The 72089-nt window shown below is 42.9% G+C and overlaps 1 protein-coding gene and 1 pseudogene across 1 annotated transcript; one reads left to right on the plus strand and one right to left on the minus strand.

The window, feature by feature from the left end:
• Positions 1-5367: 5367 nt before the first annotated feature.
• Positions 5368-33869, minus strand: LOC123484156 (arfaptin-1-like). Its single transcript, XM_045214165.1, is given in 9 exon segments — positions 5368-5717; positions 8411-8440; positions 8442-8586; positions 9814-9971; positions 16632-16853; positions 17673-17785; positions 18613-18720; positions 25235-25334; positions 33584-33869. Coding segments are annotated over 9 exon segments (1062 nt in total). The 5' UTR covers positions 33614-33869; the 3' UTR covers positions 5368-5561.
• An 18191-nt stretch (positions 33870-52060) lies between these two features.
• LOC123484151 overlaps positions 52061-72089 on the plus strand; it is a 29570-nt pseudogene continuing 9541 nt past the window's right edge.

Below are 72089 nucleotides of genomic sequence, written 5' to 3' on the forward strand. Positions count from 1 at the left end.
CAACACTTACAAAAATGTCCATGAATTATAATCCACATAATAATTCACATTTCCTGTTGTTGCAGGATTATTTTCCTGCCTTAGCAAACTGGCTCAAATCTTCATATCCGCCATATTTGAAATCATATGGCTATTCAATTTTTTCGCAGTGACAGACAATTATCCAAGTCTCATAGCCTAGACAGAGGTTGATAAATAAATGAAAACCTACAGTCAAGGGGATTAATTAATAAACACATGAATTAGTCCTCAGTCCTTCCATGCAAGGCCCCATTTCTAAATGAAATACATCCACTTTCTCCTCCCTCTTCCCTCGAGCCATATGTCTCTTGCTGAGGTGGCGGCTCAACTAGTCTGAGGATGAGCATATAATAATTTTACTCAACTAGAGATTTGGAACAATTATGCAAAGCGGAGCAGATGCATAAACTTGAATTGTCCTGAGACAGAACTGGATGACATTGATATAGGCATTAGTTGATGAAAAGTGTACCTGTGGCAGATTTCTTAATTCAATTACCATTAGAAATTGGGCACCTGTTGATGATGTGATTTGCAACAAGTATACTTGGTACATAAATCATCAAAAACCTCACTGATTTATGTTTTTTGTGGTTAAACTCTATTTGACAGTGTCACTATGACAGGGACATGGTGTTAAGACTTTTCATTGGTGGGCAGTGTGCTATGTCAGTACAGCTATCATAATGCAAACTGTTACTACAGTACAGTCATCATAATGAAAACTGCTACTACATCTGTCATGACAATTGTCTTGACAGATGTAGTAGCAGTTTGCATTATGATGACTGTACTGACATAGAGAGGTTGCTATCCAGCTGTGCTTTGTCAGGGGTGTCATAGCATGGCACTAAGGGCCGGTTTCCCATACACTGATTAAGCTCAGACTTGGACTAGAAACCTTACTCAATGGAGAATCCCCATTGAAAGTGCTTTTAGTCCTTGACTAGGCTTGATCTGTATCTGGGAAACCGGCCAGAAATGTCATATAATAACAATGAAACTAAACTGTTATACAGTAGGCTTATACATTTTCTCAATTTCACCTTTACTCAGGGCTCAGTTTTTAAATCTAGATTTAGCAAACATAACAAATAAAAAATGACCAAAAACACTAGATACACATCAGCTGCTGGTGGTGTTAGTTTTAGTACAAATATCAATCAATTTCCATGACATCCTCTGGGAGGCAGACATATTGTAAGTGTGCTGTGTAATTGCTAAGTGAGACCCTCTGCTAAATGGGCCTTGGACCCATGTTTTATAGCGGCACAAAATGTGAACACATACACACACATGTAATGTCGATATAACAAGTTTAAGATCCTTTCCCTGAAGTGTGTGTGTGTGTGTGCTAAACCATATGCTCAGAGTCAACCGCCTGGACATAAGTGACAGTGACAGCCACACCCTCTCAAGCAGAAGCAGGTATCTCTCTCAGGGCCTATACCTTCAGGTTCCTCTCCATACTGCCCACCTCAGACTCATGATTATATTAATGCAAAATCCTAATTTGAGCCTACCGATCACATAAATCCCCCATAAAGACTTGGGGATACTTAGCCTAGCCATCATGCCAATGCGGTACTGGGCTCTATGCTAATTCACTAATGCGCCTGGCTAGGCTAGCTGATGATGCGGTGGCTGTTGTGTAATTGGCTAATCCAATCAGTTTCCACAAGCTTCTTTTACTTCCCATTCAAGTGTGGTGGGAGGAGTGGGGCACATACACAACATAGAGCCCTTCCAGAATTCACCAGTCTCTCAAGGGAGGGCTGTGAGTGTGATCTGGGGTGACAGAGAGGGAAGGGGTGGGGGCGCCACTTTGTCACCATGGCACCCTCACTGTGGTGACAGATGTGTTGTTGGTGTCAAGGGTTGTTTTATGCTGCCTGGATTTTATGGTTACTGTTGTTGTTAGTGTGTTTAGGCCTGGGATGAGCTAGGATATACTTAAGTTTTATGTGTCACACCTCGAGGCACACATTACTTTATGCAGGTGTTTTACATGCCAAACGTGTATACAGAACAGATCATTATATATTACAGTACAGATCATTCTATATTACAGTAACATATCATCCAGGCAAACATAAGAACATATGATACCATACAGACACAAAGAGTCTATGCTTATGAATAATAGATGCTGTGAGTGAGCACTTACACTGTTAATGTCTGATGACCACAAATTGACTGTTTAAAACTGTTAGGCTTTGAATTGTACAATCATAAATATGACAAACAATAGAATCTGAGGAATGAAATATTTGAAAACTGACCAGGAGCCAGCAAAGTTGAATTTCTGACAAATTGCAGAGCGACAGCAATTTATTAAGCACTGACAAATCAGTTCCACTGTCACGGAATCAGCCGAGGCTGCCCCTCCTCCTTGCTCGGGCAGGCTTCGGCTTTCGTCATCCCCGGAGTACTAGCTGCCACCGATCTATGTTTCGGTGTTTGTCTAGTTTGTCCTGATTGTTTTCAACTGTTTCACATTATGTTATATTGTATTCCCTTTATAACCCCCTGTCTCTCATTGGTTATTGTACTCCTGAGTGGCGCAGTGGTCTAAGGCACTGCATCGCAGTGCAAACTGTGCCACTAGAGATCCTGGTTCGAATCCAGTCGCAGCCGGCTGCGACCGGTAGACCCATGGGGCGGCGCACAATTGGCCCAGGGTAGGGGAGGGAATGGCCGGCAGGGATGTAGCTCAATTGATAGAGCATGGCGTTTGCAACGCCAGGGTTGTGGGTTCGATTCCCATGGGGGGCCAGTATATAAAAAATGTGTTCACTAACTGTAAGTCGCTCTGGATAAGAGTGTCTGCTAAATGACAAAAAATGTTATTGTGTGTGATTGTTTTCCGTTAGGTCGGCAGTGCTGGTTGTATGCGTTTATTGTTCCTCCCTGTTTGGAGTTTTGTTTTGTACTTTCTTTACTGTGTTGAGTAAAGTACGTTCTGCCAGTAGTTCGGTGTCCTGCGCTTGACTTCGTTTCCCGCATACACGTCACCTTGACATCCACAAGCACATGCTTTTACATTTGTAATGGCTTTGAGAAGACAGACGTTAAACTTCACATCCATTCTGGTTTTTAACAAATCAGCTAGATCCTGTGACGCTTAAGACTTTTGGGTGTTGCAGGTAGGTAATTATAAAATAAACGCTTTCCACTTGGAAAAGCTTCAACTCAAAGGAGATGATGCACTGGAACTGCTCCAAAAAAAGCAAAAATATCCCACTCAGTGAGGCTAAATCAGCTAAATGTATACACACACAAATCATACAACAAAGGCACCAAATGCAATGACATTGTGAAAATGTAAAATGCTCACACTCAATTATTGGAAAACAAAACACCAAAGGAGCCATTTATGAAGAAAACATTTTATTTTTCCCCAAAAGATGTTACACAACATTCAGAAACCTGTTTTTGGTCTCAACATCTGTTAATCAGCATGAGAAAAATGCCCCATCGCTTCATTCATATACCCTATATCTAAGGTAAAAGAGGAAATTACAAATATATATATTTATCTATGCTTACATCATGTCATTGAACAACAGATTGATGTACAACACATACAAGCTGATGTACAGCAGGAACGGTACTGTAGGTACATATAGAAGACAGAGGAACCCCATTGGGCAAAAGTGGTTGCAATAACATCATTAAGACGTCTTTTGTGAACATTATGGTCTAGTTCTAAAGGAAAGGTGATTAGATGTCATTTTACCAGATAACCAAAATATGGCGTCATGAAAAAGATGTCTTCACCTGGTTGTCATCTGGTTATCTGACATTTCAACAACCAGAAAAACAGTTTACAACCAGAATGACGTTATTATGACATCCCATGCCATATTTTGTCCGTTAGGAAAAGACAGCTGGATAGAATACCAGTTGGCCTTCTCGAAGGAAATAACTATAATATTCAGAAAATAACTATTCAAAAGGTTAGCAGCTCAGGCAGAGGATGCTGGTCTTTCCTATGTACAAAGTTTTTCAAGTCCACTTAATTTAGGTTTAATCTCAAATACACAGTTCTTACAAGGGTTTTTGTCATTAGTCTCATAGTACATACATTTGTGGTATAATATATTTGAGAGGAGGAAGAAAACTTTTTAAAAAGTGACTGCAATTGGAAAGTCAAGGGAATCACCCTATTTCACTATAATGTAATGTAAAATAATGTCACATTGTAAACAATGTGCTGTTTGTGCCGTTATCTAGCATAGAGATTGTCGTTGTACAATTCCAAGACTGAACTTTTGTTGCTCTGATTCTAAAATGCAAACATTTACATTCTCGCATAGCTTATAGGATAGTTTTAAAGCAGATACGTCTCACTCGCTAATTAGCAGCTAAATCGCTAGCTGTTGACTCGTATTTACCCCCCTTCTCAAATGCAGCAAAAACGATTCTATTCACATGGTGAGGTAATAGTGAAATAGGATAATTGAGGGGGTTTATGTTGGTATGGAGTGTATGTGATGTAGGTATGTTTGGTCCATTCTTTATCTATCCATCTACCACTATGTGATCCTGAAGCTGGCAGTGTGAGGGGTTTGTGTTTAGTTGAAACACCAGACTGAGCGAGAGAGTTGTACAGACATAAAACAAGGCACATCAAATTCATGTGGTAAGGCTGGTCCTTCAATTTCTCTAGAATTACACATTTTCAATTAAATAATTAATCATATACCCATGATTGAAGACAAACACAAATGGTTAACACTACTTGCACACCATTATTGCAACATAATAGCACCATAAACATGACATTGATGCTTGTTATAAATGGTCAGCGGTGCTATTCATTAAAGTATAATGCAATGACTGAAAACCAACCATCTAATCTACCGTATAGAATTCCAAGAAGGCGGTAATCCATTTCCTACAGTCTTACACTGGGTATAACAGGTGTAACGTCAAGCTTATGATGCATCTTGTAAATGTAATGATGCCTATCATTAGTGTTACTTCATCAATGGGTGGCCAGACTTTTACAAAAAGTGGAGATAAGTTAACCAACTGGATGTAGCCAAGAACACAACGGCCATTTTGTCCCAAAACGTCTCTGAGGTGTCGAGATGCAACATTCATAAGCTGGAGTAAAAGGCCTTTTACACTTTCCAAAATGTATTTAACATCTCCGTGCTTCTCACTAGATTTGTCAAATCAACCCTAAAAAGTGAATTTCCCATGATTCGAAAAGAATTGCAGCAGTTCCAAGTAAAAAAGCAGAGAACGAGAGAAACAGAGGTCAATGGATTTCCTTGTACAGGAAGAACAAGAGCATAGTAGAAAACAGAACTGACAGTTTATCGACCAAGAGATTGATAAATATTTCTTTGTTTTTTTATTATTTATTCGTCTTAGTTTCGCTTTGCCTAAAAAGTTTTACAATCCTGAAGAAGAGTGCAGGGAACAGAGGCAGAGAGGGAGAGGAGAGCGTTTCCTGTTGTTTCATGATCATTCTGGAGTCTCTCCAGACCAAACCACTGTGGATTTTTTGGGAGGGGTGGGTCGGTTGATTAGTGCTCCTCCAGCCAAGATGGCGTGTCGCCACCGGGCATTTTCAACTTGATGTGGAACTCCTTGAGCGTCTGATCCAGCTGCTGCTGGTTTCCTGCATAGTACGCCGCGATTGCATTGTGGAAGAGGATCAACTGGTTGTGCAACACTTTCACCTGGGAGAGGGGGAGGAGAAAGAGGAGGAAGAACAGGAGGAGGACATGAGCACTCACACCAGAGTAAACAAACACATACTCGCATTTAATGCCTGTTGAAGAACTGTGTAATGGACCAGTTTGTTTTGCTTTAGCAAATATCCCAGCAGACTTTTCAAACAGCAACACTGGTCAGTTTTATATTTGGCCAACCTGGTCTCAGAGCATTTCATATTATTCTGTAGGTAATTCCGGGACACTCCATTTAATATGATATGTTATGTTTAGTATGGTATGTACTAATTTGTGGATGTCTACCACCCATTTCCTATATGTTAAGAATTTTCTAAACGTACTATATGTTAAACATTTAGAAAAGTTGCTCATTAGCCAATATGCTAAAGTCGTCCGTGATGATATTTGAACTCGTAACCTTTGGGTTGCTAGACATTCGCTTTATACGCCCACCCGTCCAACCACTCTATGTTCGTTTTTGCTTAAGTAACCATCAGTCTTTTTTAACCATACCAAATGTAACATAATAGTAATTTGAGTGTCCAGGATTTACATTTACTATGTTACATGATGTAATGATGATTATTTTCCTGAAAATCTACCAAGTTTCAATAGTGGGAATAATTCATATTTATCCCAAGAATCACAGGAAATACCGCAAATATCTTAAGTGCCCACTTAAAGCATTTAAAACCAAGATATGGTCACTATGCCAGTGTTCTCCCCAAATAGAGGGGCGCTGCGTCACTTTGTCGGCTTGGCTGCGCCACTATCTCGACACAGAACGCGCTCAGGACGCACCCCGAGTACAGCGTTATCGAATCATACAAACTTTGTAACGGCAGTCAAACAAAAATAAAATGACCAAAGCCGCTAAGCTTGCTAGATAACTACCTTCAACGAATGACAGAATATCTCATTTGGCAAAATCGAGTTGATTATACAGATAGCAGATCAGCTCATGAATAACGGGGAGATGAAGAGTGGAAATTGTTTCAATATCAAGGCATCTTAACAGGGACCAACTCTGTTTAAAAAATGTCCATATCTACTCACATACTGTTTGCTGATCACACATTCTCTACCGAAGCTCTCATATAGGCAGCAAGTACGAGACAGCGCAGAGAAGCGGGGGAAATGTTATAGCGGTATTTTGACATGCATAAGCGAGAGACGTGCTTTAATAATGCAACCCATGAATTACAGAATAAAGTTAAGAATTTTCATGTGAGACAGGAGTCAGGATTTTGGGTTTCAGTGGGGTTGGGACTGGATAGGAAAATAGCCTAGGCTCTAGAATAGGAGAAGATAGAATTTTCCCTCATGCCTCTCTGAATTGTTAACAGACTTCATTGTCTGTGACAGAGATGCCTATGTAGTGAACTGTGCATATACCTATACAATTTGTGACTGTCTGTAGTCCGGCAGTGTCAATTATGCGTGCTTTGAATTCATGGCGACTTTGTGTGAAGTAAATACGCTAGGCTAAAGAAGGCTTCCATGCGACAACCTGTTTGGATAATGTGCTATTTAATTTTTTGCTAATCTGCTGCTGCGCATGTTGTGTATTTTGTGGAATTGCATTCGTTTGACATTGGGGAAAGATGTTGTAATTTCCCGGGTCTTGCCATTACATTTTTTTGTGAAGTGTTCCCGGGACAGTCCCGGGATCCCGGTTACCCTAGTTGGCAGCAAAGGTTCCAAGACAATAGGGCTGGGCGATATATCTAATTAATTTGAAATTATGTTTTTGCGCGATATTCCAAATGCCTGTATTGGAAGAATCAAGGTTTTGTTCTTTTTTGTTTTTATGAGCGTTTATGTCTACTTGTTCTCGTGTTGTATTTTTGGCCTCGTCTCTTTCGCTCCTCTGTGCACCAGAGCCCATAGAAACACATTGGCCTTATTTTTGACCGATTTTAGCAAGAGTGAAACCTCTTGCTTCGCCTCTTCCTCTATGGTTTACACACACACACACACCAAGCCCCGCCCCTGCCTCTCACACCAACAAAGTTGAGAGATTACTTCTTCCTCTCTGACACGCAGTTTCAACTTGCTATTTGCATTTGAGGTTTGGTCCAACAGAATTGGTCATATGGACACCAAAACACATTGAGACATTGTTTTACTATAACAGAGGAGAAGTTAACTTTTCTAACGATATCCTTTTCATGTCTCAACTACTCAAATTGTGTGCAGAGCAGACACTACTAAAACGAGAGTATCAATGCCCATTGATTCTGGAATGCCCATTGATTCAGTTTGTCGCGCGGGGCATTGGCGTACCATTGGCAGCATTTTAGTCAGTCTGCTCTACCAGCTGTTTAGTCAGTGATTATAGCAACAAAGAAAAGCAGGTTAAACTATTTTGATAAAATCCTTACATTATTAGTGGGTCTTATGGTTGTGGAAGTCTTATATTTATCCTAGGTATAACTTCACAAGCCCTGAATTCATTAGATTATTGCTGACTGTTTGAAATCCAGTGTATTTGACCTTTAATCGTACAACAATGCTTATTTAAAAAATCGCGCATAAGTAAAAAAGGCCATATCGCCCAGCCCTACAAGCCCTACAAGTCAATTACATCCTAGTAAAGACGCAAAATCTGGTCACATGTATTCTGTACTAGCCCTTGACGCAAAAAAAAAGACTAAGCCTACTCCTGACATGGCAGCTAAAACTAGCTTCTGAAGTACCTTGTTCTCTTCCAGGAATTTGAGCTTGAGCGGAGACATCGTTGCGCATCTTCTCGTACTTCTCGCGGTGGATCTGGAACTGCTGCTGGGAGTGTTCTATCTTGGGAAGCGTGGTGGCATCCCGCGGGCCCAGGTTCAATTCCTCCAGGTCTGTGCGGTACGCGTCATATTCAACCCTACAGTGGGCGTCAAAGAGCAGACGGAGGTCAACTACATACAATTATTTTAACTTACATACTTCAGGTACTACAGCAGTCTGCCCAACTCCTATGGTCATCGTCTTGCCAGACAATGACCAGAGGAGTTGGTTATACAGCACAAACAGATCTGGGACCAAGTTAGGGATAGTAACACGACAAACAGTCAAACAAAATCCTACAAAACGTTGATGATACCTCCCCAAAACGTCAACTAAATCTTGTAATAAATAATGTGGAAATTGAGAAAGTTGGATTGTAAACTGTCATGGTCAAAACATATTGATACAAGAGTAGCTAAGATTGGGAGAAGTCTGTCCATAATAAAGAGCTGCTCTACCTTCTAAACAGCACTATCAACAAGGCAGGTCCTACAGGCCCTAGTTTTGTCGCACCTGGACTACTGTTCAGTCGTGTGTTCAGGTGCCACAAAAAGGGACATAGGAAAATTGCAATTGGCTCAGAACCGGGTAGCACGGCTGGCCCTTGGATGTACACAGAGGGCTAACATTAATAATATGCATGTCAATCTCTCCTGGCTCAAAGTGGAGGCGAGACTGACTTCATCACTACTTGTGAGAGGTATTGACATGTTGAATGCACCAAGCTGTCTGTTTGAACTACTGGCACACAGCTCGGACACCCATGCATACCCCACAAGACATGCCACCAGAGGTTTCTTCACAGTCCCCAAGTCCAGAACAGACTATGGGAGGCGCACAGTACTACATAGAGCCATGACTACATGGAACTCTATTCCACATCAAGTAACTGATGCAAGCAGTAAAATTAGATTTTAAAAAGACAAAAATACACCTTATGAAAAAGCGGGGACTGTGAAGCAACACAAACATAGGCACAGACATATGCATACACACACGATTACATATGCACTATACACATTTTGTACTGTGGATATGTGGTAGTGGTGGAGTAGGGGCCTGAGGGCACACAAATCTGTGAAAGTATTGTAATGTTTTTAAAATTGTATAAACTGCCTTAATTTTGCTGGACCCCAGGAAGTGTAGGTGCTGCTAATGGGGATCCATAATAAATACAAACAAAAAACTGGACATGGCAATTTCCTAAACTGAGTCAATTTCAGAAAATGACTAGGAAAAACATATGCCCTCAAAATGTTCAATAAGAGGATGTAAGTCAGTCAACAAGTAACAGTAAACTAATTTAAACTGATATTCTCATTACCTGGCAGTTTCATACTGTTTGATGTTAATCATAGTGTCCTCAATTGTTTTGTCCACCAGTGTGTTCACGCTGGCGATGAAAAAGTTGATCGACCCCATTAGGGTCTCCCCATTTTTGGACAAGAGTTTTTGAGTGTCAGCATTGTAGCCAAACTCCTCCTGAAAGACAAGATTACATCACACACTTTTTAGACAATTCAATAAGATATGAAATACCATAGAATAGTATTATCTGTGCAAGCACATTATCGTTGAATATGATCAAAATTCTACTTTCCTAAAATACGAGATTAATGGATATTGAGTGACCCCTCAATGTCATGGGCAAATTATTTTTAGAGTGAGGACTTAATTACATACACTACCAGTCAAAAGTTTGGACACACCTACTCATTCAAGGATCATTCTTTTTTAAACTATTTTTTACATTGTAGAATAATAGTGAAGACATCAAAACTATGAAAGAACACATATGGAATCATGTAGTAACCAAAAAAAGGGTTAAACAAAACAAAATATATTTTATATTTGAGATTCTTCAAATAGCCACCCTTTGCCTTGATGACAGCTTTGCACACTATTGGCATTCTCTCAACCAGCTTCATGAGGTAGTCACCTGGAATGCATTTCAATTAACAGGTGTGCCTTGTTAAAAGTTAATTTGTGGAATGTCTTTCCTTCTTAATGCGTTTGAGCCAATCAGCTGTGTTGTGACAAGGTAGGGTGGTATACAGAAGATAGCCCTATTTGGTAAAAGACCAAGTCCATATTATGGCAAGAACAGCTCAAATAAGCAAAGAGAAACTACAGTCCATCATTACTTTAAGGCATGAAGGTCAGTCAATACAGAACATTTCAAGAACTTTGAAAGTTTCTTCAAGTGCAGTCACAAAAACCATCAAGCACTATGATGAAACTGGTTCTCATGAGGACCGCCACAGGAATGGAAGACCCAGAGTTACCTCTGCTGCAGAGGATAAGTTCATTAGTTACCAGCCTCAAAAAATGTAGCCCAAATAAATGCTTCACAGAGTTCAAGTCACAGACACATCTTAACATCAACTGTTCAGAGGGGACTGTGAATCAGGCCTTCATGGTCAAATTGCTGCAAAGAAACCACTACTAAAGGACACCAATAAGAAGAAGAGACCTGCTTGGGCCAAGAAACACGAGCAATGGGCATTAGAGCAGTGGAAATTTGTCCTTTGGTCTGGAGTCCAAATTGGAGATTTTAGGTTCCAACCGCTGTGTCTTTGTGAGACGCGGTGTGGGTGAACGGATGATCTCCGCATGTGTAGTTCCCACCGTAAAACATGGAGGTGGTGGTGTTATGGTGTCGGGGTGCTTTGCTGGTGACACTGTCTGTGATTTATTTAGAATTCAAGGCACACTTAACCAGCATGGCTACCACAGCATTCTGCAGCAATACGCCATCCCATCTGGTTTGCGCTTAGCGGGACTATCATTTGTTTTTCAACAGGACAATGACCCAACACACCTCCAGGCTGTGTAAGGGCTATTTTACCAACAAGGACAGTGATGGAGTTCTGCATCAGATGACCTGGCCTCCACAATCCCCGACCTCAACCCAATTGAGACAGTTTGGGATGAGTCGGACCGCAGAGTGAAGGAAAAGCAGCCAACAAGTGCTAAGCATGTGGGAACTCCTTCAAGACGGTTGGAAAAGCATTCCAGGTGAAGCTGGTTGAGAGAATGCCAAGAGTGTGCAAATCTGTCATCAAGGCAAAGGGTGGCTATTTGAAGAATCTCAAATATATTTTGGTTTGTTTAACACTTTTTGGGTTACTACATGATTCCATATGTGTTATTTTCCCACATATGCTGAGTACTTGAGATGATTGTGGACTACAGGAAAAAGAAGAGGACCGAGCACGCCCCCATTCTCATCGACTGGGCTGTAGTGGAGAAGGTTGAGAGCTTCAAGTTCCTTGGTGTCCACATCACCAACAAACTAACATGGTCCAAGCACACCAGGACAGTCGTGAAGAGGGCACGACAAAAGCTATTCCCCCTAAGGAGACTGAAAAGATTTGGCATGGGTCCTCAGATCCTCAAAAGGTTCTACAACTGCACCATTGAGAGCATCCTGACTGGTTGCATCACTGCCTGGTATGGCAACTGCTCGGCCTCCGACCGCAAGGCACCACAAAGGTAGTGCGTACGGCCCAGTACATCACTGGGGCCAAGCTTCCTGCTATCCAGGACCTCTATACCAGGCGTTGTCAGAGGAAGGCCCTAAATATTGTCAAAGACTCCAGCCACCCTAGTCATAGACTGTTCTCTCTGCTATCGCATGGCAAGCGGTACCGGAGCGCCAAGTCTAGGTTCAAGAGGCTTCTAAACAGCTTCTACCCCCAAGCCATAAGACTCCTGAACATCTAATCAAATGGCTACCCAGACTATTTGCATTTGCCCCCTCCCCCCTCCCCTCTCCCCCCTGCTACTCTGTTTATTATCTATGCATAGTCACTTGAATAACTCTACCTACATGTACAGTGGGGAAAAAAAGTATTTAGTCAGCCACCAATTGTGCAAGTTCTCCCACTTAAAAAGATGAGGCCTGTAATTTTCATCATAGGTACACGTCAACTATGACAGACAAATTGAGAGAAAAAAATCCAGAAAATCACATTGTAGGATTTTTTATGAATTTATTTGCAAATTATGGTGGAAAATAAGTATTTGGTCACCTACAAACAAGCAAGATTTCTGGCTCTCACAGACCTGTAACAACTTCTTTAAGAGGCTCCTCTGTCCTCCACTCGTTACCTGTATTAATGGCACCTGTTTGAACTTGTTATCAGTATAAAAGACACCTGTCCACAAGCTCAAACAGTCACACTACAAACTCCACTATGGCCAAGACCAAATAGCTGTCAAAGGACACCAGAAACAAAATTGTAGACCTGCACCAGGCTGGGAAGACTGAATCTGCAATAGGTAAGCAGCTTGGTTTGAAGAAATCAACAGTGGGAGCAATTATTAGGAAATGGAAGAAATACAAGACCACTGATAATCTCCCTCGATCTGGGGCTCCACGCAAGATCTCACCCCGTGGGGTCAAAATGATCACAAGAACGGTGAGCAAAAATCCCAGAACCACACGGGGGGACCTAGTGAATGACCTGCAGAGAGCTGGGACCAAAGTAACAAAGCCTACCATCAGTAACACACTACGCCGCCAGGGACTCAAATCCTGCAGTGCCAGACATGTCCCCCTGCTTAAGCCAGTACATGTCCAGGCCCGTCTGAAGTTTGCTAGAGTGCATTTGGATGATCTAAAAGAGGATTGGGAGAATGTCATATGGTCAGATGAAACCAAAATATAACTTTTTGGTAAAAACTCAACTCGTCGTGTTTGGAGGACAAAGAATGCTGAGTTGCATCCAAAGAACACCATACCTACTGTGAAGCATGGGGGTGGAAACATCATGCTTTGGGGCTGTTTTTCTGCAAAGGGACCAGGACGACTGATCCGTGTAAAGGAAAGAATGAATGGGGCCATGTATCGTGAGATTTTGAGTGAAAACCTCCTTCCATCAGCAAGGGCATTGAAGATGAAACGTGGCTGGGTCTTTCAGCATGACAATGATCCCAAACAAACCTCCCGAGCAACGAAGGAGTGGCTTCGTAAGAAGCATTTCAAGGTCCTGGAGTGGCCTAGCCAGTCTCCAGATCTCAACCCCATAGAAAATCTCTGGAGGAAGTTGAAAGTCCGTGTTGCCCAGCAACAGCCCCAAAACATCACTGCTCTAGAGGAGATCTGCATGGAGGAATGGGCCAAAATACCAGCAACAGTGTGTGAAAACCTTGTGAAGACTTACAGAAAACATTTGACCTGTGTCATTGCCAACAAAGGGTATATAACAAAGTATTGAGAAACTTTTGTTATTGACCAAATACTTATTTTCCACCATAATTTGCAAATAAATTCATTAAAAATCCTACAATGTGATTTGTCTGTCATAGTTGACATGTACCTATGATGAAAATTACAGGTCTCTCTCATCTTTTTAAGTGGGAGAACTTGCACAATTGGTGGCTGACTAAATACTTTTTTTCCCCACTGTAAGTACATGCATTGGACAGACAAGTGTAGTGTAGGCTGCGACATACATTTTGCGGGTGAGGAGAGCGCTGGGTATGAAGCGCTGAGCATGTTATGACATGCATGATCTGAATTAGGCTCACAGTATTATACCTACGAAGGAGTGGCTTCTTTGAAGAAACTTTGAATGTCTTTGAACTTCAGAGTTGGCTTAACAAACATAGGACCAGAGCTAGCCCTTGATCATGACACTCAGTTCCATTACGTTACACATAATGCCGCCTAGAGTTTGAGTGCAGACCAGAGCTAGCTAACAAGTTTGTGTGTGTAGAGCGGCACCAGAATTAAAAATAATGTAAATGTAAAATGTGATATCTATAGTATCCTTAACCAGAATTGAAAAAGTTAATCCATTGTTCTCTAATTAAAAAATCCATCTCCCTAATTTTTGAATCACTCCTGTAAAGTCGGTAGCTACAGTAGACTGCATGCTTCGGAGGGAGGGTAAGGTAGCCTACAAACACACTGGCAAAGATTTTCAGCTGGCGGGCAGGCAGACACTGGAATAAGTTTGAGTGATAGTGAGGGCGTAAAATAACATTATTAACCGGTTCCCGTGCTTAAAAAAAACTGATCACGTTTGTTCTCGGTTCTGGTTCTGGTTCTGGTTCTATTCCTCAAAATGTCTGATGATAATTTTCAGTTCTGTTCCCTGAACTGGTTCCAACCCCTGATCCTGATTGCCTAGTCACTTTTATCCCTACCTACATGTACTGTTGAAGTCGGAAGTTTACATACACTTAGGTTGGAGTCATTAAAACTTGTTTTTCAACCACTCCACAAATTTCTTGTTAACAAACTATAGTTTTGACAAGTCGGTTAGGACATCTACTTTGTTCATGACGCAAGTAATTTTTCCAACAATTGTTTACAGACAGATTATTTCACTTATAATTCACTGTATCACAATTCCAGTGGGTCAGAAGTTTACATACACTAAGTTGACTGTGCCTTTAAACAGCTTGGAAAATTCCAGAAAATGATGTCATGGCTTTAGAAGCTTCTGACGGGCAAATTTACATCATCTGAGTATATTGAAGGTGTACCTGTGGAAGTATTTCAAGGCCTACCTTCAAACTCAGTGCCATTTTGCTTGACATCATGGGAAAATCAAATGAAATCAGCCAAGACCTCAGAAAAATAAATGTAGACCTCCACAAGTCTGGTTCATCCTTGGGAGCAATTTCCAAATGCCTGAAGGTACCACGTTCATCTCTACAAACAATAGTACGCTAGTATAAACACCATGGGACCATGCAGCCGTCATACCGCTCAGGAAGGAGACGCATTCTGTCTCCTAGAGATGAATGTAACTCTTTGGTCTTGGCCATAGTGGAGTTTGGAGTGTGACTGTTTGAGGTTGTGGACAGGTGTCTTTTATACTGATAACAAGTTCAAACAGGTGCCATTAATACAGGTAACGAGTGGAGGACGGAGGAGCCTCTTAAAGAAGAAGTTACAGGTCTGTGAGAGCCAGAAATCTTGCTTGTTTGTAGGTGACGAAATACTTATTTTCCACCATCATTTGCAAATAAATTCATTAAAAATCTTACAATGTGATTTTCTGGATTTTTTCTCTCTCAATTTGTCTGTCATAGTTGATGTGTACCTATGATGAAAATTACAGGCCTCTCTCATCTTTTTAAGTGGGAGAACTTGCACAATTGGTGGCTGACTAAATACTTTTTTTCCCCACTGTAGCTTGCCCGCACCATAGCAAGATGCTCTATCCATTGGTGAAGTAATTTAATGTAGAGCAAAATGTAAAACAATAATGATTTCAGAGGTTTAAAAAGTTACAAAAATAAACGATATAAACCATTACTTCTTTGGGGTTCGTCCGGTTCAGAACTTAATTTTGCTGGTCAGAACAGTGGAACAAAAAAAATAATGGTTCTCTACAGAACGAAACGATTGGGAAATAATTTAGGTTCCAACCCCTTATCAGGATAGATAATAAACAGAGTAGCAGCAGTGTATGTGAGGAGAGTGAAAGTGTGTTTATGTGTGAGTGTGTGTAGCGACAATATGCATGTGTGTGTGTGTGAGCGTACAGTATATAGTGTGTGTGTGTGTGTGTTACATTTTACATTTACATTTTAGTCATTTAGCAGACGCTCTTATCCAGAGCGACTTACAGTTAGTGAATACATATTATTTTTTATTTTTTATACTTGCCCCCCGTGGGAATCGAACCCACAACCCTGGCGTTGCAAACGCCATGCTCTATTAACTGAGCTACATCCCTGCCGGCCATTCCCTCCCCTACCCTGGACGACGCTGGGCCAATTGTGCACCGCCCATGAGTCTCCCGGTCGCGGCCGGCTGCAACAGAGCCTGGATTCGAACCAGGATCTCTAGTGGCACAGTTAGCACTGCGATGCAGTGCCTTAGACCACTGCACCACTCAGGAGTACACTGCGCCACTTAGGAGTACTTCATCTGGATGAAGAAAGGAAGTCATTTCAGAGTATTGAGAAAGAACCAGAACCAGAAATGGCCATTCTTACAAGGTAGAAGTTGCCCAAAACCACAGATCTAGGATGAAGTTACTTTACCCCCAATCCTAAACTTACATTAACATTACGGGCATGAAGAAAAAAATTATCCTGTATCACTAATTAGTTTAAACTAAACGAGCTTCAGGTTGCTCGTTTAGGTCAAAGGTCAAAACCGAGTGGCTGACTCACATGAAGCTCCGGCGACTTAAGGCCGAGGTCAGCGAAGGCGTCGCCCAGTTGCCGCTGAGTCTGCATCATCTGGGTGAGCTGGTTGGCCAGTGTCTGGGTCAGCTTGACCACGTGCTCGTACTTGCGCTTGTTGTCACGCAGCACTTCGATCTGCCCCTCCAGCTCCAGGTCCACCGTCCGTGAGCCACGGCCCAGCTTCTCTGACAAGATCTGCCTGGTGCACTGCGGGGAGAGAAGCGTTAGCATTCCTAGTGTAACAGACCAAAGAAATGGAACGATTTAGCATTGTTAGAATTCGAGAGTAACTGACCGTTTCAAAAAAGTTAGTGTTAGCATATATTATCCCAGTGTAACTGACCTGGGGTTTCGAACAACTTAGTGTTAGCATAGTTAGCATCCAAGAGTAGCTGACCTTGGGTTTCAAACAAGTTAGCGCTAACATCATTAGCATTCTAGTGTATCTGATGTTCGGTTGAGAACAAGTTAACATTAGCATAGTTAGGATCCTAGTGTAACCAACCCCAGGTACCAAACACAGGTCATCGACATGTCTCAAGACCATGTTAGCCCTCTGAGCTAAAGCCTCTGGGAGCAGACAGATTTTATTTAAAGGTTATCTAAAGTTGTGATCACATTCAAGGCAATATCTTTAATGGATATTAAAAGTATGTAGTGTCGTGTAGTATCACTGAGAAACAGTTTGGCTGCATCAGATGTTCTACAGCAACCCTTTTGTCTTATTCTTTTGTGAGTGTACAATAAAGCAGGGGAGCCATCAGTAAACATTCACAGCACAATGGGGAATTATGGACAGATGAGATCATAGGTAGCTCACCAATCCAACTATGGCTATGAAATGCTGTGTGTGTCTGTTGCGATGCCAGCTGCAGATGCCAGCCAGGTTGAACAATGAAAGGAAAAGGGGTAGTCTACCTGCTAAGTCGGAAATGGATTGTGAGAGGAGGGAGGGACTAAGGAGATAGAGGTGTGAAAAAACAATGTTGAGAATGTGTGAGTGCAGGTGCTGGTGGTAAGTATTACTTTGTACGTGTTGATGCTCCACTTCCTCACTAGGTCCAGTTTCTCCATGGCCGGGTTCTTCAGGTCGTCTGCCAGGACCACCGGCCCGCTCTGTGGCTGCCCTTGCATAGTGCCTGAAGAGAAAGGCGACTGTCATGAATGTTGAGAGAGGCTGTATCTGTTAGCTGGGAGCTCTGGTAAGATATCATAAAGTGTTAGAGAATATACAATGTAGATGTGAGACTGGTGAATCAATCATAGGATTGATATATAATTTCCAGTCAGACTGGAACATGGAAACACTGAGTCAAAGTTAGATGCTGACTATGATACTTTAACGATTATCATCTACAGGTGAAATACTACACAAAGTATATACGTTCACCTTCAGGGAAAGAAATTAGGGATAAGCAACTGCAAGGAGTTTCATTTAGAGTAGAAGGGGAGATTTTTTCAGTTTGAGGGAGGCAAAGACAACCTGCAAGGAACTATGGGAGCCCAGTGATGCAAGGAGGATACAGGAGTTAAGCTGGGATGCTGATTAAAACTCAGGTGAAGCTGTGTAAGGCTTGGTTGGTCCTAGCAAGTGTGCGTTTGTGAAATGTTGAAACAAGAAGAGGTCCCCTATAACCAGCTATGGGAGAAATGCAGACAACCGTCAGAATTAGTTGCCAGTAGCCTAACCTCAGCTGTTACGAACCGGAGACCACCGTCAAGGTAATCGCATCATTCGCAGCTCAAAGCCAAAGGTGAAATTGTATGAATAGGGAGAGAGAGGGGAAGGACGGGAAGACAGAAGAGAAACGGTAGTAGAAGTCGATGAAGAAGGACGTGGACGATGGATTTTAAAGGAATGACACAGAGCCTTGATAAAAGGAAGGAGCAAGGGAGAGAAGCCCAACCAGAAAGAAGAGGAGCGAAAGCAGGTCCGTATACATCTCGTCTCTGTTGCTGCGGGTACCTTTCTGTATCTCAGCCTGACTATCGCTGATTGGTCGCGCCAGGCGGCTAGCCGCGGCCGAGCTGGGAGCTACAGGTGCCACGGGAGACGTGGGCTGGCTTGCTGACACTGGAAACAGCAGGCAACAGTGGTGATTGATTAGTGAGTCAATTCATCAACACCTCCCCTATCTAGAGCTGTGAAATGAAATCTCCCACGGGTCCTCCTTGGGTGTTCCTTTGGGTCTAAATGGCACTATAGATGGGGGCGGCTCACCACTAAGACCAAATAGGGGGTGTAATCTGGAGATGACAGGCACAGAACAGTACCACTGGACTAAAATGGGATCCAATGGGTTCAGTGGCGCAACTAGGTTGATATTTTACCAAGTAAAGACTCCTAGAGCAATTGGACTACCTGACACCACATTGGACACAGTGTACTGTACCTGCACCTTGCTTTTTGTTTGATATTACTTCTCAGTGAAAACTCCATGGGATAACGGTTTTGTACATCGCATTTAAGCCTATGCTCGACTTTTAACGAATAGCACTGAGATTTTGCTGTAAAATGACAGTGTTCTATCATTACGGCCTTACTATCTTTGTAGACTTGCCTTTGGACGCTTTTATGGGTTAGCCAGCTGAGATGTGACAGGTCAGGTCTGGGCCTGTATTCATAAAGTGTCTCAGAGTAGGAGTGCTGAGCTAAGATACATTTAGCCCTTTAGATGATAATAAATAAAATATCATTCGGACAGATCCTAGATCAGACAATTTGTGAATACTGGCCCAGGTCAGGTCAGGAACCTTCTCAGTGTGTTGATGTGTCCTCATGTGGAGGCGAAATAAACACACACCTGTTTAGGCGAGTGCTGGCTAGCAGAGTAGAACACTTGAAAAAGAAAAGGAGAGCCGCACACTCTAGGAGCTCAGATGCAATAATTGAATAACCTAATAGCCAAAAACGTTTCAGACAAGCTGTCTTCATCAGAGTATAACGACAAACACTGCGGGTCACTAGTTTATATAGTTTCAAAGGACACACACAGGTGTCTGTAATAATGGTTGGGTGTGGCTTGATATCTTTGGTTAATTTACAGATATAAATATAACATAAATGGATAGCATAAGATAATAGATACAATTTGGCTACATAGGCCTACAAACATTTACAATGAATAGCAAAATCACAATAATCACAAGAATGGCCTCAGATCAAAGTCAACGTTGAGACCGAAGGAGCAAGGGTCTTTAAATTAAAGATCCAGGCAGCCTCTCATTTTAACAATAAATTGTCGAGGTCACCCCCTCTCCTAGGGAGGGTGACGTGTTCGATGCCGATATAACGTAGGGACGAAATTGAGTGGTTCGCTTCCAAAAAGTGGTGTGTCCTCATGAACACCACATACCCACAAACAGGCAGGTATACCACAAACAGCAGAGTTCAAAGTTGTTGCCTGGGACACAGTTCGACCCTGGTTCGCCTTGCTGGTGATGACTGGGCGTTTCAACACATCACACAAAGCCTCTGTGATGATAAGTATGTGGCTACTATCAACCAACAATACTGTATGCTACCATGTCTGCTAGCTATGTCGGAAAGGACTACCACTTTCAAAGTGTACCCACTTCATTATTATTATTTTTGACAATAATTCATGCCCATGTATTTTATGGTAAATATATATTTTGTATATTTTCCCCCTAACCCAATCATCCCTTCCCTTAATTAGAGTAAACTAATGGACAACAATACTTAGGCTTCTACTTCCTGCTTATAACTTACATACTATATACATTTTACGGACACAGTATATTTTACATTAGTCATCTTGTTTATTTTTTATTTTTTATTATTTTTAGCCCCACCCTTCAGCTCCCCTCAACCCCTCCCACCATCCAGTTTTGGTTTCTATTAGCCATATATTTTTTTACTGTGATGAACCTTTCCTGAACCTTTCTATTCTCATAGTCAATACAGATTGTAAATTAAAGAAAATGTTTTGCTAAGAGTATTATTATAATATTGATCGATTTATTATGACTATGACTTTTCAAATCCCCCAGCAGTGCTATTTGCAGAGTTAGCTCCAGGTAAATGTTGTAATTCTTCAACCATTCCTGAACCTGCGATTAAAAACAAGCTACATATGGGCAGTACCAAAACAAGTGATCTAATGATTCTGACTCTTCGCAGCAAAATCTGCAGAGCTGGGATGGTTGTATCCCCCACATATATAACATTCTATTGGCCAAACCCGGACGACGCTGGGCCAATTGTGAGCCGCCCTATGGGACTCCCAATTACGGCCGGTTGTGATACAGCCTGGAATCGGGTGGCAGGTAGCTTAGTGGTTAAGAGCGTAGTGCCAGTAACCGAAAGGTCGCTGGTTCTAATCCCGAGCCGACTAGGTGAAAAATCTGTCGATGTGCCCTTGAGCAAGGCACTTAACCCTAATTGCTCCTGTAAGTCGCTCTGGATAAGAGCGTCTGCTAAATGACAAAAATGTAAAATGTAATGAATCGAACCAGGCGGTCTGATGTGACGTCATGTGTTGAATATTGTTGCATAGATACTGTATCACTGAAGTGAAACCTTTTGGTTCCGTTAATTAGTCACAAGAGTCAATTGATGCAAACATGTCTTGGCCCTATGGTCAAGTCTCTTTGTGTTCAGTGACTTCACTTCCCTCAATAGGCTTGAATGGGCCTGCCAAGGTAAGTATTTTCCAGTTCCCACCACAGCCTCAAATCTATACAGCTTGTGTGAAAAACTTTCCAATAGGTCTTGATGAATTCCGAGTGATAAACGATATCTACATGACATGAGAGAGGGGACGGCGGCCACTCAGGGGTCGCTGGCAACCTTCGGACGCCAGCGCCTCAATCCGTTGCCAAGGGGGGGAGAGAGATAATTTATTTGCATGTGTAACGACGATGCAATAATGAAAAGGGGAGCCAGGAGGAAAACAAACGGAGATCAGAGGCGATTCATTAAAACTCAATTGGACTCCTCCTTTATAAATTCAAATGCCGTCCTCATCTATCCATATCTCTGGTGCTGGACATAGGGGCAGCTTGTTAGGGCAACACAAACAAAGTACCTTGCATTTTGCAACCTGAACTGGAACACCGGGGTTGAATGAGGAGGGCGGCGTGGAGGGTCGAAACAAGGGAATAACGCAAACTAGGCTTGGGTGGTATACCATCTACCGGGGTATTTTGAAATACTGATTGTATGATTTTCAATACAGTGCAAAAAATAGAAATAATATATTATACACTACCGGTCAAAAAGGTTTTAGAACACCTACTCATTCAAGGGTTTTTCTATATTTTTACTATTTTCTACATTGTAGAATAACAGTGAAGACATCAAAACTATGAAATAACACATGGAATCATGTAGTAACCAAAGAAGTGTTCAACAAATCAAAATATATTTTATAATTGAGATTCTTCAAAGTAGCCACCCTTTGCCTTGATGACAGCTTTGCACACTCTTGGCATTCTCTCAACCAGCTTCACCTGGAATGCTTTTCCAACAGTCTTGAAGGAGTTCCCACATATGTGGAGCACTTGTTGTCTGCTTTTCCTTCACTCTGCGGTCCGACTCATCCCAAACCATCTCAATTTGGTTGAGGATTGTCGAGGCCAGGTCATCTGATGCAGCACTCCATCACTCTCCTTCTTGGTAAAATAGTCCTTACACAGCCTGGAGGTGTGTTGGGTCATTGTCCTGTTAAAAAAACAAATGACAGTCCCACCAAACCAGATGGGATGGCGTATTGCTGCAGAATGATGTGGTAGCCATGCTGGTTAAGTGTGCCTTGAATTCTAAATAAATCACAGACAGTGTCACCAGCAAAGCACCCCCACACCATAACACCACCTCCTCCATGTCTTACGGTGGGAACTACACATGCGGAGATCATCCGTTCACCCACACCGCGTCTCACAAAGACACGGCGGTTGGAACCTAAAATCTCCAGTTTGGCTCCAGACCAAAGGACAAATTTCCACCGCTCTAATGCCCATTGCTCGTGTTTCTTGGCCCAAGCAGGTCTCTTCTTCTTATTGGTGTCCTTTAGTAGTGGTTTCTTTGCAGCAATTAGACCATGAAGGCCTGATTCACAGTCCCCTCTGAACAGTTGATGTTTAGATGTGTCTGTGACTTGAACTCTGTGAAGCATTTATTTGGGCTACATTTTTTGAGGCTGGTAACTAATGAACTTATCCTCTGCAGCAGAGGTAACTCTGGGTCTTCCATTCCTGTGGCGGTCCTCATGAGAACCAGTTTCATCATAGTGCTTGGTGGTTTTTGTGACTGCACTTGAAGAAACGTTCAATGTTCTGTATTGACTGACCTTCATGTCTTAAAGTAATGATGGACTGTAGTTTCTCTTTGCTTTTTTGAGCTGTTCTTGCCATAGTATGGACTTGGTCTTTTACCAAATAGGGCTATCTTCAGTATACCCCCTACCTTGTCACAACACAACTGATTGGCTCAAACGCATTAAGAAGGAAAAGAAATTCCAGAAATTAACTTTTAACAAGGCACACCTCCAGGTGACTAGCACATGAAGCTGATTGAGAGAATGTGAAGAATGTACAAAGCTGTCATCAAGGCAAAAGGTGGCTATTTGAAGAATCTCAAATATAAAATACAGTGGGGGAAAAAAGTATTTAGTCAGCCACCAATTGTGCAAGTTCTCCTACTTAAAAAAGATAGAGAGGCCTGTAATTTTCATCATAGGTACCGTCAACTATGAAAGACAAATTGAGAAAAGAAAATCCAGAAAATCACATTGTAGGATTTTTAATGAATTTATTTGCAAATTATGGTGGAAAATAAGTATTTGGTCACCTACAAACAAGCAAGATTTCTGGCTCTCACAGACCTGCAACTTCTTCTTTAAGAGGCTCCTCTGTCCTCCACTCGTTACCTGTATTAATGGCACCTGTTTGAACTTGTTATCAGTATAAAAGACACCTGTCCACAACCTCAAACAGTCACACTCCAAAACGCCACTATGGCCAAGACCAAAGAGCTGTCAAAGGACACCAGAAACAAAATTGTAGACCTGCACCAGGCTGGGAAGACTGAATCTGCACTAGGTAAGCAGCTTGGTCTGAAGAAATCAACTGTGGGAGCAATTATTAGGAAATGGAAGACTGATAATCTCCCTCGATCTGGGGCTCCACGCAAGATCTCACCCCGTGGGGTCAAAATGATCACAAGAACGGTGAGCAAAAATCCCAGAACCACACGGGGGGAACCTAGTGAATGACCTGCAGAGAGCTGGGACCAAAGTAACAAAGCCTACCATCAGTAACACACTACGCCGCCAGGGACTCAAATCCTGCAGTGCCAGACGTGTCCCCCTGCTTAAGCAGTACATGTCCAGGCCCGTCTGAAGTTTGCTAGAGTGCATTTGGATGATCCAGAAGAGGATTGGGAGAATGTCATATGGTCAGATGAAACCAAAATAGAACTTTTTGGTAAAAACTCAACTCGTCGTGTTTGAAGGACAAAGAATGCTGAGTTGTATCCAAAGAACACCATACCTACTGTGAAGCATGGGGGTGGAAACATCATGCTTTGGGGCTGTTGTTCTGCAAAGGAACCAGGACGACTGATCCGTGTAAAGGAAAGAATGAATGGGGCCATGTATCGTGAGATTTTGAGTGAAAACCTCCTTCCATCAGCAAGGGCATTGAAGATGAAACGTGGCTGGGTCATTCAGCATGACAATGATCCCAAACACACAGCCTGGGCAACGAAGGAGTGGCTTCATAAGAAGCATTTCAAGGTCTTGGAGTGGCCTAGCCAGTCTCCAGATCTCAACCCCATAGAAAATCTTTGGAGGGAGTTAAAAGTCTGTGTTGCCCAGCGACAGCCCCAAAACATCACTGCTCTAGAGGAGATCTGCATGGAGGAATGGGCCAAAATACCAGCAACAGTGTGTGAAAACCTTGTGAGGACTTACAGAAAACGTTTGACCTGTGTCATTGCCAACAAAGGGTATATAACAAAGTATTGAGAAACTTTTGTTGTTGACCAAATACTTATTTTCCCCCATAATTTGCAAATAAATTCATTAAAAATCCTACAATGTGATTTTCTGGATAATTTTTTCTCATTTTGTCTGTCATAGTTGACGTGTACCTATGATGAAAATTACAGGCCTCTCATCTTTTAAGTGGGAGAACTTGCACAATTGGTGGCTGACTAAATACTTTTTTCCCCCACTGTATATTTTGATATGTTGAACACTTTTTTGGTTACTACATGATTCCATGTGTTATTTCATAGTTTTGATGTCTTCACTATTATTCTACAATGTAGAAAATAAAGAAAAACCCTGGAATGAGTAGGTGTGTCCAAACTTTTGACAGGTACTGTATATATTTACAAACAAATATATATATGGGATTGGAAATGATGCAGACAATTACATTGATTACACAATCTATCTGCAATATTAAAGCTGATCTAGCCCCCCAAAAACAAACATTTTAAAGAAAGTGTACCAGGTACTCAGGTTACTGTAGAAAAGGAAAAACATGCACTCACTGGAAACAGTCTTTACATTCAATTTGCTGCTGCACGCCATTTCTTGATAGTCTGGTTACTGTACCTTTGTATGGTCCTGATTCAATAATGCCCTCTGTCATCGAGGCAAAGTTACCGGAGCGGATGTGGCTTTCTGACAGGTTCAGGTCACCGTAAGAAGGGTCCTAAAGTCACAGAGGAAAAATGTATCAGTCAGAGGATAGAGGTTCACATTGAAGAAAACGCCCATGAGTTTGACCTAAGTTGATGCATTCTCACAGTTTACAGAAACTGAACCAATGCAGATTTTAAATGATCAAAAATGTGCCCATACACAGACAACATCGAAAGTGTCACAGACTATCACGAAATGTAACTACAATCGCCACTAAGATGAAAAATACTCCTGACAACATTAGGACTTCATGAAACAAGTGTCCTGCACAGTATAGATTATCCCTTTAAGTACATTCTGCTTGTTTCCTCTCAATCACCATGAATCACACCAGGGACCTCAAAGCTATTGGCTGACGTCCAGTGTAAGAGATGAAGTTGCCACCATCGGGCAACACATTGGAATTTACTTTAAAGGGAGATGACAATGATCATGTATCCTACACATCATGACAATGTACTGTAAATAACATGATGATTCGTATGACATATTAAAGGACACCTTCATTATTTATTTCATTTTTATACTTGGCTCTAGTTTGTCACTTACCCTGAATGTAATCTATGGGGCCAGGAGAAACGGTCATCTACGGGTTGATTCGGATGTTTCAAAAGCCACTGCTAACGTAACCTAACTATAGCCACTGCTAACACAAAAAAAACTGAGTGATAGGGGTAAGCTCCCCATGTTCAGAATGTGGCCCAAATACCTCCAAGTAACCTCAAACCAAGGTGGAGGTACAGTAAAGAAGGGCACAAACAGTTGGGTGAGCAGAGACTCGAACCCCATCGCCTTGGGGGCATATGGTCTCAAGTCAGAAGCGTTACTGCTACGCCCAGACTCCGGTACCATGTATTACAATTTATTCCATCATAAAATAGGCCTATATGTCAGAGATTTGTAACTGTCCTTATGGAAATGTAGCATTACTGCTTGCCACTTACTACATCATATAGCCTAACAAAGTATGGCACTATCCCTAAACATAAATTAGACAGCAAGACCCCAATGGGGCGATGTTCTGTGTGCTTACAATGGTCACAAAACCTTTACCTCAGTGACATAAATAGAGGATCGATGGGATTTGAACTGCATGTGACCAATTTTCACAATGTCTGTCTAGACATTCATGTTAATACCATGTACCATCGGGTCTGCATTTTCTAATGTGGATTAGTATGATATATTCATCAATCAATACAGTATAAACATGGGGCTATATAGAGAGCGCATTGCCATCTCTCTGTAGGAATTCTTCAAATGTTTTTTTATACATTGTGGACCACCCACCAGTAGCAAAACAGCAGCAACAATACCACATGGACAACGGACAAGAATAGGCCTATGGTTTGATCCATTACATACGAGGATTACATGTATACTGGTTAGGCTTGGGTGGTATACACGCATACTGGGGTATTTTGGAAATAGCCACGGAATGGTTTTTCAATACCGTCAATACCGTTGAAACTATTTATTTGAAGTTTTTCAATACATTTTAATATTTGTAGATACTTTAAGTAAATACCTGCAGTCAACTTGTGCAATACGTTAGGAGATAAAGCAGATTGCGTTCTTCATATCACCCGTCACATTATTTTATTGTAGACCTACACAAGGCTGGAATGGGCTACAAGACCATCGCCAAGCAGCTTGGTGTGAAGGTGACAACAGTTGGTGCGATTATTCGCAAATGGAAGAAAAAGTGTTGTGGTCAGATGAGACCAAAATCGAGCTCTTTGGCATCAACTCAACTCGCCGTGTTTGGAGGAGGAGGAATGCTGCCTATGACCCCCTAGAACACCATCCCCACCGTCAACCGTGAGGTGGAAACATTATGCTTTGGGGTTGTTTTTCTGCTAAGGGGACAGGACAACTTCACCGCATCAAAGGGACGATGGACGGGGCCATGTACCGTTAAATCTTGGGTGAGAACCTCCCTTCCCTCAGCCAGGGCATTGAAAATGGAGTCGTGGATGGGTATTCCAGCATGACGATGACCCAAAACACACGGCCAAGGCAACAAAGGAGTGGCTCAAGATGAAGCACATTAAGGTCCTGGAGTGGCCTAGCCAGTCTCCAGACCTTAATCCCAAAAAAAATCTGTGGAGGGAGCTGAGGTTCGAAGTTGCCCAAACGTCAGCCTCGAAACCTTAATGACTTGGAGAAGATCTGCAAAGAGGAGTGGGACAAAGTCCCTCCTGAGATGTGTGCAAACCTGGTGGCCAACTACAAGAAACGTCTGACCTCTGTGATTGCCAACAAGGGTTTTGCCACCAAGTACTAAGTAATGTTTTGCATAGGGGTCAAATACTTATTTCCCTCATTAAAATGTAAATCAATTTATAACATTTTTGACATGCGTTTTCTGAATTTTTTGTTGTTATTCTGTCTCTCACTGTTCAAATAAACCTACCATTAAAATGATAGGCTGATCATGTCTTTGTCAGTGGGCAAACGTACAAAATCAGCAGGGGATCAAATACTTTTTTCCCTCACTTCAGAAGCAGTACGTTTCTTCTTTCAGACAAACATGCGTCAAAATGTGTTCCTTTGCACAATGTCTCTCGTTCACCATTCTGTAGCTCCTACCTATATACTGTATGTATAACTTTATGAGCTGGATTGCCTGTCTTTCCGCTTGTTAGCATATTTAGCTAGCAGCCTCCATGGAAATTCGCTATTACTTGTGCTAATTTTGTTAGCATTCTGGTAACCGATGCCCAATGGTATTTCTTGCATTTTTCGGCGCCCTTGTGTACTAAGCCAGTAATACCGTAAATCCTGGGATGAGAGAAGGGCAGTATGACGATGTGAAAATCTGGAAACTGCCCAACCCTAATACTGGTAGCTAATATTCAAGTGCAGTACTTTCTAAATATAGAAGGGATTACTTATTATTGCATATGTGATAACATAGGTTGTATATCCTGGAGGCATATATCTGGGGAAGGGTATAAAACTATTTCTAGAGTGTTGAAAGTTTCCAAGAGCACAGTGGTCTCCATCATTGGGAAACTGAAAAATATATATATGGAACAACCCATACTCTGCCTAGAGCTGGCCGTCCGACCAAACTGAGCAAACGGGCAAGAAGGACATTGGTCAGGGAGGTGACCAAGAACCCAATGACCAGAACTACAGAGAACCTGCCAGAAGGACAACAGTCTCCACAGCACTTCACCAATCTGGCTATATGGGAGAGTGGCTAGACGAAAGCCACTGCTGAGAAAAAAGCACATGACAGCATGCCTGGAGTTTGCAAAAGGCAAGTGAAAGTCTCGGATCATAAGGCAAAAATTACGTGGTTTAATGAGACAAAAATAGAACTCTTTGGCCTGAATGCAAAGTGCTATGTCTGGAAAAAAACAGGCACAGCTCATCACCCGTCTAACACCATCCCTACTGTGAAGCATGGTGGTGGCAGCATTTTGCTATGGGGATGCTTTTCAGCTGGCAGGGACTGGGAGACTGGTAAGGATAGAGGAACAATGAAATGGGAGTCAAATACAGGCAAGTCCTTGATGAGAACCTGCTTCAGAGTGCAAACAACCTTAGACTGGGCGAAGATTTACATTACAACAGCACAATGACCCCAAGCATACAGCCAAAGCAACGCTGGAATGGCGTCAGAACAAGAATATGAAAGTCCTTGAGCGGCCTAGCCAAACTCCAGATTTAAATATCATTGAAATACTGTGGAAAGACTTGAAGATTGTTGTTCTCCACAGCTCCCAATCTAACTTAACAGAGCTTGAGAAAACTGCAAGGAGAAATGGGAGAAAATCCCCAAATCCTGATTTGCAAAGCTGATAATGACATACCCAAGACGACTCAAAGCTGTAAATCGCCCCAAGGGGTTTCTACAAAGTATTGACTCAGGGGTGTGAATACTTATGCAAGAGACATTTCTGTATTTCATTTTCAATAAATTAGCAAAAATGTCTAAAAACATGTTTTAACTTTGTCATTATGGGGTAGTTTGTGTAAATGGGTGAGAAAAATAATCCATTTAATCCATTTTGAATTCAGGCTGTAACACAACAAAATGTGGAACAAGTCAAGGGGTATGAATACTTTCTGAAGGCACTGGTATACCGGTAGCTAATACATTATAATATACAGTGGGGAGAACAAGTATTTGATACACTGCCGATTTTGCAGGTTTTCCTACTTACAAAGCATGTAGAGGTCTGTAATTTTTATCATAGGTACACTTCAACTGTGAGAGACGGAATCACATTGTATGATTTTTAAGTAATTCATTTGCATTTTATTGCATGACATAAGTATCTGATACATCAGAAAAGCAGAACTTAATATTTGGTACAGAAACCTTTGTTTGCAATTACAGAGATCATATGTTTCCTGTAGGTCTTGACCAGGTTTGCACACACTGCAGCAGGGATTTTGGCCCACTCCTCCATACAGACCTTCTCCAGATCCTTCAGGTTTGGGGGGCTGTCGCTGGGCAATACGGACTTTCAGCTCCCTCCAAAGATGTTCTATTGGGTTCAGGTCTGGAGACTGGCTAGGCCACTCCAGGACCTTGAGATGCTTCTTACGGAGCCACTCCTTAGTTGCCCTGGCTGTGTGTTTCGGGTCGTTGCTGGAAGACCCAGCCACGACCATCTTCAATGCTCTTACTGAGGGAAGGAGGTTGTTGGCCAAGATCTCGCGATACATGGCCCCATCCATCCTCCCCTCAATATGGTGCAGTCGTCCTGTCCCCTTTGTAGAAAAGCATCCCCAAAGAATGATGTTTCCACCTCCATGCTTCACGGTTGGGATGGTGTTCTTGGGGTTGTACTCATCCTTCTTCTTCCTCCAAACACGGCGAGTGGAGTTTAGACCAAAAGCTATATTTTTATCTCATCAGACCACATGACCTTCTCCCATTCCTCCTCTGGATCATCCAGATGGTCATTGGCAAGCTTCAGGACGGGCCTGGACATGCGCTGGCTTGAGCAAGGGGACCTTGCGTGCGCTGCAGGATTTTAATCCATGACGGCGTGAGTGTGTTACTAATGGTTTTCTTTGAGACTGTGGTCCCAGCTCTCTTCAGGTCATTGACCAGGTCCTGCCGTGTAGTACTGGGCTGATCCCTCACCTTCCTCATGATCATTGATGCCCCACGAGGTGAGATCTTGCATGGAGCCCCAGACCGAGGGGGTGATTGACCGTCATCTTGAACTTCTTCCATTTTCTAATAATTGCGCCAACAGTTGTTGCCTTCCCACCAAGCTGCTTGCCTATTGTCCTGTAGCCCATCCCCCAGCCTTGTGCAGGTCTACAATTTTATCCCTGATGTCCTTACACAGCTCTCTGGTCTTGGCCATTGTGGAGAGGTTGGAGTCTGTTTGAGTGTGTGGACAGGTGTCTTTTATACAGGTAACGAGGTTCAAACAGGTGCAGTTAATACAGGTAATGAGTGGAGAACAGGAGGGCTTTTAAAGAAAAAACTAACAGGTCTGTGAGAGCCGAATTCTTACTGGTTGGTAGGTGATCAAATACTTATGTCATGCAATAAAATGCAAATTATTACTTAAAATCATACAATGTGATTTTCTGGATTTTTGTTTTAGATTCCTTCTCTCACAGTTGAAGTGTACCTATGATAAAAATTACAGACCTCTACATGCTTTGTAAGTAGGAAAACCTGCAAAATCGGCAGTGTATCAAATACTTGTTCTCCCCACTGTAGTAGCCTATATAAAGTATAAGCCCATGATGTGGTGCCACGAAAGAGCTGCTGCTACTGTTTTAACTGCACAGCTGGGGCATCATATTACTTTAAATGAGGGATACAAACTATATTGAAAGCAGGTGCGTCGACAGGTGTGGTTCCTGAGAAATTCCTAAACAATTAATGCTTAGGGTCATAAAAATGCTGGGCAGGCCCAGTTTCCCATTGTTTTAGCTACCATGGCTATGCCCCCATAGGATGACAATGCCGCCATCCCCAGGGCACGAGTGGCCACTGAATGGTTTGATGACATGAAAACGATGTAATCCATATGCGATGGCAGTCACCAGATCTCGACCCAATTGAACACTTATGGGGTTTCTGGAACAGCGACTGAGACAGTATTTTCCAACAACATCAACAAAACACAAAATGATTGAATTTCTCGTGGAAGAATGGTGTCGCAACCCTCCAATAAAGTTCCAGACACTTGTAGAATCTATGCCAAGGCGCATTGATGCTGTTCTGGCAGCTTGTGGTGGCCCAACGCCCTATTAACCCCAGAGTACATGTCCTGCGAACCCGTGGAAATCTAATAAGCATAATACAAAAATCCCAATAAAAATCTTTCAGTTGTTGTTTTTCGCATAGGATGCGCCTCAATTCACCGATGTCGCACTTCCGCATCTGCGGTGAAAGGTGACAGAGCTAAAGTGGTGTTTGTCAGACCATGAGACATCCCGGAAATTGGTCTCTCACAACATTATCTGTAGTGTCCGAACAGTTTGGCCTACAAAATCTTATGACACCTATGGAAAGATGAGACTCTCACGAACACGATGGTGTTCTCAGTTTTGCTCTACAGCCTCCACAAGCTGTAGCGTCCTAACAGTTTGGGCTATAAACTAAAAGGTGAGACTCTCACAAACACGACGTTGTTTTGCTCTAGGACACCCACAGGCCTCACAAGACTCGTCTGATGGTCACCCGGTAACAGTTTGAAAAAATTATGGAAGTACACTACATGTGGACACCTGCTCGTCGAACATCTCACTCCAAATTCATCAAAATTCTGTGCATTAATATGGAGTTGGTCCCCCCCTTGCTGCTATAACAGCCTCCACGCTTCTGGGAAGGCTTTCCAAAAGATGTTGGAACATTGCTGCGGGGGACTTGCTTCCATTCAGCCACAAGAGCTTTAGTGAGGTCGGGCGCTGATGTTGGGCGATTAGGCCTGGTTCACAGTCGGCGTTCCAATTCATCCCAAAAGGGTTCGATGGAGCTCTGTGCAGGCCAGTCAAGTTCTTCCACACCCGATCCCGACAAACCATCTGAATGGACCTTGATTTGTGCACAGGGGCATTGTCATGCTGAAACAGGAAAGGGCCTGCCCCTAACAGTTGCCACAAAGTTGGAAGCACAGAATGCGTCTAGAATGTCATTGTATGCTGTAGCATTAACATTTTCCTTCACTGGAACTAAGGGGCCTAGCCCAAACCTATGAAAAACAGCCCCAGACCATTATTCCTCCTCCACCAAACTGTACAGTTGGCACTATGCATTGGGGCAGGTAGCGTTCTGCTGGCTTTCGCCAAACCCAGTTTCCACTGCTCCAAAGTCCAACAGCGGTGAGCTTTACACCACTCAGCTGACGCTTGGCATTGCGCATGGTGATCTTTGGCTTGTGTGCGGCTGTTCGGCCATGGAAACCCAATTCATGAAGCTCCCGACGAACAGCTATTGTGCTGACGTTGCTTTCAGAGGCAGTTTTGAACTCCGTGAGTGAGTGTTGCAACCAAGGACAGATAACTTTTTTACACACTACGTGCTTCACCACACGGCGGACCCGTTCTGTGAGCTTGTGTGGCCTACCACTTTGCAGCTGAGCCGTTGTTGCTACTTGGAGACGTTTCCACATCACAATAACAGCAATTACAGTTGACCGGGGCAACTCAACAGGGGCAGAAATTTGACGAACTGACTTGTTGAAAAGGTGGCATCCTATGCCACGTTGAAAGTCACTGAGCTCTTCAGTAAGGCCATTCTATGCCACTGTTTAGACATGGAGATTGCATGGCTGTGTGCTCGATTTTATACACCTGTCAGCAACGGGTGTGGCTGAAATATCCGAATCCACTAATTTGAAGGGGTGTCCACATACTTCTGTATATATAGTGTATATGTGGAAACTGTTTAGTGCCAAAAATAAGGAGTTAAATACATGTAAAAATAAAAAATATATATATATATCTCTCAGATATAGGAGAGACACTTCAGAACAAACTTCCTTCAGATTTTTGTTACATGTAGTGAATCTGTTATTCAAAGCGTTTTATGGGCTAATAAGTAGCAGTAAGGCCAAATACAAATTGTCATCAAATAATTGTTTTATATATTTTTTTTAATACTTCAAGGGGTCTTAAAATTCTAAATCAAATAGCAAAATGATCGTTGGTATGACCTTCTTAAAACAATTCCATATAGCTTAGTAGAACCCCCCCTTACCCGGCTTAGACAGGGGCTTAGACTAATGGGTTAAGACACTGTTGGCTTTCCTTTATTTTGTCAGTTACCTGTATATAGCGGCGCCTTGGTCCATCCATAGTATGTCTTGCAGCGATGTAATCCTTAGAAAGACATATCTTCCAAACTTCATTTTATGTCTAGTAAATTGATGCGACAATAAACAAAGCCGGACACTGCTTGCCTGTTAAAAGCCATGCCAAGGATCACAGTCTAGACACCTAGACGTCTTATCGCACTGCGACAGACTAGGGCTGAAACGGAATTTCACTGACAACCAATTATCCTCCTCAGAGAGTGGCTAATTTACATTTACATTTTAGTCATTTAGCAGACGCTCTTATCCAGAGCAACTTACAGTTAGCGAGTGCATACATTTCCATCCTGATACCTAATAATAATACTAATAATAATAAGGCTAATACCTGCTGCCTGATCCTACGGATTACAACTACAATCATGTAGCTACAGTGGCAAGCTATATGAAATGAAATCCTTTATTGAATAATTCTATGGCACTAGGAATAGGGTTAGACTATCTTCGAGGAATAAGCCTAGACTCTCATTGCTGGGGAGATCATTTGGTAATGCTTTTACTTGACACCCAGTGTCATAACACATTATGACATGGTCATCACCATGTCATAATATGTCCTAACAGCTGATATAACTTGTCATAACCTGTCATAATATGGTCATAACACGGTGATGACCCATATATTTACAAGTGTTTTGACATATATTGGTTATTTTATGGCTGGTTATGACACCTACATAAGAGTGTCAAAACCCACATTAAAAACAAAGATGTTTTGGGCCAATTAGTTTCCTATCGTTTGAAAGTTTGTTTCTTAAATGTTGTTGTTGTTGTAATGAACACTTTACAGTCATGTTTTTTCATCATATTTTAAATAACTTGTAGAAAATACACTTTATGACACTGTCAAGAAGCATTATGACCACCCTGTGTCACTTTACTTGGACTAAGAAAATACACTTTGACAATGTCAAGAAGCATTATGACCATCAATCATAAACGCCAGATAGGCCTATCACATACACGTCCATACATCGGTCATCAGTCAAAAAGAGGGTGTCTTGTCCTGCTCTGAAATCTGCTCTGCATTCATCCCAGACATCAGAAACAGAGCATTGGGGTTGGTGCATGTCCGACATCAATGCGTGCGCAATTACAATTATATTTTATATGGTCAATTTCCCAAAAAGTATATAACATAAACATACTGTTGACACTTACACTATGGTGTAATGTAATGTTTTGCCTTGTGTGGTAGCTTTTGTGGGTTTTCACACTTATGTAGGTGTCATAACTAGCCATAAAATAAACGTCAACATACTGTATGTCACAACAGGTCTAAATATATGCGTCATGACAGTGTTATGACCATATTACAAACAGGTTATGACAAGTTATGTCAGCTGTTATGACATATTATGACATGGTTATTACTTTACGCTGGGTGTCAAGTAAAGTGTTACCGATAAGGTATTTCTTGGCCAATTTATCCATCACATTTGTGGATTTTCCTTTTTTTAACAAGAGCAATGGAAGCCAAGCCATTTGTGCCTTATGAATGACTATATAAATTATGCCAGTCAGTGCAGGGCTATTCATTCATGTGGGAGGCTGGTGTGGATCTGACTTGGGCAAACTGCTGATTTCGACATGTTCTCGGAAATAAAATAAACTCCTCTTGTCCAATTCGATCAGTGTATTGTCCCACTGGCTCTGATTGCGGGTTGCTTAAGCCTACCTATTAATTATGTCCTAATTATTACAGTGGGGAAAAAGTATTTAGTCAGCCACCAATTGTGCAAGTTCTCCCACTTAACAAGATGAGAGAGGCCTGTAATTTTCATCATAGGTACACGTCAACTATGACAGACAAAATGAGAAAAATAAATCCAGAAAATCACATTGTAGGAATTTTTAATGAATTTATTTGCAAATTATGGTGGAAAATAAGTATTTGGTCAATAACAAAAGTTTCTCAATACTTTGTTATATACCCTTTGTTGGCAATGACACAGGTCAAACGTTTTCTGTAAGTCTTCACAAGGTTTTCACACACTGTTGCTGGTATTTTGGCCCATTCCTCCATGCAGATCTCCTCTAGAGCAGTGATGTTTTGGGGCTGTCGCTGGGCAACACAGACTTTCAACTCCCTCCAAAGATTTTCTATGGGGGTTGAGATCTGGAGACTGGCTAGGCCACTCCAGGACCTTGAAATGCTTCTTACAAAGCCACTCCTTCGTTGCCCGGGCGGTGTGTTTGGGATCATTGTCATGCTGAAAGACCCAGCCACGTTTCATCTTCAATGCCCTTGCTGATGGAAGGAGGTTTTCACTCAAAATCTCACGATACATGGCCCCATTCATTCTTTCCTTTACACGGATCAGTCGACCTGGTCCCTTTGCAGAAAAACAGCCCCAAAGCATGATGTTTCCACCCCCATGCTTCACAGTAGGTATGGTGTTCTTTGGATGCAACTCAGCATTCTTTGTCCTCCAAACACGACGAGTTGAGTTTTTACCAAAAATTTATATTTGGGTTTCATCTGACCATATGACATTCTCCCAATCCTCTTCTGGATCATCCAAATGCACTCTAGCAAATTTCAGACGGGCCTGGACATGTTCTGGCTTAGGCAGGGGGACACGTCTGGCACTGCAGGATTTGAGTCCCCATGGCGTAGTGTGTTACTGATGGTAGGCTTTGTTACTTTGGTCCCAGCTCTCTGCAGGTCATTCACTAGGTCCCCCCGTGTGGTTCTGGGATTTTTGCTCACCGTTCTTGTGATCATTTTGACCCCACAGGGTGAGATCTTGCGTGGAGCCCCAGATCGAGGAGATTATCAGTGGTCTTGTATGTCTTCCATTTCCTAATAATTGCTCCCACAGTTGATTTCTTCAAACCAAGCTGCTTACCTATTGCAGATTCAGCCTTCCCAGCCTGGGTGCAGGTCTACAATTTTGTTTCTGGTGTCCTTTGACAGCTCTTTGGTCTTGGCCATAGTGGAGTTTGGAGTGTGACTGTTTGAGGTTGTGGACAGGTGTCTTTTATACTGATAACAAGTTCAAACAGGTGCCATTAATACAGGTAACGAGTGGAGGACAGAGGAGCCTCTTAAAGAAGAAGTTACAGGTCTGTGAGAGCCAGAAATCTTGCTTGTTTGTAGGTGACCAAATACTTATTTTCCACAATAATTTGCAGATAAAATCTTAAAATCCTACAATGTGATTTTCTGGATTTTTTTTCTCAATTTGTCTGTCATAGTTAACGTGTACCTATGATGAAAATTACAGGCCTCTCTCATCTTTTTTTAAGTGGGAGAACTTGCACAATTGGTGGCTGACTAAATACTTTTTTCCCCCACTGTATGTCGCAATAATGTGGTTCCCTTTCAAGTACATATTCAAGTGCAATCTCATAGTTTTGAGAAGCAGTGCGTGCATTTATTTATGTGTAGTGTGTGAGTGAGTACAGTGCCAAGGGGATGCTCTGTCCAGCCCTTACCCTGAACACATCTCGTGGCTCTCCTCCAAGTCTCCATTGCTGGTGACCGATATCTCTGCCGCAGGGCTCCTGTGGACCTCCTCATCCATAGTGCTCTCCTGCAATCACAAACAGCTATGGTAAGAGATTAGTACAGTGTTTCATACATTGCATGAGACTTACCTCAAGTGTGCACTGTGCATGAGTGAAGCTGTAGGCCTATGCTTTTACCCTAAAGTTTGTCTAGAAGAGTAAGCAGAGGGACTCTCTCAACAGAATTTGATGTCTATGGGCTGCCATCTTGTGGTCACCGCCACCAGAAGTGATGAACAATACATTGAGATAACATCCTGCAGTATTAGGATGGTTTTTAAACAGTGTATTAAGCTCACGCTGAGTTATTGCATAAAAGGTCAACCTTCAGAGAATTACACCTGTTACCTCACATGCAAGCTCACCTAACCTCTTCAGAGAGCAAGAATAATAGGACAACTTCAAATGGTTTGTTGAGCCTTGGAGCTAGCTATCACTGCCCTGATTGAGCAGTATCAAATATTTCTTGCAACCAAATTAACAATTTCACTCTACATAAATAGAACTGGAATCAACGCATGGTCCTTCGGTTGTTCCAAAGATCCACCCGGTCTCCATGGCAATGCTTTTACGTGGGCCTCTCCCAGGCCATTCCAGGTCTGCCATAGTTATCAGGGCAAAAAAATCCAACCATCTCTTTAGCCCTTTAGGATTGAGACGCTGTGCTAGTGACTGAGTGACATAGATTTTCAAATTGCCTCTCATTAACTCAGACAAAGCAGAACTATCTGGGTCAAGCAGAGTTATTGTACTGCTTCATATTTATAAACTAGGACTGCTCCAAGGAATCTGGGCAAGGCAAATTCAACAAACACAAGGGTGAAGCCGCTGTCAGTCAATCTTTTAAAAAATATCCACACACCAGACCAAACAAAAATTCCAGTTGTCAAAACAGATAGGGCTAAATGTCTGGTATGATATTGTTAAGAAGTGAGCCAAAGGGCAACCCTTCAAGCCATTTAGACACTTCAGTCACATGCCGTCACCCATAGGGAGAATATGTAGGACTGTGAGAAGTGTGACGAGCACGCAGCACATTCACACCTTTTCCCACAGAACCACACTGACTGTCTGAGTCACCGTCAGCAGAGGCTAAAAATACAGATGGACGTACTTGCTAAAGCAGCAACACCAACCCTATTCATGCAGCATGAATTGTGTTGGTCAATTAAGCATGAATCTTTTTGTGTTTAAAGGCTTTGCTTAAACCTTGGGTCAAGGACAGCTACAATTTTTAATTAAACACTCAATTCCAAATTCTCTATAGGAAATTAAAAGGTATTATTAGGCTATAGTCCGTAGATAGAAAACCTCATGACATTGTAATCATTGACAAGACCCATGTGGAATTACTGTAACGGTGGTTAATAATTGGCCTTTTGATGCCTGATATAAATGTTAATGACATAGGCAGCTGTATTACATCAGTAAGTCAGGCTTTGGCACATTGGCTTACAACACCACCATAACTTCCTCTTGGAAGTTGGACACAGTAGAATGCTGTTACACATCACACTTAAACAAAAGCCTGAATGACGAAAGCGTTGCATTTTCTGGGCCAGGATACCCAACCTGGCGTGAATTACGGTGGAAGGCTAGCACTTTTATAGCACTCAGTCAGTAGCTAACTGATAGCAGGTACATTATTTCGCGTTTCTAAAACCACTGTGGCAGGAGGTTGACACGGTCTCCTACCATTGTCAAGGGTTTATTACTATTTGGAAAACCACAGTTGAACATGACCTCCGCTCCTCAATGGCCTTGGACTGATGTCTAAATAATGCAGATAGCCGCCACTGGACAGCTAGCCAACATAGGCTAGCATTAGCATAAATGCTTGGGTGTGGTGCAAGTGCTTAACTGCTCCATTCACAGACCATGCTAATGAGAGCAAGCAGTGCTAATGCTAACATCAAAATGAGAGGATGAGCCAAGCCCTCAACAAGATTTAAAATGGCATCACAGAGTGAGACAAAATCAACCAGAGAAAGGGACAGGTCTGCTTCATGAGAACCAGGGCGGGATCAAGTTTATGAACCAAGAGTAGGCTATCTGTTTGTTCAAACCTATCTGGAGGCCACACATGAATTTGTTGCTGCCTAAATATGACTATTATCTCGCACTCCATGCAAATGGGAAAAATACACTATGTGTCTCATTTGGTATGTGCAAGGGTACATGAACCGCTCAGATGACAAAACCATTAAGACTGTAGTGTTTGAGTTTTGGCCTCAATATATTTGGGAGGCTCCGTCCCAGGGTAGAAGTAGGCCAGTATACTTTCTCCTTATTCCATTGCATTAGGACAAAGCATAGGTAGTAATGCATTTCCTATACATTTACATTTACATTTTAGTATTTAGCAGTACGCTCTTATCCAGAGCGACTTACAGTTAGTGAATACATATTTTTTTTTATACTGGCCCCGTGGGAATCGAACCCACAACCCTGGCGTTGCAAAACACCATGCTCTATCAACTGAGCTCATAAATAATAATAATAATATGCCATTTAGCAGACGCTTTTATCCAGCGACTTACAGTCATGCGTGCATACATTATTTTTTTTTTTGTGTATGGGTGGTCCCCGGGATTGAACCCCACTACCATTGGCGTTTCAAGCGCCGTGCTCTACCAGCTGAGCTACAGAGGACCACAATCCCATCCCTGCCGGCCATTCCCTCCCCTACCCTGGGACCTGGGCCAATTTGGCCCATGAGTCTCCCGGTCGCGGCCGGCTGCGACAGAGAGCCTGCAATGCAGTGCCTTAGACCACTGCGCCCTCAGGAGACATAGTTCAATAGGATTCAGTGTATGAAGATATTCTCTGTCATTGGACTTGTTTTAAACATTGCCCAGAACCCAGCTCCATAAGCAACAACGAACTTCGTGAAATGATTTGGACTGCTTTGGCAGCGGAATTTGTCAACAGTGCAGAAAGCACCAGGTATCAGATAACACACAACATTAATGTTTAAAAGGCCAAGCAAGCGCGTCCAGACATGCAGGCAGGCAACAGAGACATCCACAGGTAGGCTTGTCTAACTGTCGAGGGTAGATAAGACAGACTCCCGTCTATCTGTCCACCCAGAGTATGAGTTGTAACAAGTCATCAGAGAGCTGTTGGTATACCAGTGTTCACACTTTAAAAGTCAGCAACTGTATTGATAGACACCTGACAGCCTCAACAACTACCGGTATATCTAGGACTAGACTAAATACATTTGTTGGCAAAAGCTAATAGCAGTACCAATTCCTGAAGAACAAATAGACTGGTTACAAGAAACAGAAATGGTTCTAAGGTACTGAAAGGGGTGAACATGGGGGGCAAGGTTTGGCATGTCAGAGAGACTAAGCTCAGGCCCCTGGAGTTCAGTAGCCTGGAAACTAGCTAACAAGTGGGGGGGGAAGGATAACAACAGCAGCCTCCTGATCAGCTGAGCTGAGGAGGAAAGCAAGGCTCACTTCTTAAAAAGCAGGGCAGAATGTAAAGCAACTGGGGCTTACTAGCGAGATGGGTACAGTGATTGCATAGTATGTGACTACTTCATGCAGCCCATTACAGAGAGCGAGTGCAAAAAAGACAGAAAGGCTATCAAAGAAAGAGTCAGTCACTATGAAGCCACAACATTTCAGGAGGGCATCGCCACCTTAGAAGCACACTCCGTTATGATGCACAATTACTCATTCAACGTTGGGAACGACCCAAGTGAATCTGCATTGAACTAACAGCTTGGAGTGCTTTCGGACACAACAGCAGGGGATCTGACATTGCCTGGGAACACCGAGGCAGCAGTCCAAATCCCTCTGCCTACAGCGATTACCCAGCCATGTGACAGCCTATTGAATTCAGGGTGCTGTATCCACACACACAGGAAACATTGGGTGGGATTCTTATAATTGCTGGGATCGGTCACACGTACAGGCCACACCATGGCTAGGATGGGGACAAGAGTATCACCACTGCATAAAGGGTGGCTACTGGCTGGTATGCTGAGACTCAAAGGCAAACATAACAGCATGGCATGTACCTGTAAACACAACTCAATTAAAATTAATCAATAAAAATACAAATTAAATGAAACAATTGTATTGGCATTAGGCGGAGAATGCATGCGGGGAATTCACAGGAAGCAGAGGCCATCACCAGCATTTTCACTGGTGCTACCAAACACCACAGTACAACACAACAAATCAGGAAGTATACCCCGTAAAAAGAAAGATAGTTACGCAAAAGTTACACCAACAACACAAATGGACTAGCCTCTACTCCTACTAGAGTTGCACCAAGCAGACACATTTGAAACATAAGAGGAAAGCACCAACCACAAAAAAGGGATCAACGATTAAGGGAAATCTAAAAATCAATAATTATTGATTCAGCGCTTTAACTCGAGTTCATGTTGTATTTTGTTAAGAAATGGTTAATTAGCTATATCAGCATTGGATATCATAATAACGATATCCACGTTTTTGTGACATATAGCAACATGAACCAGAGAGTACTGGAATGAATGATTCCCAGAGCTGTTGTCTGCATTGAAGATAAATATGTCACCTTTGTATGAGTGAGAGAATCTTCATTTTTCTTTTGGGGATCATCTTCCTTTGGTGTATTATCATCAGTAGTCACTATATGGCAATTTTCCCTTTTAGCACCGGCATTTTCGGAATGTGCATTGCCACTAGTGTTTGGAACACCATCATTATGCTCAGCATTCACACTGTTTTGCATAATGTCATTGTCGCCTAACATCATCATCATTTTGAGCATCATCGGCTGTTTTCAGCATTATCGTTGTCATTTTGAACATCACTGTCGTTTCAGCTCTGTCATCATGAGGCACTTCATCATTGTTCAGAACATATTCAGTACTATCAAAGCTGTGAGCATCCTCCTCGCTCTCTCTCTTTGAAAGTCCTCAGTATTCTGAGCCTCCTTAGAAGAATTCATTTGCAGTCCCTGGGCTGGAGCCTTCCCGGACTCAGCCTCAAGACTAACCGGACATTCCTGAAAACAAACAGATAGGAGGGCATGAATAGGTCCCTGCCAACCACCACATTTAATAACAGAGGGCATCGACCCAGGTAGCTGCATTGGTGGTCAACACCTCAAGACGCAAGAAAGCAGTCCTTTCCAAGTTATTGATTTGCTTAGGGAAATAATGTAGCCTAAACTACATGGCACTCTTGTTTGTCTGGTGATTCTGTTTTACTAAGACTTAACATAACAAGGTGTAAAAAAAAAGTGTAATGTTATTACACAGGCTGACTATTGTTAAGAATAAATACTAGGCCTATGTAGGCCTTTTTTAAATGCAACTCCATAGGGTGGGGAGGTATAAAGAACCTGGGTTGGGCCACTATTCCAGAGAAACAAATGTCAATGCACATTCTGGCATACAATGGCAATTGACAAATTAGGTTGACAGCTATGCTGCTGGATAGGCTAGTTCATCACCACACAATCATTGTTTGTGCAGGGATCTTGACCCATGTCTTCAGGGCCGATTCCAGGCATAAGCAACATAAGCGGTCGCTTAGAGCCCCCCAGCCGCCAGGGGGGCCCCGATTGATTTTGTTAGTCATGCTCACTCAGATAACATAACATTGACATTTAAGTCATTTTGCAGACGCTCTTATCCAAATAACATGGCATAACATGTAAACATGGCATAGGCTCAGTTGGTAGAGCATGGCGCTTGCAACGCCAGGGTTGTGGGTTCGATTCCCACGGGGGGCCAGTATGAAAATGTATGCACTCACTAACTGTAAGTCGCTCTGGATAAGAGCGTCTGCTAAATGACGTAAATGTAAATTACAAAATGTGTATAATTGCAGGAAATTACCTTTAAAACTGAAAAAAATGTCTTTCCACCCCTTTTTGGAAAAAGTAGCAGAATTGCAGGAATCATTAGCTGTAGAACTGCAAAGCTTTCTCTCTGCCCCGTGGCAAAATGAGTAGAATTGCATGAAATTGTTATAAAATTGCAAAGTTCTCTCCACCAGACTCCATTGCAAAACGTGTAGAATTGCAGAATCATTGTTTTAAAACTGCAACATTTTCTCTACACCGAATGGCAAAATGTGTAGAATTGCAGAAATTAACTTTAAAACTAAAATGTCCCTCTCTCTCCACAGTCAAGAGGGTGGCCACTAAAATGTTTTGAGGTGGGGGGCCCCTCAACAAAATCTCGCTTAGGGCCCCCAAATGGCTAGAGCCGGCCCTGCATGTCTAGCGGACATGGAGGGAGGAAGGCATCCACTCTGACATTCAAGAACACTTTAAGGACTGAGGGTCAGGTCTTGCTGATTCTTTTCAGTCTTAACTTCCTATGACTGTTAAACAGAATCTCGTCCTGGTGGAGGAAACAGACATTTTAACCTTCAGTGCCCTGGTAGTACACACTGAGTATACAAAACATTAGGAACACCTGCTCATTCCACTTCAAATCCAGTGTAGATGAAGGGGGCAGGTTTAATAATGATTTTTAAGCCTTGAGACAATGATTGTGTATGTGTGCCATTCAGAGTGAATGGGCAAGGCAAAATATTTAAGTGCCTTTTGAACGGGGTATAGATAGTAGGTGCCAGGCGCACCGGTTAGTGTGTCAAGAACTGCAACGCTGCTGGGTTTTTCACGACAACAGTTTCCTGTGTGTATCAAGAATGGTCCACCACCCCAAAAGACATCCAGCCAACTTGACACACAACTGTGGGAATCATTGGAGTCAACATGGGCCAGCATCCCTGTTGGAACGCACACCATGTAGAGTCCAATGCCCCCGGACAGATTAAGGCTGTTCTGAGGGCAAAAGTGGTCAACTCAATATTAGGTAGGTGTTCCTAATGTTTTGTGCACTCAGTGTATAGGCCTACTGTTCTATGACTTTTACCATTCCTGCTTTGTAGGCAAACATAGTTGTTCTCTTATATCCTGGTTATACCACAAGACTGTGGCTACAACTGTGCTTCCTGTAGATGACCAGATATTAGACCGTATACGTCATGGAAAACAGAGTTTAAAAAAAGGATTTAAGGAGGTGAAGAATATTACCATTTAGACCTCTGAACATAGAACATTATACTCTTCCTCAACATTCTACTCATTATAACATTAAAGTCATGTTGTACTTTAAAATGAGGGTGCTGATGCATCCTATTCAGTGAAGGAAGCGATTGACATGATGTCATGAACCAAATATACAAAAGATATCCAAATGAGGGGATGAGGGAATGAGGGGATGAGGAGGAAACTGTTGGAAACTGTTGGTAATGTTGGATATGGTTGTTATTAGGCTATTTTATAAACCAATTCAAGTGTGACATCAGAATTGAAGCTTTAGTGTGTATGTAAATTACATTTCAAGTTGAACACTTGATTCCATAACAAGGGTGTGTGAGGGTGTTGTAGGCCTAAATGTCTGAATTTAGTGATTTGTTGGCCTCTATAGAGAATATTGAAATAAACAGGAGAAGTTCAGTTCGTTTTGCATGGCCCGGTGCCCCAACGGAGTGTCTAAAATATACAAACGGGGCCATGCAAAACGAACTCACCCACTCGGACTAAACGTCATAATGGACACGTAAACGGTAGAGTTCACAAGTTTGCAACTTATAGCTATATTATTCATCTGTGGTTATCCTATCTCATTTATTGAATCAAAATAAAACTATTGGCTAACTTAATTGATTGTGAGTTAAACCCTGAAACGTTGTCTGGCTTCGCTGCTACGCCTAGCATTCCATTCTAACAAAGCAGAACTAACTTTTTGATTTATAATACTAGCTAGTAGCTACCTGGCTAACGTTATAATATGTCTTAGTTAACTAGCTAGCTAGAAACATTAACTTAGACAACATTGCAACGTAGCTGGCTAGCTAGCAGGTACAGTAACAGTTGCCTGCTAGCTGTAACGCTACAGTTAGTTATGACTGACACTGACAGTCAGTCAGAAGAACGCAACACGTTGCTTAACGTTGGATGTGCCACTTTCTGCATTTGTTCAGCTGAGTACACTCACCAAACGCGGAAACTAGCGGTGACACGAGAGCTAACATTTATAACTACCTACAGTACCTAACTAGCTTGCTTTCTACACACAAACGTCATTAACGTTCCCTAACTAACCAGCTAAGTCACATGACACGGTCATTAGACGTCGCTAACTAAACTTAGCTTGATAGCTAAAGTTAGCTAGCTAGCTTGACTGCTTGTTGTTGTGCTTAAAAACGTAAATATGCAACTGATTGTGGTCAGAAAATGTACCTGCAGCTTTTGTCGGACCTTTATCTCTCTGTGTTTCTTGGTGCAAAAAGTTCCACTCCCGGGATTTGGGAAGAAAATACAGCTTGCTCACTACTCACTGTATAAAATGTAATTCGGCGCCCATTGGCATTGTGTCCCTGACCTGTGTGGAAGCTACCCACAATAAGGACAACAGTAGAATTTGCGGTTCGCATTCAAAATAAAGGTTCCCATTGAAACGGATACAAATAGTGGAATATTACTAGATCATGCTAAACAAGGTTGGAATGCTGTTATATAACATACAAATAAATACAATACATAATTAATTTAACAATAAACAGTAAAAAAAAAGTTCAAATCGCACTGTGTATGTATTAGACTGCATAATTGCATTGGGGGCATACATACACTAGAGTGTATAAAACATTAGGATACCTACCTAATATTGAGTTGCATCCCCAGCTTCAATTCGTTGGGGCATGCACTCTACAAAGGTGTTGAAAGCGTTCCATTAAGGGATGCTGGCCCATGTTGACTCAATGCTTCCCACAGTTGTGTCAAGTTGGCTGGATGTCCTTTGGGTGGTGGACCATTCTTGATACACACAATAAAATGTTGAGCATGAAAATCCCAGCAGCGTTGCAGTTCTTGACACACTCAAGCCGGTGCACCTACTACCATACCCCTTTCAAAGGCACTTAATTATTTTGTCTTGCCCATTCACCCCCTCTGAATGGCACACATACACAATTTTTATCCAATACACACAATAGAATGACTGGGGGAGGTGATTTCCCACAGTCAAAGTCCTGCAATAAGAGCTATGGCGCTAACATTTTTGTAAATTCTTTGGAAATGTTATCTGTGGGTGTCACTGAGTAGGCTGATACCCCATTTAATGGGTGCATAGGTAAAGCTGCACAGAGCGCATACAGTGCATTCGGAAAGTATTCAGACCCCTTCACTTTTTCCACATTTTGTTACCTTACAGCCTTATTCTAAAATATATATATTTTTTATATATAATCCTCATCAATCTACACGCAATACCCCATTATGACAAAGCGAAAACAGGTTTTTAGAAATGTTTGCAAATGTCTTAAAAATAAAAAACAGAAATACCTTATTTACATAAGTATTCAGACCCTTTGCTATGAGACTCTAAATTGAGCTCAGGTGCATCCTGTTTCCATTGATCATGCTAAGCGTAACGTCTGGAGGAAACCAGGCAACGCTCATCATCTGGCAATACCATCCCTACTGTGAAGCATGGTGGTAGCAGCATCATGCTGTGGGATGGTTTTCAGCGGGGACTGGGAGTCTAGTCAGGATCGAATGTGATATTTCCGGGTTTTTTAAAATATACATTTGCTAACATTTCTAAAAACCTGTTTTTGGAAAAAGGTGAAGGGTTCTGAATACTTTACGAATGCACTGAATATATATATATATATATATATATATATATATATATATATATATATATATATATGTCCCCAATGCAGATATGCAGTCTAATACATCCACAGTGGGATTTTGAACAGTTTTTCTTACTGCATTAATTATTGTATTCATTTTAAAATTATATAACAACATTCCAAACTTGTTAAGTATTATCTAGTCCAAATATGGCATTATTCCACTATTTGTATTTCCACTACAGTTTCAATGGGATACTTTTATTTTGAAGTCGAACTGCAAATTCCACTATTGTGGCTCATCCTTGTTTCACACAGGTGTCAGCCCTGCTTCTGGGTTTCTACACTAGCTTTATATAGCCACAAAGTCAGATTCCGCGGTCACAAAGTCAGGTTCTACAGCTACGATGTCAAAGTTGGCTACAAAAATGTGATTTTGGTCTTAATTTAAGGTTAGGGTTATGCATAAGGTTAGCAGTGTGGTTAAGGTTATGGTTATGGTTAGGGTTAAAATCACATTTAAGAAGATACATTGTAGAAATGGGCGGGGGTTTATGACTTTGTGGCTATAGAAACTACAGACAACTCTGTTTGAGCTCAGACCAGACCCTGAAAAGGATACTGTGGCCCTGTCTAAAGTTCCCCTGGACAGGGCCAACTAGGCAGGATATAACCACCTTCCTACTCTTAGCTCCCTTCCCTAGGAAAAGGGAAAGGAGATAAAGAAAGGGGAGATAGGAAGCAGGCAGGGAAAGGGATGTAGAGAAGGAACGGGAAGGAAACTCGGAAAGCTAGGAAAAAGAGAGATAAGAAAGGGAGATAGGGAAGAAGGAGAGATAAAGGAGGTAGATAAGGATAAGGAAAGGAACCTAGGAAAGGAGAGAAAAGAAAGGGAGCTAGGAAAGGTGGAAAGGAAAGGCAGCGAGGAAAAGTAATCTAGGAAAGAAAAGGGAAGAAGGAAAGGAAGCAAGGAAAGGTAGGTGAAAGGAGCTAGGAAAGGAAAGGAGTTAGGGGAAAGGGAGATAGGGATGGAAAGTAAGCTAGGAAAGAAAAGGAGGAAATGAAAGGAAGAAGGCAAGGAAGCTAGGAAAAGGGAGCTAGGAAAGGAGGAAAGGATCTAGGAAAGATACATTTTCCTAGATCCAACAGACTCCTAAACAGCTTCTATCCCCCTTAAATGGCTAACAACTACTGTCTCCCTCTCCCACAAACTATCCACACTGACTCTATGCCCATCCACAGGTCTCACCCACTCAGACACACACACCTTTACTGTCATTCTTACTCACACGCACCCCCCACATACTCACACACCCACTCTCACACACTCCCTCACACCTACACTTCTGCTAAAAATGATTATTGATTAGATTTATTACTACCACTCCGCTGCTGTTAATTGATTATTGATTGCCATTACCATTAGTATCTATCTATTTATCCTGCTACTGGTCACTATTACTCCTGTTCACATGTATATTCGCCTATCACGCCTACACTGACACTCTTGCACACACACACACTCACAACTCACCCACACACACTTACATACCTACACTCACCACCACGCACACACCCACTCACCACTTATGCTGCTGCCATACTGTTTACTATTATTATTATTATTATTATTATTATTTATCCTGCACCAGTCACTTTCTCCTAATCCCTGCCTTCGGAAAGTATTCAGACCTCTTGACTTTTTTCCACATTTTGTTACGTTACAGCCTTATTCTGAAATTGATTACATAATTTGTTCCCCTCATCAATCTACACACAATACCCCATAATGACAAAGCAAAAAACAAGTTTGTAGATTTTGCTAATTTATAAAAATTAAAAACAGAAATCCCTTATTTATTTCCACTATTTCACTGGACATGTGACAAATAAAACTTTAAACTGTATATAATTTCTGCTCTGTTTGTAATTGTATCTCTTAAGCTGTTTGAATCGTTGTTTGTTGTAACACAGGGCACCATTGAAAAAGAGACCCTGGTCTCAATTGGGACAATAAAGTCTCTGTACAATAAAGGTTAAATAAATAAATGTGATTGTGAAGTGATGCAGTGCTAGGGGGCAAGGCGGGTCATCTGCCCCCAAATGATCAAACTCATTCAATATCAGCCTTGCATTATAGGGCCTAATCCTCCCACAAGTAGCCCAATAATAAGAGTCCATTCGCCGAGACCACCAAATTTTTGTCAGTACCATCTGGGTCGATGTCTCAAAGTGATTATTTTGAAGGTCTATGTCCCTAGAGATGGAAAATGTGTGCTAGTATTTCAGCGGTGGTAGATCTCTGTGTGTTATTATCACTCTTTCTTTCATCCCTCCATCCCATTCAGTTTTCACATAGGATTTTACCCTATGACAAATGATGGCAGTAGAGAACAAGTTATTACACATTCATTAATCAAATATCATAGGAAAGCTTATGTTCGGGTCAACTAACCTTTGACCTTTGACCTTGAGCTCAGGTGCATCATATTTCCATTGATAATCTTGAGATGTTTCTACAACTTGATTGGAGTCCACCTGTGGTAAATTCAATTGATTGGACATGATTTGGAAAGGCACACACCTGTCTATATAAGGTGGGTCCCACAGTTGACAGTGCATGTCAGAGCGAAAACCAATCCAAGAGGTCGAAGGAAGTAGAGCTCCGAGACAGGATTGTGTCAAGGCACAGACCTGGGAAGGGTTCCAAAATGTCTGCAGCATTGAAGGTCCCCAAGAACACAGAGGCCTCAACATTCTTAAATGGAAGAAGTTTGGAACCACAAAGACTCTTCCTGAGCTGGCCGCCCGGCCAAACTGAGCAATCGGGAGAAGGGCCTTGGTCAGGGGAGGTGACCAAGAACCCGATGGTCATTCTGAAAGAGCTCAGAGTTCCTCTCTGGAGATGGGGAGAACCTTCCAGAAGGACAACCATTTCTGCAGCACTCCACCAATCAGGCCTTTATGGTAGAGTGGCCAGACAGAAGCCACTCCTCAGTAAAAGACACATGACAGCCCGATTGGAGTTTGCCAAAAGGCACCTAAAGACTCTCAGACCATGAGAAACAATTTTCTCTGGTCAGATGAAATCAAGATTTAACTCTTTGGCCTGAATGCCAAGCGTCACGTCTGAGGAAACCTGGCACCTTCGCTACGGTGAAGCATGGTGGTGGCAGCATCATGCTGTGGTGATGTTTTTCAGCGGCAGGGACTGGGAGACTGAGTCAGGATCGAGTGAAAGATGAACGGGCAAAGTCACAGAGAGATCCTTGATGAAAACCTGTTCAAGAGGCTCAGGACCTCAGACTGGGGTGAAGGTTCACCTTCCAACAGGACAATGACCCTAAGCACACAGCCAAGACAATGCAGGAGTGGCCGGGACATGTCTCTGAATGTCCTTGAGTGGCCCAGCCAGAGCCTGGACTTGAACCCGATCAAACATCTCTGAGAGACCTGAAGATAGCTGTTGCAGCAACGCTCCCCCATCCAACCTGACAGACCTAAGTAAGTATTTATGCATAGTCACTTTAACTCTACCCACATGTACATATTACCTCAACTACCTCAACTAGCCGGTGCCCACGCATTGACTATGCAACGGTACCCCCTGTATATATAGCCTCCCTACTGTCACTTTATTTACTGTATATGTAGCCTCCCTACTGTCACTTTATGTCACTTTATTTTACTTCTGCTCTTTTTTTTCTCAACACTTTTTTGTTGTTGTTTTATTCCTACTTTTTTGTTTAAAATAAATGCACTGTTGGTTAAGGGCTGTAAGTAAGCATTTCACTGTAATGTCTGCACCTGTTGTATTCGTAGCATGTGACCAATAAAAATTTGATTTGATTTGATTTGAAAATAGCTGTGCAGCAACGCTCCCCATCAACCTGACAGACCTTGAGAGGTTCGGCAGAGAAGAATGGGAGAAACTCCCCAATAAAGGTGTGCCAAGCTTGTAGCGTCATACCCAAGAAGACTCGAGGCTATAATAGCTGCCAAAGGTGCTTCAACAAAGTACTGAGTAAAGGGTCTGAATACTTATGTAAATATAATATTTCCGTGTTTTATTTTTAATAAATTAGCAAACATTTCTAAAAACCTGTTTTTGCTTTGTCATTATGGGGTATTGTGTGTAGATTGATGAGGGAAAAAAAACTATTTAATCAATTTTAGAACAAGGCTGTAACGTAACAAAATGTGGAAAAAGTCAAAGGGTCTGAATACTTTTCCAGGAATGCACTGTATGTGCACACAAGGACATAAAGCTAGCAGCAATTGAACTGTCTCTATCTGTCTCTCTACAGGTCTGTAAGATGTAAGGATGCACCCTTTTCGCCAAGGCAGTGGTAAATACAGAGCGGGCTGCTGCTGAAGCTGCTCCAACTGCTGGAAAAGTCAAGTCAGGTTTTGAACGTATGAAGGACATAATGGATGAGGAGAGGAGAAAGGAGCATGAAGACCTAAGCACAAGGACCTAATGACCAATATTCTGCTGTTTGAGCAGAAAGTGAAATGGGAGCAGAACAAATCTTTAGTGCTGGACTGGACTCGACACAAGGCCAGGTTCTCAGACCAGTGGGCCCAGCAGGAGAGACTCTGGAAGAGGGAGAGATGGTGAGGACGATCTGCTGCTCAGTGCTCACCACCAGAGATATCCAGGATACTCATGAGAAAGTGGAGAAAGAGAAAGCTGAGATGAGGGTAAGAGCTTTAGGATGCAGAAGAACTTAAAGCGTGCCTCCAAGCAGACCGAGGCTGAGAACGCAAGGGCAGAGACGGAGAAAGCTACCCTCCAGGAAATGATTCACACACTGGTGAAGATGAACAAGGATATAAATGGTGAAGCCTAGTTAATGCAATGAACAATCTGTCATGACCTAGTACAGATCACTCGACTTGAAATTATAAATACTTGCCCACTCCCCCTTGAGGACACATGATTGACACATACCAATAACCTACAAATTGCCACTTGCATTGATGAACAGGAGTGGTGTGTGAATGGGATCATGAATGGTCACTTCTGGCGTTTTTCCCCAATTTTGGGGATAAGTCAGAAAACCAGTTTGTCATCATTCATCTCACCCATAAACTCACCATCACTCATTTCAAAAACAGCATTTCCCATGAATCCTCCAAAGAGAGAGTGGGACGTACTGTTGCAACGCAAGCTCGAGCAGCCAATTCCTGTCCAGTGGCCATATTGGAATCTCAAGTCTGTTAGGACTCTGAAGGTACTGGTGGCTGTCTTACTGGAAGTCTTTAAAATATCCTCTATTTATACCAGAGGGATTTGAGCTAGAAATTCCACCTGAGACCCTGCCTGTACTGGACGGCAAGTTGTCTCTGACTTTTGTGGGAAAATGAGTCCAACCGATGCTAAACGAGGAGCTAAACGCAGGAAGAACAAGCGGGGCGGTGGCAGCAGTAGCTGCAGTAGTACTGTCTGCAGTACCAGTGGCAAGGCCGGGGTTTCGCCACGGCCTGTGTCCTCAAGCCACGAAACACCCGTGTCTGCCATGGGCTTTTTGACATCAGGGGAGCTCTGGAAATGGGAACATGGCCTCTATCACAGGCCTGAACGGAGAGGTGAGAATATACAGTCGACGTGTTGAACACTAGAGATTGCGATACATTTGAGGCCTGACATTCTTCAGTAGCTAGCTAGTTAGTTAAGCTACTGAGGAAGCTAGCTAGTTAACTAGCTAACATTAGCTAACTCCTGATATGGCAACCTGACGTCGACAACAGCCAACAAGTTAGTTTAGCTGGCTAACTAGTGAACTTTCTTTATAAGGTAACGCGTTAGTTCTAACGTTAGCTACTTGCTCAACTTGAACATAAACTAGCCTGGCTGACGTTTATAGCCGTCTTGTTCTAGCTACTCGACAACCACAATGTTGACAGCCCGAAAATAGCAGAATTTGTTTACTCGACAGTCGTTATCTTATTAGCTAACTACGTTAGCTAGCTAACTGTTCGCGACGTTGTGTGAGTGGACGTTAGTTTACACGCTAGCTAGTTAGCCAGTAACAAACGTTAGCTATGACCAAACTGACCATCGCCACTGCACAGAACTGCCCTTAAACTTACGTATTGTACCTGACTAGCAGCTAACTAGTAACAGTATTTAGCTAGTTAGTAATGCGCGACAATTTGGACAGCCAGTTGGCCTTTCATTTCTTGTCTGGTGTTTTCATATTCCAATTTTAGTAGGAGTAGTGGCTCACCAGACTAACGTTACTGTTTACAAACAGGAAGTCTCAGTCGAGTCTGTCAGTGTCATCGGGTTAGCCTGCTAAGTAGGCCTATAGTTTGTTTACTCAAACCAATTATTTAATAGGTAGGTCATTACTAGTTAGGTCGTAAGGTGTAAGACAACTGCAAGACTACTGTCAGACAGCCAAGTGAGCCAAGTTACTTCCACAACCACCATCCTGCAATATACCAATGGCATAGCTAAAATTACATACTTGGCTGTCAAATGGCATATTGAGTGTCTTGCTTTACTCATGGTTTTTTGTCTCCTCTCAATATATTGTAGCAATGCCTTGTCAGTCTTCTCTATATCACAACATTAGCTAGGGAAACAACATCCACTAATCACCGAAGACTAGGCCTATCATGTGTACGTCACATTGGCTGCATATGCGTATCGGTTTACCATCTTTAGGGCTGAAGAACTTTCTCATATGATGAGCCAATAGTCCCAAACAAGTCCATAATGCAGACTTGTTAATAACTTGCATACCTAGTCACTGTCTAAGCAAATCCAAGGCAAGTCTGATTTGAGCAAAATGCAACGCATTGTATTGCACCTCACTCATTCAAAGATTGAGTTTAATTAGCCTAGCTAGCCTATATGCCAGACAGTTTCTCCATCATACACATTCAGTTGGCCCTATTCTCTTGCTAGGACCGGTTATTGGTCAAATTATACATGTTGTTGGTTGTGTAGTCAAGGAGAGAGAAAGACGGCTGTCAAGAGATGCTGGGTAGTGTACTTACTTTACATGGCATCTGCTACCTGTCTTGGGGAGGTTTGGGGTCAGTCCCACCCAAGACAAACAAAGGCAGCTAGGAGGAGACTTTAGGTTTGACTTTGAGGTGACAGGCTGCATCCCAAATGGCACCCTATTCCCTATAATGTACTACTTTTGACAAGGTCCCACAGGACTCTGGTCAAATGTAGTGCACTATGTAGGGAAAAGGGTGCCATTTGGGATGTAGACAAAGGTTCCAGAAAATAAATTGTGAGGAGAAGTATATTGTGAATACTGAACGTGGCAGAATATAGGCCTAGCAACATCAGTGATTATGATAGTGGTCTTATCCCAAATCTTTGTTTCTTGGAAAGCTCAAGATGAACGTAACTTATTGTGGAAGGAATTTGCCTAGATCTGCTCAGTATTTACACTAGTCAGGACTATTATTTACATCTAAGAAGTAATATAATTTTCTCTAAAAAACCTCTTGTTTACCTCATCAATGTCTTTTGATTCATTCTTCAGATGTTTACAAAATCTTTGCATAGTGCATACATACACTGCATTTGATCTATCAACTCCAAATCGAGACTACACTCCGCTTATGTAAAGATCAACTGTGGAAGACAGAAACAGCAGGTGAACTTGCTGGCCGTGTCAATATACTGCTGGACCCGAGCGTTAATATGAAACATAATATCTGCATATGTTCCTTGAAATATCGCCAGGACACATCATCAACTGCTTTGTGTTTTATTTGTAGTTCAAATAACGTAATTTGGAGACTAACCTTAATTGTGTGTGGCCAAGTAGCCCCCAGCCAGGTCAAGTGCTAACATGCTTCAGATAGCCTTGTAATTGACGCTTGGCATCAGTGCTAGTGAGAGGGGTGACTCCGGAGGTGTTGGTTCATGTCGGGCCCTTTGTATCCTCCAGGTCCCTATGAACGGTAGCGTTACGCCACAGTTTTCGGAGGGGCCGGTGAATTCCGACTTCTCTGGAGTCCTTCGTAATGCATCACTCACTCTCTCTGCAGCTTCTCCAGTTAGGCCTACGGGTAACATAGATCAGCATCAGCGTGTCAGCTTGTCCGCTGTGAGTGTCACTTTCTGTGTGGACTGAAAAGCCCCGGGGTGGCGTTCAGTAGGCACAACATGTATGAAAAGGTTTTGAAATGGAGAAGGCCCATCCTAAGCGTTATGACCAATAATAGCTACCAATCAGTTTCCAATTTAAAACATTTTCCACCCGTTTGTGCTTACTGCTCGTGACCCTGTCTTAATTACTTTGGAACCTGCCTGGGAGGCTCATATTGGAGGAAAAGTTAGTAGCTACTGGTTACTGCCACTACAGTAGTCCTACACACACTTGTCTAACTGACATCCACTCCGTCTCCAACCACCAGACCCGTTCACATTTGGCCTGAGCCAGAGCCATACTCCACCACAGGCGACCGCGCCTCTGTGCGGAGTGCGCAAGCCTGACAGCACCTCCATCCTGACACGGCCCCGGGGCGGCAGAACGGTATGGCGATCCCCCAAGTCCCAGCGCTCTGCAGCTGCTGGGGTGTGCCCCGACTGCCGGCGCACGTGGAGAAGGGAGGACCGCCACGCCGCCCTGGAGCAGTCGCTGGTGGTGAGTCACCACAGGCTGGTGGAGGGTGTGGGTGGAGGGAGGGAGAAGTAGGGTGATGAAAAAGGTGATGCTGGACCAATGAACTGAATGATAAAGGCTGTTTAAGTGGATATTTGTGTACAGTTAGTGATAGCCAAGCCCTGGATGGATGCAGGCAGGCATTGGTGGATTACATCAAGTAACAGAAACCGGGGCGCGTTCAACAGATACATTTTGTCTAGGCCTTTCAAAGTGTGTTGCATTATGCGGATAAACATTTTCCCGACTTGCACCTCCAGGTCGACTGCATGAACTTGACAAAAACCATGTGATCAAAGGTCATGCAGTTTCTTATGAAGTCGCCTTCAAGTTGCTGCGTTGCTTCTCACCAACTGCACCATGCAGCCATCACCTGCATTGTGGGAGGCACTATTTGTCAATCAATCATTAGGGACCCACGCTAATGTGACTGAAACAGGGAACCAACTTTACTGCGATTCTAAAGATACAGGGGATACAAATCGAAAGTGATAATTGAGACCTCTGTAATCAATTAATTTAACACACGTTATGTTTTCAGTTTGTGAGTGTGATATGGGGGTGTAGAAATGTTTTTTTTTTGGACATTTATAAAGAACAACTTCTATAAACAATAGCAGCTATGTTGACACTTCCTTGATCTGAGCCTTGCTGTTGGAAAACCACCACAGTGTCCGACTTTCGACTGTCGCAGATGCCTCCCCGACTTCACTTGCTGACTTTCATCTACAGTCGGCTTGTTAGCGTTGCTGTCTCAAACACACACCCATAGAGACGGCGCAAAAGAGCGAGATGACGACAGGCATACTAAAGGTAGAGCACAACAAGGAATAAAGAGGTACATTGACAGACAGGGCTTGCAGGTGACTGCTGGCTGACTGATCTACAAATTACCTTGTATCATAAATAACTACTCATTATTATTTGTAGATGAGTCAGTCCGTCACCATTTACCCACAATGCATCACCCGATTTGATGCTCTCGAACACGGCCAAAGAGAGAGAGACAGACAGATCGACGACGTACCAGACCGACGTGTACCATACAGACGCGAACCACACACACACAAAGAGGGGGAAACAGGCACGCTACAGGTGGAGTACAGCAAGGAGCTGAAACACCTGAGTCTACCATGACCAAACACACACATTGTATAACATTACAATTTCCGTCTGTCTGATGACTCAGCATTATAGAGGCTTTGGTTCCTCCTTTCCTATCAGCGGGAGATAATGACATCAGACAGAAAGCCACACCAGTGTTTAGATGTCTCTCTTGCTGATGCCTTCATTTTAATGGCTGTTCCGCGAATGCACTGCCTTGCCTCACTCATAAGGGCCACTCTGTGTTGGCGCGTCTAGCAACTAATGGCTAGGTTAATTGAATTCCAAAGTTGGGAAGAGCCCCACAATTCCTGGAGTGCCCCTCTGTCCTGGAATGCATTTGTTTTTCTTTCCCTCTTTTTCTGCTATTTGCTTGATTACGTTCTCTAATTTCCTTCCTGTTCTGGAATTTCGTCTCTTATAATAAGCATCGACCTCTGTGCACTTTGCTGCAATGAAATACTTCAGAGGACAGACCTAAGGTGACAGTTGGTTACGTTAACTCACGTTTATGGTCGTGCGCTTGGTTGCATTATCACTGCTTTTTTGCATTTATTGGTGTTGATGCACGTTCTGATGCCCTGTCATTTCTCATTCCCCCAGAGCCAAGACTTCCTGTTGCACATGCCTGTGGGGTAACGGAGGCTTGGGCCGAGCTGCCCGCCGCGGGGGGCAGACTGACCAATGGTGGTACGCCCCCAACCCTCCCAACTCTTCCCGCCCGGACCTCACCATCCATGACTGCTGACACAGTGTGCAGTTGTGAGGCCTGCAACGGAGACGGTGAGCTGGATGGACGCCGTTGTGGTGGTCACTAGATGACCACGCTTGAAAGGACGAAAGTGTTTGTCGTTTGACATATTGAGCTAGCCTATATGTTCAGGAAGTTTCTAGAAGGCACCACCTGTGCTACCATCCTTTCTAGCATTGTCAGATAATGACTAATCTCGTCCACCAGCCGGCTCTCTCTCTGTCGAACAGTCTGGTTTCACAGCGCCTCAGAACGGGACTTGACTGGAAATCTATGGCTGGAGTGGACGAAACAACCGCTGGTTTTATTGGCTGATCTCTGTCCATCAGCATCTTGTTTTCTTTTTCTTTCAAGTTCTCTAACTGCACTTGATTGAGCTTGCCTGGTGCAATGGAACCAATGGGATAGTCTCAAAAGTGCAAACACCGCCCATGTAGCGCTCCAGGCAGGCTCAGTGAAATGCTCAACGTTTCAAAGAATGCAAATACTATTTTAAAGTTGCACTATGCAGAAATCGCTCCGCCATTTCCTGGTTGCCAAATTTCAGTTTATGCGAGCAAAATAAGCTAGTGTATTGTAGAGAATCATTGTACCATCTAAACCGCTATGAAATATATTTTCCATAACCAAAATGTTGTTTTAGCTGTTTGAAGCTGGTGTACAAACCGAAAGTAAAAGACTCAAAAACAAAACTTATGAACGGGAATCATAGAAATAGTGCACATAGAACAGATCTACCGCTTCCTAGAATTGCTTTCAAGTAGAATGGTACATCTAAACTCACATTTCTATGAATTTGGTTGGATTCGGCCAAAATATTTCCACTTTAACCCATGACTGATATCTACTCCCTCCAGGATCTGCAAAGTATTTTTGTTATCTGTGGCAAAACAAATTGGTGAAGATTTTTGTTGTTGTTGGTCATGTTCATTTAATTTAAAGCAATAAAAAGTCATGTGCTCAGTTCTAGTACGATTTTAAGCAGAATACGTCTATGCTGCCTGCAGCATGATCTATTTTCTTGTGCGCACATATGATAGACAGTTGTTTGTCTGAACATGTCTCTAGAGCCGCTGAGCCAGAGGAGCGTGTATCAATCCTTCACCTGAAATTCTTGATTTATTGCGGCAAGCAGTTAAAACAAAAAAGAATAATGATTCTCGAATCAGTCAAGAGTCATTCAAAAAGAACGACTCTTTCGCGAAATGCACATTACTACCACAGATTTTCCTGCTATTGCTTAGGTCACGTTGATCCGCTCTTTTGTGGTGGGTGTTAGGACCAGAGTATGTGAGGCGGAGCTGGAGCAGAGCGTGCCCAATTTGACTGGCCGAGATTCCTAAAGGCTGGAGCGTCGGCAATCTCGCCAGCTCCAATTCGCTCCAGTAGCGCTCACTTCATGAGCTCAGGGCATGCCCGGCCCAGGATGCATTTGTAGTGTCGTCTACTTGTGTGCTGCTACAGCCCCTTGCTTTAGCTACTGTCATGGAGTTCACAAAATATTTTCATAAAGAAACTGATAAATCAAGGTGACTTACAAAGATGAGGACCAAGAGAAGGAGTGCGGTGATGTAGTGTCCACAACTAAAGAATCATTGTGCAATCTGAAAAGACACATATCCCAAAAGCGTAATACTAAAAAGAAAGGAACGAGGTGGGTAGATAACTAAGTGTGTCATTGTAGCAAAAGTATTTATAAACAAAAAATCAGATCTCTTAGAATTTTTTCGTTCTATTATCTATACAATAGACCATAATTTTTCGTTTAATTTATATTTAATTCTATGTCACATCCTATATGGGAAATTTATAGACTAATGATTTAATACTACAAAATGTTTAAATGCTGAGTGCCTTTATGTCCCTACCAGCCTGTTGTGTCGCACTCGTAAATGCTTCACAATGTATTTCTTGAAATAATTGAATAATATAGCCTAAATAATTCATTTCCGTTCCATCTTAGGCTCCCTGTCTGGCTCCTGACCTATTTGGAGTGTTTATATGCTGTTTAATATGACATGTAGCCTATTTGAAGTGATGTTCGCTTCTTACATTTGTCTTTTCATGTTTATTGAAATACTTTTCATTCAAATCCATATGGTTTGGTTTCAATACTTAAAAAACCAATTGGTAGGCCCATGTAGTCACAGAAATAGATGGGTGTTGGTTAAATTGTGATTTTAATGAATAGAGTGAATTTTTAGCGGCAGTTGTCTTTTTTGGTTTTGGTGGAGTTTTACATTCTCTTGTTTGGAAATTCTTTTCACATGCTTTGTTGACTCTTGTCTTCCGGCATAACGTTGCACTGAGTGCAAAACAATTTGCCCCCACTTTCATGTAAAATGTTTGGAAATAGTTTAGCACGGTCTTTAACTATGATTTTTGTTGGAAAATGACATGGATTCCTGTTCATTGTTCTGCCTGTCAGTCGTAATCTGTCAGTCATCAACCATCGGCTTACACGCTGACGGGGGTGGGGGGAGTTTGTTGATGTGTGGTTTGATTGGGCTGTTTTCCATGGAAACAGTTGTCTAAGAGCACCCAGTGACCTCTCACTGATGCATCAGAATTACCTCTTTGACCTTCACCCTCCAGGGAGATTTCGGCCGAGTCCAGCGCGAGTCCCAGCAGCTGCAGAACCACTGGTCGGAGGTACGCTTACCTAGTGCGGTGCATCTACCGCCAGACAGGCACGCCGCTGTCCGACGACCACGACCAGTCCCTGGACCGCGACAAGGAGGGCATGAAGGAGTTGGTGGACAGGTAAGAAGACCCAGCTAGAGAGAAGGCAGCATGTCTTCCCACACTCTTTCCCTCTGTTTGCCTCTGCATTCCTCCTTTCCCCCTCTTTCTATTCCTTCCTCCATCTTTCCTTCCCTCCTACATTCCTTTACACTCTCTCCTTCCTACCCTCCATCTCTCGCTGCTTCCTGCCTCATTCCTTTCTTCCCTTTTGCCCTCATGCTCTCTCCCATCCCTACCATCCTCTTTTCACGTCCATCTTTTCACTTTAATCTTCAAAGTGATCAGTTATCTGACAAGAGTACCAGAGTAATTATTTAGGAGTGGTTACCTCACCTTTCCTTACCCAATTTTGCCAGATAAGAGAATACCTTCAGAAAATGGTAAGCCATTTCAGAGGCTAAATCTTCCTCTGTGCTACTACTATGGGCTAGGCCATCTGTTACGTTGTACCAGGAAAACTAAATCAAACTCAAGTCATTTGAAAGTGTTTGAGATGCATTTGACACAGGTCTGATCATATGACGGGACCACCATAGATAATCACTACAAGTATTAGCATATTGTGCTATTGTATTAGCCTATTGTACACCGGGTCTTATGATGTCCATCTTGCCCACCTCCTGTTCAGGCTGTGCGAGAAGGACCCGTACCAGCTCTACCAGAGGCTGGAGCAGCAGGCCAGCGAACGTCCTAGAAATGAAGGTGCGCCTGCTCAAGCACCTGTCGACCAGCTCCAAGGCTGCAGCGGCCGGCCGCTCAGGGCCCCCGCAGGCCCACCAGTTCATCTCGCTGCTCCTGGAGGAGTATAGCGCCCTCTGCCAGGCTGCGCGCACCATCAGCAGCTTCCCTCCTTACCCTGGTGAGTCTTCCGCTGTTAGCGATAGCATTAAAGATAGCATCACGTTAGCATTAGAAATAGCATAGTCTTAGACCAGTGGGCTAACAAACAGTCTTGCTCAATAACTTTCAGGGTTAGCATTTCTGTTAGCCATTGCGCTAGCCATTGCGTTAGCCTTACTGTTAGCCTTACTGTTAGCCTTAGCCTTACTGTTAGCCTTACTGTTATCCTTTGTTCTAGCCTTTCCATCACGTTAAGCCTTTATGGTTGCCTTTGTGTTAGCCATTTTGTTAGCATCAGACTAGCACAGAGGGACAATGCTTGGTGTTGCTCAGTGTCTCTTTAGAGGTTTAGCCTGAGTTTTGGCGACAGCCGTGAGTTAGACCAGACTTGCCCCCAATAGGTGAAGGCTAATAAGTAGCGTTGCCTCAGTAACTCGCACAGGATTAACATAGGCTTTAGAATCTCCACAGAACTCAGGTACAAGCCACAGACGGTGTCACAGGATGACTCATACTTTTCGCCTTAGCTTAGGGACAATAGTCATCAGCCTCGAGACAGCTGCCACTGCTGTGGTTCTGGAATATGGGGTAGCAGCCGTTAAGCCACCTGACAATGGTGGCGTTCCAGTTGTTATATACACACACACAGTGGGGTCCAGATTATTGACAAAAGATTAGCAGAAATGACTGGATAAAATAAATAATTTAAATACTGAGCTATATTTTATGCTCAAAGACATTTGGTAAATTATATTTTAAACTAATACAATTGCTCAGAGAAAGCGATTTTGTTTATCAAGTAATACAAAAAATTATCTCAAGGTAGGGGTCAAAATTATGAACCTTTCAATACTTCACCTTTTCGAGGATAACGGCAACTGAGCCTTAAAAATACATTTAAAAAACACCAGTTGGAGAAACACATTGTGGGGGATCTTAGAACATTCCTCCATACAGAACCCTTCCAGATCCTTGATATCCTTCGTCTGTGCTTATGGACTGCCCTCTTCAATTCAAACCACATGTTTTCAATGGGTTTCAAGTCCGGAGCTGAGATGGCCATTGCAAAATGTAGATTTTGTGACCAATTAAGTATTTCTTTGTGGTTTTTGATGTGTGCTTGAGCATACAATATAGCACAGTATTTGAATTATTTATTTTATGCAGTTATTTTTGCTTATCTTCATCAAGGGTGTTAATAATGTTGGACCGCACTGTATATTAAAAAGGATTTTCAGATGTTTTAATTTTAGTTAGCAGATAGTGATAGAGGATGATAGTGGGGAAAGACAGAAAGGTTGCGTCAAAGGGCTGGATTCGGCCCTATGCCAACACTTAGTAGACGTGCCGGGCTGCGGATACCGCTAGACCGGCCGCGTAAACTTGTTTTCTAACACTTTTTTTTTGTCTGGGTTCCGACAGGAGAACGAACACCTGCAGAAGTTCCAGGTGACGTGGGGCTGCACAACAAGCACCTTTTGAGAACCTGGTGTTCTCCGAGCCCATCCTGCACAGCAGTTTACCAGCACTGGTTGCACAGCTGAGGTAAGATTGAGTCTAATGACAAAACAGCCATTAAGGAGAGGATTTCTCCCATAATGTTATTGAAGTGTATGCTTCTGTGAGGATTATTATATATATTTTTTATAGTCTCCTTATATAATCCCTTTGTTTTGTTTGTCTTAGTATAGCAACATCATTAAACCCTGGTCTATCCTCAAACCTAAATAGGCCATTTGTATGATAAACTGGCCTAGCTGTGTGTTTTCAATGTTTCCTTTAAAAAATAATGCAATTTCTGATTAGGTACGGCATGGCCTCCCACGACTTGTACAGCGAGGACATGTACAGGACCCCTGCTGGAGAGCTACCAGCAGCTGGAGCAGGAGATGGCCGCCGTGGCCGCCAAGTGGCAGGAGTGTGAGAAGAGGATTGACGACTACGTCGACGAACAGGTACACACACAGACCGAGAGAAACAATCACATACACACACACTATCCCTGTCTCTGATACTCTCCACGGGCTGTTCCTTGTGTGTGACAATGGGACTTCAATAAATGTCCATGACATATTGTGTTGTCCTGAAGGTTTTCTTTTGGTTTTTCTGATGCTTAACAATTAGTTTTTCTCTTTCTGGCAGCTGCTTTTTAAGGTAGAGGGCCGAATCTCACAAATCAACGGACAGAACCACATAAGTCTTTAATTAGCAAAAATGTAAGTGGTTTATCAAACATGTCATATAAGACAATTACTGTAGGTGTCAGCATTGTCTATCTTTTTATTCCCCTAACCCTTACCCTATTATTTATGTCATATTATTTATATAGTCCAACAGAGAAAAGGTGAATAGGTGCTCTTATTTATTCAAAAGCCGACACATTTCGACCTCAATCTGTCAAAGCTCATAATTAATGTCTACCTATTTCAGACTTTGAAAACAAAACAACGGATGCTGAAGGAAGACTGGGAATTCTTTAACAGAGGAGGTTTATAGAAGAACAGGTATGATGGACAAATAGTTAAACTGGTCGGACAGATTTTGACCGTGTACCTTTTTAAACTGCTGTACGTGAATTGTATTATTTTTCTCTTCGCAGTTAACCAACAGTAAGAAATCTTTAGCTGGTGACAGTAACTTTACAGACACGATGAGAATGCTCTCCTCTCGTCTCAGCATTCCAGACTGTCCAAATTGCAATTATCGAAGACGGTGAGTTTGTGGGATTCGTTTTGCTTGTGATTTACAGATGGTGCGTTTTGTTTCTTTGTTGCGTGTCTAAGTAAAATACTTTTTTTTTAACCTATGTGGGGTTTTGTATGACACAAACCTTTTTGTGGGTATGTTTTTATTCATCATTTATTAACCCAAAGTAAAACAAACCATTGTTTCTAGCCAGTACCCAGTGTTATTCAGTGATCCGAAAGGAAATGGGGTATAGCAGTGTTTAGCATCTCATGAACCACATCAATATACGATGACCTGGAACACCACCACTGGCCACCTGCGGACCCAACCTTTGTGAAACCCCCCTTTTAATTAACAATCCTCCCTCCTCCCCCAGATGCACCTCGCGACGACTGCAGCCTCTCCCACATCCTGACGTGCGGCATCATGGACTCGCCCATTGCCGAGGATCTCCACATCAAGCTGCCGCTTCAGGTCACGGAGCCCCCACAGCACCGGGACTACCTGGCTGAGTGCACCCCCCAGTCTCTCCTCCGGGGGCAGCTCAGCGTCCGCTTCGGCCTCCAGCTCCCCCATCACCATACAGCAGCACCGGCTCATCCTGCCAGAAGGGTCGTCACCACCTTGTAAGTTGACCAGGGGTAGCATTTTCTTTGTTTTATAAAATATTTAGTTATTTATTCGAGAAGACCATAGCAAATGTATTTTCCAAACGAGACCTGAGTATATCATGTAAAGCAATAAAATATCACAGAAAAACCTTTTGAGAGGTAAAACATACTAAAAAAAGCAATACATTACAATAATGTACTATATATATATACAGTGGTAGAAGTCTAATTAGAATATTTTGATAAACTCCGATTTATTTCAGGTAATTTCCTATTCAAAGTGTAAGGTCTTGTACATTATATTTATTCATAGAGTACATTTCAACTGTAAGACGGAATCTAAAACAAAAATCAGAAATCACATTGTATGATTTTAAGTAATTAATTTGCATTTTATAATGCATGACATAAGTATTTGATCACCTACACCAACCAGTAAGAATTCCGGCTCTCACAGACCTGTTTAGCTTTTTCTTTAAGAAGCCCTGCACTGTTCTCCACTCATTACCTGTATTAACTGCACCTGTTTGAACTCGTTACCTCCGTATAAAAGACACCTTACACACACTCCAATCAAACCGACTCCAACCTCTCCACATGGCCAGCCAAGACCAGAGAGCTGTTGGCACATCCAGGGAAGCACTGGTGTAGACCTGCACAAGGCTGGGATGGGCTACAGGACAATAGGCAAGCAGCTTGGTGAGAAGGCAACAACTGTTGGCATAATTATTAGAAAATGGAAGAAGTTCAAGATGACGGTCAATCTCACCCTCGGTCTGGGGCTCCATGCAAGATCTCACCTGCGTGGGGCATCAATGATCATGAGGAAGGTGAGGGATCAGACCCAGAACTACACGGCAGGACCTGGTCAATGACCTGAAGAGAGCTGGGACCACAGTCTCAAAGAAAACCAGTCCAACACACTACGTCGTCTGGCGGATTAAAATCCGCAGCGCACGCAAGGTCCCACCGCTCAGCGTAGCGCATGTCCAGGCCCGTCTGAAGTTTGCCAATGACCATCTGGATGATCCAGAGAGGAGAATTGGGAGAAGGTCATGTGGTCTGGATGAGACAAAAATAGAGCTTTTCGGTCTAAACTCCACTTGTTTGGAGGAAGAAGAAGGATGAGTACAACCCCAAGAACACCATCCTAACCTCGTGAAGCTATGGAGGTTGGAAACATCATTCTTTGGGGATGCTTTTCTGCAAAGGGGACAGGACGTTTGAACAGATTGAGGGGAGGATGGATGGGGCCATGTATCGCGAGATCTTGGCCAACAATCTCCTTCCCTCAGTAAGAGCATTGAAGATGGGTCGTGGGTGGGTCTTCCAGCATGAAACGAATCGAAACACACAGCCAGGGCAACTAAGGAGTGGCTCCGTAAGAAGCATCTCAAGGTCCTGGAGTGGCCTAGCCAGTCTCCAGACCTGAACCTAATAGAACATCTTTTTGGAGGGAGCTGAAAGTCCGTATTGCCCAGTGACAGGCCTGAAATCCTGAACGATCTGGAGAAGGTCTGTATGGAGGAGTGGGACCAAATTCCTCCTGCAGTGTTTGCAAACCTGGCCAAGACACCACAGGAACGTAGATGATCTCTGTAAATTGCAAATAGTTGGGGTTTCTGTATACCAAATATTAAGTTAAGCTTCTGATGTATCAATACTTATGTCATGCAATAAAAATGCAAATTAATTACTTAAAAATCATACAATGTGATTTTCTGGATTTTGTTTTAGATTCCGTCTCTCACAGTTGAATGTAAAATCCTATATGATAAAAATTACAGACCTCTACATGTTTTGTAAGTAGGAAAATCCCGCAAAATCGGCAGTGTATCCAAATACTTGTTCTCCCCAACTGTATATATATATAGTACATTATTGTAATGTATTGCTTTTTAGTATGTTTTTACCTCTCAACTATGAAATGACACATATGGAATCATGTAGTAACCAAAAAAGTGTTAAACAAATCAAAATATATTTTATATTTGAAATTCTTCAAATAGCCACCCTTTGCCTTGACAGCTTTGCACACTCTTGGCATTTTCTATGCTTTTCCAACAGTCTTGAAGGAGTTCCCACATATGCTGAACACTTGTTGGCTGCTTTTCCTTCACTCTGCCATCCGACTCATCCCAAACCATCTCAATTGGGTTGAGGTTGGGAGATTGTGGAGGCCAGGTCATCTGATGCAGCACTCCATCACTCGCCTTCTTGGTAAAATAGCCCTTACACAGCCTGGAGGCTTAGTGGGACTTTGAAAGTTTCTTCAAGTGCAGTCGCAAAAAACCATCAAGCGCTATGATGAAACTGGCTCTCATGAGGTCCACCACAGGAATGGAAGACCCAGAGTTACCTCTGCTGCAGAGGATAAGTTCATTAGAGTTACCAGCCTCAGAAATTGCAGCCCAAATAAATGCTTCACAGAGTTCAAGTAACAGACACATCTAAACATCAACTGTTCAGAGGAGACTGTGTGAATCAGGCCTTCATGGTCGAATTGCTGCAAAGAAACCACTACTAAAGGACACCAATAATAAGAAGAGACTTGCTTGGGCCAAGAAACACGAGCAATAGACATTAGACCGGTGGAAATTTGTCCTTTGGTCTGGAGTCCAAATTTTAGATTTTTTTTAGTCTTTGTGAGACGCGGTGTGGGTGAACGGATGATCTCCGCATGTGTGGTTCCCACCATAAAGCATGGAGGAGGAGGTGTTATGGTGTGGGGGTGCTTTGCTGGTGACACTGTCTGTGATTTTATTTAGAATTCAAGGCACACTTAACCAGCATGGCTACCATAACATTCTGCAGCGATACGCCATACCATCTGGTTTGGGCTTAGTGGGACTATCATTTGTTTTTCAACAGGACAATGACCCAACACACCTCCAGGCTGTGTAAGGGCTATTTTACCAAGAAGGAGAGTGATGGAGTGCTGCATCAGATGACCTTGCCTCCACAATCCCCTGTCCTCAACCCAATTGAGATGGTTTGGGATGAGTCGGATGGCAGAGTGAAGGAAAAGCATTCCAGGTGAAGCTGGTTGAGAGAATGCCAAGAGTGTGCAAAGCTGTCATCAAGGCAAAGGGTGGCTATTTGAAGAATCTCAAATATAAAATATTTTGATTTGTTTAAAACTTTTTGTTACCACATGACACATGATTCCATATGTGTTATTTCATAGTTTTGATGTCTTCACTATTATTCTACAATGTAAAAATAAAGAAAAACCCTTGAATGAGTAGGTGTGTCCAAACTTTTGACTGGTACTAAATGCACAAAGAAAGGCCTTATCAGTTCATGCTAGAGCTGGGACGATCAAGCAAAAATGATCGACACCATCCACTTATCGTGGACATTTTGCTGACATTGTGCGTTACGATAAATAACCTATAGGTCCCTACTAGAGAAATATGAAGTATGAAATAGGATTGCTAATACGTGTAATTGTTGATAGCTGCAATTGATAGCTGCAACATTCAAAGTAGTAGTTTTGAGGGTAATATAAAAAATAACTGTTAATGTTATAAACTTGTCGTTGAATTTATCATTATCGTGATAATACATCCAATTTATTGTGATATGGATTTTTTGGTTCATATTGCCCAGCTCTAGTTCATGATACCAGCAGGATTTATCCCAATATCTAGATGGAGTAATGGTTGTATTTATTGTGGTTATGGTTACTTTTGTGGTATATGTAGTTATAAGTCCTTGTTATCAGGTATGTGCTCTCTAATCATGTAATGTAATTTCCTATAATAATTGTATCATTAAATATTTACCTTCTTTTTTTCACTTTCTCTTTCTCTTTGTTCTTCCTCCTCTCCTCGCAGTGGTAGCGACGATGACGAAGTGCCTCCTCTGTTGGGCAAGTTTGCGGACATCTACCCCATGGGCGGCTACGAGGACCCGGGGGTGGTGGCCGGCATGAACGGCCTGCACAGCGAGCTCAACGGTGGCGGGGAGAACATGGCGCTCAAAGATGAGGTGTGTGGGTGGTTGACAGCTCTGGGGTTAAGTTTACCCTAGGTACAGATCTAGGATCAGCTTCCCCTCCCCCAATCCTAACCTTAACCATTTGGGGGGAAAATGAAAAACTGGCCCAAGATCAGCGTCTGGGGTAACTTCACCCTACACCGTGTGTGACGGTGCCCTTAATGCAACTTTGGCACATTTCTCTGCTGAATTTCTGTGCCAAGTTCCTGGACTGGGAAAGATTTGATTGAGGAAATGTTATTTGACTCTGACTCATTCCTGCTGCCTTTCTCTCTTTCTCTCTCTCCCCACATCTCTATCCTCCTCTCTCCCTCTGTTTTTCTCTCACATTTTTCTCCCTCTCATCCTCTGCCCCCCCTCCTCCCTCCCTCTCTCTCCCCCCTCCATCTTTCTCTCTCTGTCTCTTTCCATTCCCCTCATTCTCCCAACTTCCTCTGATTTCTCTCTCTGTCCAGTCTCCTGGAGGGAGCAGCAGCAGCAGTAGTTCGTCGGTGGGCGACGAGGAGGAGGCTGACGGGGAGAACGGCGGGGAGCCTCCGGGGCAGCGGGGGGAGCTCTCCCAGGGAAGAGAAACAGCCCTCCGCCCCTACTACCCCCAGCAACAGGTACAACCACACCACACAACTATGGCTTGAGGTAGAATTTGAATCAGGTTAACCTACTGAGATATAAAATACCTAGAGAAAGATTCTATTCAATTTGAATGGATTCCAATGCATGGGGCACACAGCCTCCACATACCATACCGTTTGGGTATGTCACCATCTAGCTCAAAACGCTCGCACAGTAGTCTTAATGCTGAAAGGAGGAGACAAAACGACAAGAGAAACTCACGGTAGCTATCTTGTTTCTCTCATTCCAGGTGCAACAGCATGCCTGCGAAAGTGCCATGTGTGCAACCAGGACCTGTCCTCCCTCGCCCCCTGGGCCCAGCTCCCCCTCCCCCAGTCGGCTCCACGCGCCCCCTCCGGCCACCACCAGTTCTTCACCGGGGGGCGACAAGACCCCAGCCACCCAGCCCTCCACCTCTACCCCCACATCCACGGCCACCTGCCTCTGCACAACCTCTCCCACCTGCCCCGGCCTCTACTGCACCCCACACTCTACCCCAGCCCCACCCTTTCACACAGCAATGTGAGTGAACACACACATACCACCAAAACTGTACTAGCTTGGGGTAGATGTTGCCCTTAACCACAGATCTAAGGTCAGATTATTACCCCTACTTCCAATACTGACCTGGGGTGTCGGGGGTGATGTGAAATCTGACCCTGTGTCTGAGGTTAGGGCCAGCTTCTATTTACTCCTCCTGAATGCTCGGACAGATACAGGCTTCCTTTACTTGTGTCCCTTACTGATCTTACCACTGCTCTGTAAGGATGTTGATATGTGAAAGCCATTTCAATGGTCTCGCCATAATCGACTTAGTACATTCATTTTAGGAGAATGGGGGATAGAACTATGTGTAGTTTACCCAATAGCAGTTTTTCATTTTTACATGAAGTGGGTAAAGTTGGTAATCATTTTACGAGCAGAACTGCATGGTCGGGAGGAGAAGCTGCATTTCCAAAAGTTCCAAGCATTCAAAACCATTTGTTTTTGAGACAGCGGTTTCACCAAAGCTGTGTTGTATTCATTAGGTATGTTGTAGCAAATTTTCAAAGTTCAAATTTTCAACAGTGGTCATTTGCATGACAATCATTACCAAAAATTATAATCGTCACAGCCCTAGTTACAGACACTGTATTTGGCTATACATTGTCTAGAAAACTGATGGGGATTTACATTATTTAAGTTTAAGGATATGATTTGAGTGGTAACACCTCTCATATCCCTCTTAACTGGTAATTCTGGGTGTTTTCACCCTGGGAACTTTTCATTGGGCGAGTTCGTTTTGCATGGCCCGGTGACCCGGGTGGGTGGAGTTTTAAATCTTAGACCATTCCATTGGTCCTTAAGTGAAATCTCCACCCAATCGGGGCACTGGGCCTGCAAAACGAATTTGCCCATTGATACATTCCCTTCAGGGGATTTACACCGAAGTCACAAGGAAGTGATTCAACTGTTATACCTTTTGGTTGGAAATTCTGCTGTAATTGCATGGATATACCACAAGAGGTCGCATTGTATCAAATGAGCTCAAATCTACTTGGTTATGCCAAGTGTTGTTGTAAAAAGCCTCACTATTGGAAATATGCTGAGAGACTAGGGGTCCTTATTCCATTTATTGGCATTACTTTTTTCTTTTTTCTCAGACACATAATTAATATGGGCTGAGGGTCCAAGCACCATGTCCCAGTTTCCCGGACCCAGATTAAGTCTACTCCTGGACTGAAAAGCAAGCTCAATATAAAATGATTTTTATTGTAGGACTATCAATCACATTTATTTATAAAGCCCTTTTTACATCAGCAGATGTCACAAAGTTTTTATACAGAAACCCAGCCATAAAACCCCAGAGAGCAAGCAATGCAGATGTAGAAGCACGGTGGCTAGGAAAAACTCCCTAGAAAAGTAGAAACTTAGAGAGGAACCGGGCTCTAAGGGGTGGCCAGTCCTCTTCTGGCTGGGCCGGGTGGAGATTATAAGAGTACATGGCCATTAAGGCCAGATCGTTTATCAGGGCTCCCGAGTGGGGCAGTGGTCTAAGGCACTGCATCTCAGTGCTTGAGGCGTCACTACAGACCCCCTGGTTTGATTCCAGGCTGTATCACAACCGGCCGTGATTGGGAGTCCCATAGGGCGGCGCACAATTGGCCCAGCGTCGTCCGGGTTTGGCCGGTGTAGGCCGTCATTGTAAATAAGAATTTGTTCTTAACTGACTTGCCTAGTTAAATAAAAGTAAAATACAATTTCAAATGTTCATAGATGACCAGCAGGGTCAAAAACAGCCAGGAGTCATCAGGCACACAGGACTCCAGATAAGACAGGAGAATTACGCCAGATAGGACAGACTGACCCTAGCCACCCGGCACATAGACTATTGCAGCATAGATACTGCACCCCTTCTAGGGACGGCATGGTAGAGCACTAGTAAGTCAGTGACTCAGCCCACGTAATAGGGTCAGAGGCAGAGAATCCCATTGTAGAGGAGAGCTGGCCTGGCAGAGACAGCAAGGGCAGTTACCGTTCACCTTCGCACCCCTGGGCCAGACTACACACTCAATCGTAGGACCTACTGAAGAGATGAGTCTGCGATAGGCAGACCATTCCATAAAAATATTGCTCTATATGAGAAAGCCCCGCCTCCAGCTGTTTGCTTAGAAATTCTATGGACAATAAGGAGGCTTGTGACTAGCGGTGTGGGAAGGCTAGCACTCAAAATGTCGTATTTAGCCTTAACTGAAGTTTATTTAGTGCTTTACCCGGGTAGCTGGCGAGTAGAGCGTTGCAGTAGTCTAATGTAGAAGTGACAAAAGCATGGATTAGCTTTTCTGCATCATTTCTGGATAAAAAGTATGTTACGAAGATGGTAAAAAGCTGCCCTTGAAATATTCTTGATATTTTCGTCAAAAGAGAGGTCAGGGTCCATAGTAACGCCGAGGTCCTTCAGTTTTATTTGAGACTACTGTACAACCATCAAGCTTGTCAGATCAAACATAGAACTCTTCTGTCCTGTTCCCAGCCTCTCCCCCTGCCCCCATGTCGAGCCACACTGGGCCCAAACAGCAGGCCTTCAGCCCCTTCCCTACCGGACCACGTCTACCAGAACTGCTTTGGCGAGCGGCGCTGGCGACTGGAACAGCTCGCTGCAGTGCCTCTCGCTCAAGTTCGAGAATATCTGCGACGCTGCCATGATGAAGAACTGGAACCCATCGGTGCTGCTGCAGGAGCCCCTGCCAGGTGAGAACATACCTCTTCATCTAGCCCATGGACGACCAACCTTCCTCCTGGA

The sequence above is a fragment of the Coregonus clupeaformis genome, unplaced genomic scaffold (assembly GCF_020615455.1).
Source record: "Coregonus clupeaformis isolate EN_2021a unplaced genomic scaffold, ASM2061545v1 scaf0206, whole genome shotgun sequence".
Taxonomy (NCBI): Eukaryota; Metazoa; Chordata; class Actinopteri; order Salmoniformes; family Salmonidae; genus Coregonus; species Coregonus clupeaformis.